Consider the following 72,089-nt stretch of genomic DNA (forward strand, 5'->3'; position numbering starts at 1 on the left):
TCATGTAAACATACGTGTATAATTATATACTGTATTGCTCACTTGATGAAGTGGAGTGTTAGCGAGGCGTGTGAATATGAACAGATCACTTGAGTGTCACTCCCCGTATTCCACTCAAGTGATCATTTGAGTGTCCCTTACGGGAATGTGGTTGGAGTGTGAGTGAGAGTGGATGTTCTGAAATCGGCCCTTACAATTTCAGCATCAAAATCCAGGTTTAGATCCCAGACCGAACTTTGTCTCCTTCATTAAACTTAATTTCAGATGTTCTATAAGCCACATACATGTTCACTACTTATGACGGATAAGAACTTTCGCAAATTGATTATAAATGCGTTTTCCCAGATTTACACCCTCCTCTTGCAGATACTGCCGATGGTGAAGCTTGGGTGCACCGGGCCGGTTTTCCAGCCGTATGGAACCAACATATCCAGCTGAACTGGGGCCGGGAATTATATAAGACTCCTTAGCAGCATGGTGAGCTTTTGCGTATTTATTTCCAGGCTTGTATACCCGGCCAGACTTCTGCGTTTAAGCTTTCCTTTCGTCATTTTTTTTAAATAACGTATCTCAAGTCTTTCAATGAAATCACAACTGTGACACCTTTGGAGACTAGATTTAAATTAAGGAACCATTATGTGACACAGTGTAGAAAGCCTTTTGGGTGATTTAAAATCAAATTAGTAAACAGGATTCTCATGGTTCATGGTTTATAATTGGCCTTGTGGACCTTTCATTCTTTACTTTGGTAAGAGCCGCTTAAGTATGTAAGAAGGGGGGGGGGGGGTACAGATGTGATAGTAAACAGTGTTTAATAAGGTATATTTGTTTTTATTTTATCACCATTTTGAAGGTAATGATTGTGTTAAATCAGGGATAAGTAACAAGTTTAACACAAACACTGTATCATGTTCTTTATTTCAAATAAATCTATAAATATTTAGTCAGATCTCCATTTCTCAGAAAATGTAGCTGTCTAAGTGCCTATTCCATCAATGAGTATCACTGTCTTTAAATTGCTGTTGCAGTACAGTTTAAATAGCAAAAGTTTTATGGCCCTGCTTGTTTGCAACTCCTCATTTATTTTTGTACAGCGAGAAAAGTAAGGGAATTCTAGAGATTTACTAGAATTATGGATTGTTTTTCTTGAGTTACACAGTACATAAGGAGGAATTAGTGTGTACACAACTCCTCATTCTATTCCTGTTTATTATTTATATATGTAACATAGATATGTACAAGACTTACGGTACTTTAGAAACATGACATAAAAGAGCTCACTTTGATAAATTTTCTCAAAAAAAGATATCTTTACTGTTAAAGTAAGAACTTTTACTGCATAGTAAGTAATGTCTTCTGCTCATCTTTATGGCATCATTACATGGAATGATGTCAACTTCCCAAGACACATTTCCACATGGCGCAGCTCATTTATATATATTGCTGATGGATTGTTTAGAATGGGACAGTTTTAATTGGACAAAATGTTTAATCGCCATATTACAGAGTGCCAGCCAGTCATTGCTGTTCTTTGCATTGCTGAGGAGGACAGTCCTGCCAACATAACAGTTTGTTCAATAACAGGTAAAAAACTGGTCTCACTTTACATTTTCAACCACTGCCAGATAATATAATCTTATATAATGATAACTCCTTCTTCACAACTGTTGTTAAATATATAATGTTTAAACTAACAATAAAATGGAAATTATGCTCTTTAAACTCAGAACCATTATTGACTGTCAGATGCTACTGGTAAATGAACTGGTCTTCATGTCCTTTTTCTGAGATAATAACTATTTGCATATTACCCTGGTTCTACTATTGTACGTTTAAAATAAAACGTACGTCTTGTTTGTATCGTTAAATGGCTTTATAATGTTCCCCAATTCCTGATTCTTGAAAATTACGTGAACAAATGACAATTCTACTACCATTTAAAGTTTGATTAAATTTCGGACAAATGTGTTTGTTTTAATTTGCCTTCCGCTTAAAGCAAGGGTATATATACTGGGCAAGAAGTGCTGAATTTCATCGTGAATGACAGTGATTGTCCAAAGTTTGAATTTGGTTTGGACATATGTTTGACGGGAATTCAAAGACATTTTTTGTCAGCAGTCTTATATCACTGGTTTCCATGCATTTTCGCATACATTGGTTCATTCCAAGATAAAAAATATAACCTTTTTCAAAACATTCAATCTTTGAGAGTGCAGCTTTAATAGACCTGAAAAGACTTGTCGATGTGAAACTAAACTCTCAATCAAACTTTGGTAAAAGATCAAATGCGGGGCACCGTGTGCGGCATAGACTGTGCTAATTTTTATTTAATATGATGAAGAGCTAGTTAAGTTATCTTTGTTAAAAGTCTTCATTTGAAGCAAAAAATGTTTCAATACCCTGTATGAATTTTTTTCACCGGATATTGATTCATAAAAAACATTGCTCCAGGGTGCGGAGCTACTTTTTGCCATATGTCTATATGGAAAAATCTTCTCCTCAGAAGTCAACTTTGTTCCCCAATGTGCAAGGCACAATCGGTGAAAATAATTTCTATACAAGTCACTGATTATTATTATTGTTATTATTATTATAAACTTTTACTATTTCAGGAGACAAACAGAAACACAGAGGTGCTATACATTCCGATGGAAAAGACAACAAAAGCATCTTCCATCATTTTGGCGTGGCTCAGATCAAGAGGAGAATTTTAAGAAAGGTAATAACTGAGCAACTAAGAACATGCAAGTTGCAGTGGTTAGAGTGTAAGACCCATCTCGCTTCATAAGAATTGATAATCATCAATGTATTAAATCAAGAAATTGAAACGCATATGTCTTGTCTTTTGCAGTGTTTTTGAAAAAGAATATAATTTTAAAAAAAACTAAATATTTTTTAATATGATTGTGAATGTGTGATGTTTTCTTCTGATCATTCTCTCTCAAAAACCAGATACAAAAAAACATATCTGTAGATTTTTTTGTTTTACTTGTAAATATAGTTTTAAGGTTGTATTTTAGGTTTTTCTGCTCAATACAAACTTAAATATTGTAAGAGTTATGTCCCTTTGTAATTTTTAAACAAATACATTTTTTTCATGTTTTTGTAAGCCCATTATTAAGGGACTTTTAATATTTTCACCAGCTGCATTATAAAGTCAGACCAAAAGTGTCCAGTAAGTGTCCAAACAATAACTAAGTTAGAATCCTTTCTCAAATCAGGTGAGCGATATAGGGCCATCTCTGTGTTTGTCTGACAAAAAAACAATAATCAATCTTTGAGTTAAATTGACAAATATTGTTGTAGAATGTTTTGTGAAGACATACAATTGGATTACTTTTGTGTCAATAGGATTAAGGTTTCTGCACATAAAAAATATTTAGAATAGCATTTGGGTCAGTCGGTTCACGTTCAATATTACAATAGTATAACGGAAATATGAAATCTGCGATCTGATCTTTTGTCAGCAATCTTTTATCATTATCATAAGTTTGCAGAAAATTACGCAAACACTTGCTCATTCCAAGACAAAAAAAGTTGTGAAAACGGTATATCTGTGGGAGTGCAGCTCTAAATGTTTAATTGCTTGATTTTACTACTGTATTAGAAATTACAGGGGGTGTGGCATATTTTTAGTGTTTTTATTGCTTTTTATGATTCATACAGTCTTACTTTATTCCTCAGAGCACAACTTACAAATAGACAAAACTGGAAAATGGTCATATCAAAAGGTCAAAGATAATGCAAGTTGAACAATCATATTGTTCATGGCTTTTATTTTTGGTATACTAGTATTTTATTGCATATGCTATAGAAAAGTTGAAAGTTAAAAATAAATTCATAGTTGAAATGATGGCTTTGAATGGTATTGTCAGATGAGAAACGGCACTATTAACAAATATGTATAATGATACTTTATTTATTTTAATCAATTTTAGATATTGTATGAAAATTATTATATTATTTAGTACATGAGACCTTTTAAACAGTTATTGACAATATAACAATGTGTATATGAAGCTTAAGATCAACACTTAAAGCTGCACTCTTACAGATTGTCAGTTTAGACACAAAATTGTCTCAAAATCTGCTGATTTGGTTATCATTCCTTTAATTCAGTCATATTAGATAATTCACAATAGAACCAATGAAAAATGTTTGGTAAAACTGCCGAAAATTTCAATTACATTAAATTGTTCGTAATGCTTTTAGCCATAAAACATCATTTTTTTAACATAAATATGATAAACTGCAATCTGATCTTTTTTCAGCAGTCTTATATCACTTAAAATTGGGTCTAGACATTTCTGCAAAAAATAGTCCATTTATAGACAAACAATAAAAGAGTACCGGTAGTCAAAACGATCAATCGGTGAGATTGCAGCTTTAAATACACCTTTTAAGACCGCTGTAAAATCGCAATGGTTTGCCTTAATCTTTAAAGCTAGCATACTGTTTAATTGACAACCATACGTATTGTTTAAAAGTGTCATGATATCTTTGTACAATGTTTTTATATAATTCATTAAAGAAGTCAAAACAAATTTGTTTATCTTGTAATTTGTTTTCTATTATTTAAATGACCCAGACAAAAATGGGAACGTCAGTGCTAGTTCTTTTACTATTAACATCCCATGAAGTTTCTATTGGTATAGCAGCAAGGAGGTGTTACATTAAGGATGCATCATTTAAACCAAATTATACATTCATATGCACATCATACAGGCGTGTAGCCGCCTATACGTGAATACGCGGCTGAATCCTCATGATTCTGAAAAAAATCAACCAAAGTTGCAGTATACGAACTTGACTACATGAATCTAAAACTGGTTATTTTCCAGTACTAAATAATGCACATCGGAACGCCCAGAATGCACTAGATTGCACCATGGTTTTCAAAATTTTCTGAGGGGGCATGCCCCTGAACCCCCAGCACATTTATGAATCCTCATGAATAGAGGGGTAGCTACGCCCCTGTCATTATTGAAACAACAGTGTGGCTAAACAACACTTGTATGTTTATCCTACGCAGTGATCTCCCATGGAAATGCAATCGTCAAATAATCTGAAGGGGCTGTTTATATGGACTAGTTTTGAAATGCACCAAGTGTTTAAAAAAGTTGATTTCAGTCACGAAGAGAATCAACCATACCCTACACTTGTTGGAGCAAGATGAAATGTCCACTTTCCGCGAGAAAGAAAGTACATTGAAAATGTTCATTTGATTCAATTGACTATCTTTTAATAAATATGTTGCAATACATAAAATACATAAAATACGTTATTTGTTATAATTGTTGACCCATGTTGAATTTTATTTGGCAAATTTATAAGAGATTTATATATTAAGAAACTCAGCCGCTAAAGAGGATATGATTATGACATACTTTTTTTAAAATCTTTCGTTTTTGAGTGAATATAAGCGAAGCGTTAAGGGTTTTGAAAATGCATCTTTTACTTGGATTTTATAGATTGTTATTACGAAATAAAGTATGGCGAATCAAACGAAGTGTTAAAGCTAAGCTTTTGATGGCTGAAACCCTTCAATAAATGTTGAAATGTGCTAAAATATAGTCTGAAGTCCAAAATTTTGAGATGAGTTACTAACCCGATTCAACAAAAGGCTGTTGCACAATCAGTTATTCAACACCTTAGTATGAGTCCCTGTGGACGAGTGGATAAGCGATCCGTGTTTTATTCTATGTGTTATCTGCACCCCCATGTGCTTGCTCCCAACTTTAACAAGATTAATTTTTAATACTTTAATCGTTTTTTAAAAATGCAATTGAAGTATAAAAGAAAATCAACCTGGTTACTATTATTTCTGCAATTTCAGTACCAAGGAGTAAAATAAATATACATGTAAGTGTTTTCAGATGCTTTACAAAAAAAAAAATATGTTTGGTGCCAAAACATGAGAGAGTCTCTTTAAACGGAAAAGTTTTGGCAGTTACTCAGTCAGTCAGATGATGATAAATATAATGCATAGCATCATCGCTCTGGAGTACGAGAACATTGTATACAGAGTATGTTTTTAGTCTTTTTACTGAACATGCGTCTGTTTATTTCGATGTCATAAAAGGTTTAAACTGTTTAAAGGAACTATAACATTATGAAACAACAAATCTGATTACAGATATCAGTGGCAGATCCAGGAATTGACTTAAGAAGGGGTACGTGAAACTCATGGGCTTAATCTTTCCACATCCGCCCCTCCCTCAGAACAGAAATTGAATGGCTTAAAATGTTGGACTGGGGTGGGGGTTACACTCCCCTAATTTATAGTCCGAAATAGTGCATTTTTATCTTAATATTGTATTTTTTCCCGATATTGACTGAGAACGTATTATAAACGGACGATTCAAAGGGGTGGGGGACGGCGCGCGCGCTGGGACCGATCCCCCCCAACCCCCCTTAATCTGCAATTGAGTACATGCACTAAAACCGTCTCCGTAGCCTATTCGTTAAGGCGTTCTATACCCTTCATTCAATGGACTTAATACTTCACACAATTGTTCAGGACCATCAGCCAATGAGGTTACATAACTCCATATCCTTAATACAAGTTATGGCCCCTGATTGACTTAGGTTTAAGTTTTAGGCAAGTAAAATTTAAGGGAAAAGAAGTTGGGATTTTAATAAAAAAACTTCCATGGGTCACAATGAACCCAATGAACAATGTTCTTTAATCATGAGCTAACTGTTCAAGCGTTAACAGACACATTCGTGTGCAGACGAAACTTTTATTGTTTTTACAAGCACAGAACTTGTATTTAGCATTTACAGTTTCTATATAATTCAACTGAAAGTTCTATTTAACCATAATATATCAAATATTAAGTCACCATTCACTAGCGGGTTGAGAAGGGGGCGCAGTCGGCGTGCGCTCCCTTTAAAATCGTCCAAGTTTACTTTTTGTGTCAATATATGAGAATAAAATAATAAAATACGCACATAATGCATCATTTCCGACTACAAATTGTTAAAACATGGATGTTCTTGATTGAGTAACCCTCAATCCTCCTGCAAACGCCCCTAAGTAACGCCCCCTTCTAACGACAATTTCTGAAACCGCCCCTGGCCATTTGTTTATCAAACGGTACACATACCAAGTGACTGAAGCGGAATTTCATTTAATGAATGAGATGGTCTGTAAAAGATTTTCGATTAATATCCAAAGAAATTTGCAGTCCTCCCGTTTCGACTGGTCATTGTTTGTGGATTAATTACACACAATTATAAAAAAATACTATTACAAAGTTGTCTCTTAAGGTTACGGGAGCCTTCACTGTCAAAAGTAAGATATATATAATTTGTCCCCCTAATGCCATAAAATATGGATGGTCCCCTTAATGCCTCAAAAATAATATAATATATACACTGGTCTCCATAAACCCTTCGACATATAAACCTGTCCTCTTAAAACCTGCAACATACTTACAAATTATCAAGGAGACCGCAAATTACTTATATTTTTTGTTAATTAATTTAAGAAGCCTAAATCTTGTACACATAATAAATGATCATTTCAATACTAAATTATCAACAAAAAAGCAAAATAAAGTATAAAACAAAAAATATACAAATTGTCTCCTTAATGCCGTAAAATATATACGGTCTCCTTAATGCCCTAAGTAGATATATAAGATATCTTTATTGAACCACATTTATTTCTAAGTGGGCAATATATATATAGCACTTGTACAACTACTTGTACTTGTACAGTATGCAGAAATGAAAGTATCTCATAAATGCAAAAAAAAGTATGCAGTCATCACATATTTAAATCAACGGTTATGGCCAAATCAAACAATCGGGCAATTGAAAAACCCGTCTTCACTTGTACACTTCAAAACAGTCATTACATTATTTTCCTCCCCAAGCTGAAACGAAATGAATAATTTCCTCATTTCCAATCACATTTGGAGATACATAAACAGGAAAATATTGCACATATCTACTTGGGAACTAAAAAACGTTTTGAAAAAAAAACAAGATTTGTTTTTAGTTTTAAGAGATCTAAGACAAGTTCATACACATCCTTGGTTTTTATGGTAATATATTTGTGTAACTATTTATATTGTTAATAAGTTAATAAGGATGTATTATTTGTGTCTTTTTTGGATAAACGTATATAGTCGTACTAAAACAGAATATGTATATTGAATTATTGATAAAATATATATATATTTACGCACTCAATTGGTGATATATCTTATCCGCCGATGCATCAAGTGTATTTCTGAAATTTAATAACGCACCTTTTTTCTAGCTTACCCATAGGACGAACAAGTGCGAAACGTATATCGTCAGCATTACCAAAAGCTAATAAAAGTGCGTAACTACGGTGAGAGCATCTTAAGTAGATACAATTGAGAAACAATATCCTTCTGTAACAGACGCACGTATAAGCCATGACAAGGGAAATACTTCTACTCTATGTGCTGTTTTTGGTCGAATTCGCCGAGGCATCAAATGCAGTTAATATGGCGGGTGTTCCAGAATTGGATCACCAAAACGTTATAGAAAATAGCTCTTTACCTGAATGCAAGTTCAATGTAACCCACTCGAGTATGCGGGTCTTCAGGTCAAGATTAGAAGTATATGATGTAGTTTTCATAAGATTTCGGATCCGCTTCCTAAATTCAACCGTCAAGAACAGTACTTTACCTGGCGTTTTTAAGCCTGACCTATGGGTGTGGACCTATCGCCCTCCGCGAGGAAATTATTCCTACCTCAGCTGGAACTTGGAGTTTGGATTTCTGAGCTTTTCCATTCTTGATACTAAAACGGCCGCATTACATGACATTGGCTTTACGACGAAACAAAGCAAATGCTCGGTCACGTTTGGGAGTAATGCAACAACAAAAAGTATAACAGATTCACTAATGGAGATTCTTCATGTTTTTGAACATGGTCTTCCAAAGTATCAGACCAACTACATATGCTACCTATCAGAAGTTCCTGGTATCAGAAGTTCCTTCGCTTACAAAGCCGGGCTCTACTTAAGTTTTCCTGTCACATTCATCAACTACAAATGTTGCACATATGCGTTCTCATTTTATGAAATGCAGTTTCGTAGGTTCTTGTGCAACACATTCGTTGATAAATGGCAACTGTTGACACATGGTCCATATTTCATTGGAATAATTCTTCTGTTGTTTGCTCCTATATTTCTGTTTGCGGTTTGTGCGTGCATTTCTAAAGACAGTCAGATAATCCCGAAGCATGTCGAAATGGAACCGCTTCTATCAACAGAAACACCCGAGCAAGATAATTGGATTTACCTTGATGGAGACTCCCCTGTAACAGTCTTAGACGTATTGTCACAGCCCCTCAATTACTTAAGACGGAAACATCCAATCTTAGATTCACGTCTCCGACGTTTGATTTGCGTATGTTGTGCACCTATGCTTATCTATTTAAAACTATATATGTTTAAAGATGGATATGTTTTTTCATATCATAAAACCCTCACGAGAATTTCCGTCAGAGAGCTGGTCAAATTTGGTCAACCAATAGGGCTTCTTGCTCTATATGGCGATACGTCAGACATGAGTAAAACATTTGTCCCTATTTTAGGTGGTCCAATTGGTGTCATAGCAATTTACTTTTCACTAGCCCTCATTTTGATAGTTTGTCCTAAAAGTTTAAAGCAAATCGTACAAAATGGCCTACCGCGACAAAGCGATGTTTCACCCTTGTTTTACGGCCTAGAGGAGATATCTAGGTCAGATGTGTGTTATCGTACCCCGTACGAAGGGTTTAAAAGAGCATCAGAAATTTGCAAGCAAAAGGTTTACTTACTTATTACAACTGATCAATGGAAAAAGGTATTCAGCATTCAAAGAAGGAGATTTAAAAGTGGCCCCTGTCACCCGAGTTTGATAAAAACAATAACGAAACCACTGACGTTTTCATTTAAAGTAATTGTATGTGTGTTTGAGTTATTTATTTACATTCTATATTTTCTATTCCCGTTATTTACTTGTGGCGTAATTATGATCAAAGGTACAGTTGTTACATTAATGGAAACTCGAAATTCATTTAAAAGACATGGCAATTCCGTCAGCAGCTCTGTAGTCTGTTTTTTTATTACCGTCTTAGTTTTAGGGTCAGTCGTTGTTTTTGGTTATTGCGTCTGTCTAGTGTTTCTTGAGAGTTTCATCTACCTGACCCAAATGGTTTTGTACTGTTTTGTAGCACTTGTTATTTTACCGACCATAGCATTTGGCTATCTTTTTTTCTTTGTGTCCCTCGTATACTACTTCGCACATTTAATGAGAAACTTTGGAGACGGATATTCGCGACTTTTAGAGATTGCTGTGAAGAAATGTACTGATCTAGAGAGAATGAAAACTGTCCTAGAACTTAAAGATGAAACAATTGTCATTAAGAATGTTGATTTTCACTTCAGAACTGTAAACGTAAATGGAGAGGAAATAGTTGTTCCAACAGAAACCCTAATTAAAATCCAATCTCGAGTTAATAATGTACAAATGGTGAAGCACAAAGATCTCGCCCCTGGAATTCCACGGGAATTGTTCCATAAAATTGTTAAGGAAATACGACCTGTAAATGCGCAGATGATGAACTTCATTGTCCACCTTACTATTATAATTACTCTTATAACAGTAACATTGACTTTAGTATCTAAGTTCAACTCGGGGTTTAATACAGATGAATCGGAGGTGCTACACATTGTTTTCACTGTGATTGTTGGATTCATACCAAAACTGATGGAAATGTTTCTAAAAGGCGGAAGTGACGCAGGAAGGAGAGAGATCGAGATAAAACAGATCGGCAAAATCGTTGAGAAGTTCTGGGAAATTAGTGCTTGTACTTAAGAATAACCTGATTCCTGAGGATTTATATCCAGACTATTTAACACTTACTTACCGCTGAAATGGTAATGAATAAAGATGCACTATTACTCCCAAATAATATTTAACACAGTAAATACAATTGTTTTGATATACCCAAAAGGATGAAGAAATGTCGAAAACATTGGTTCTTATGAAGGCAACCGTGTTTAATTGAGAAGAAATGTGCAGAAAATAAGGTATTTCTACCTTATGAGACCATAGTAAATGGCAATAAATCTTTTAGCATTCACCAATCATTTAATATTTTAGCGTTTTCAGCTATTGAATAGACAGTTTAAATATTTGTTATTAATATTTTCTATTAATGCATAATTTAGTAAGTAGTTGTGGGTGTATCACTCAAAATTTATGTATGTTTACCTGTGTATGTATTTATTGTGAATAAGAGTGCCACTTTAATTGATTCGATGTTGATGAAGGTATGCTAAATTGTGCTTTGTCGTACTTGAATCTTAGCTTTTAGTTAGCTCTTGGTAGCTAAGTGTTGTCAAAATAGTTTGAAATTGACAATGAGTTTGACCCCAATAGACTTACAATGTGGCTTTGGAGAGACAGAAACATCCGATTTAATATGTAAACATGTATTGTGGATTTTGTAAAGTTTCGTTTTAAATGATTCTTGTATATAAGCAGGTCTATGTTTTTGACTTCTTCTAATTGATCAGTCAAAATTTATAGTGGATTTTTCGTCTTATTTTAAGTGTGTTTTATATATTTGCAGAATTATTCTTATGATACGCATATTATCTTTTTGACTACATCTATTGCCACCGTAAATTCTATTGTATTATAAAAAAATGTGTAACCTGTAGTTAAAATGCTGATAAAATATTGTTAACCATTCATGTGCTTTAAGTAAATGTATTTTGCACTTACTGGCCCCGTTTTCTCCAACATTCGTACGACTCTTATAACACGATCACGCATAGCTATTTCTGCCTTGGTATGATAAAAGAAGTTATGTAAGATGAATTAGTGCAATCATTTTGCTAATCGAAATAAGGTACCTTAACCTGTTTAGCTTACGATGTTTGAAAATTTGAATCGTGTTTGTGTTTGTTTGTTCTTTTGAACCTTTGTGGTTTGCGATATGTATTTGGAGCAACAGGCCCATAAGCTATGTTTTAAACAATACCGTGTTAAAGGACACAAGGCTAACGCCTAGCAGACATTGAGAGACAGACAATCGAAAGCACAAACTACATCCATGTATGTACATGTTTTTTCTTTGGATGTCATTATTCTTCTGATCCCTTTACAAGAAGACATCGAAATATCGACTATAATCGATATGACATTATTCAAGATATACCAATATCTTAGTAGGCTCAAGACAACAGTTATCTGCCCCCCGTTGACCAAGATCCGGATGTGAATACAGAAAAAAGAGTGATTGTTTTCAGGTATCAATATTTTATTAAAGTTGAATGAAAGAGAAGAAACGGGTGGCCTTTTTGCATAGAGCTTAACACAATTTGAAACTGTATCGTAAAAAATGATAGTTTTCAGTGTAAAAAGGAAAAATCATTGCCTGTGGAACTATGTAAATTGGTTGTTTGTAGCTTTATTCCGCCTTGACCTCAGGGTCATGTATCACTACTGAATTTTGTGATAAAATGCATTCGTCAACCCTATGTTTTCTTGTGATTAAATTTTGTGTCTTGGATGTTCTACAGCAGCCAGTTACTTGTTTTTCAATTGGGACTGTCTTAAAGTGAAAAGCCATGTTAGTGTCTATATGAAACATATCGTAAACTTAACTGTGGTCTTAAAATGGTCAAATATGCAAAGGTTACGGCACAAACAACCAGAGTCATGGGGGTAATTGGCAACGTTTCGTTTTTGACAAAGGTGTCAAAGACGACGTTCATAACAAGCATGCAGTCGAAGTGAAAAGCATGGTTATTTTAACGGTTAAGTTCCGCCCTCGTGTTACGGTTCCGATTTGAGTGTTAATGCAAAAATGAAAAAAAAAAGGAAAAAAGTGAAACATGATACAATATGTACAATAGATATGTTAATTGTTTATCTTCGCAATCATGTATAAATTTAATCGTTTAGAGGTTCTTAATTGTCAATCTGTAAGTCAATATTGCATCGAACATTATAATAACGTTTTTGAACAAAAACGTTATATAACTGCATGATGACTGTTATCAGAGTTAGGAATCACGTGACTTCGAAGGGGTTCTCACAGGGGTCCCCAAGTATAACAATAACGTTTTTGACTGAAAAGATATGGAAATACCTTTAAGTCTATTAAAGACAAACGCGTGGTTGGTACTGTTTCTGTACATCGCAGTTTAGACGCATCGCGGAAGTCGTACGCGGTAGCAGCAAATGAACGCGGTGATGACGCGAACCACCGCGTTGTCTACTGCAGTATATATCGCCGCGATTTAAAATTCCGCCATAACACAATCTCGCCCGCGGTGGCAACGTTTTTTGGCAACAAACGCGTGGTTGGTAGTGTAGGCCTTAAAGAGAGAACAAATGAAACAAATCCGTTTATTTCAGATACTTAGCAATCGATGAGTAAAGACTTCTAAGAGAAACTCCATTAAAACAAGTCTTCAAAACAGATCTTTAGAAAACCCATATCTCATAACAAATATTAGTTTGCGTCTTGTTATCAATCTATGTTTACACAAGGTATCTTTGTTTATACAAAAAGTATGTGTGCTTCAGAAGAAGTCTGATTTTAACAACATCGAGCTTTGTTTCTGAACGGACATGTAGCTAACAGACCTCACAAATATTTTCGCTGCTCATGAACGAAGCATTTGGTGCATTCGAGGACGATCCACACTCGACAACCAAACCGGTTTCAACCGCTTCATTTGGTTTCAAAAGCAATTAAATGCACAGGAAAAAAGTCGCGTTTAGCAAAACGTTGCAAGAAACAGACTGTCATTCACTGACAAAGCGTCAACAAAAACGGGTTGGATAGAAAGAAACACTTTTAAAATAAGTGAAAAGTCACACCATTCTTTCAGAAATACTATTGGCATTCAGTGTGTTTTAAAAGCGTTAATATTGACTGTTGGCGATTGACGCGCAAGAAATGTTTAAACCTGACCGTTCGTAGAATAATAATATTTGAAACTTCAAAATGAAAATTAAACATAGTGCATGTTGGAGAGCTTTGTATAAGTATGTTGTTTACTTTTGATACTTTTCACAGTATTTACTCTAAAAGGACAACTATAATTGTAAATCCTTCTTTCTATTTACATTACAATAACGCCGTATACATCACTAGACGAGTAGTTTTAATTGATGTCACATGACTACCACACGATGACCATTATTATTACATGCCATACAAAGAACGCCTGTTGAATTGTGTACATGTATAGCGATTTTATCTGTAGATCGACTATCACAATGGGAGTCATAAAACATGTTGTTTATGACAAATTATTTTTGATAAAACAGGAAATGGAAAGCACAGGACTATCCCAGTAGTCAAAATGTTAAAAACAAAAGCCTGCTTAGAGGCAGAAGGAATTCCTTTTTAGCCTGAGCCAGCGTTGCTATTGATAACTACTAGTTTTTTTTAATATTATATGCCTTTAAAACGAAATGATTTTAATACCAACATTATAGTTATGTCATGGTTGCGTTTGGCCATTTATTATTTCGTTCAGTTCTTCTCTTTAAATAAATGCTACAAAAAACGCTGAGCTTTTCAGTATCACTACATCACATAGTATGAACTACTTTGAGGTAAAAAAGGAAGGCCAATACATGATTATAAATACCAGAACCTTCGTTGAGTGACAAATCCGTGTAAACTACTTCCTAGCTTAATAAACAATTGAAGTATGTTTTCTACCCCAATGCGAACCAGAAAATAATTATATATCCCAAAAACTGCAAAATGTCAGGCTTTGGTTAACGCTGTTTTATTCACGATGCGGTCAAAACTAATGAGCATTGATATATATATATATATTTTAAATCAGTCTAAATGTAGAACAATCGACAGTTATATTCGTTTATAACTACATATTGAAAATAAGTGAATGCATATTCATTAAGCAACATAAAACTGGGAATCAAGAGTTCCTAGGCCATATGAAAATTATCGCTGTGGATTGGAGCAATGCTATTTTTTTCTGTTTATCTTGCCTTTACCTTACACTATTATATAGAACATAAGTTTCATGTAAGATATTTATTTGGTCCGGATTAACGAAATAATCGTTTAATTCGTTTTATTTTTATATGTAATAAACGCAGAGATCAAATAATTTAGACAATGGTTTGCCTTTTTTGCAAATGGGGTATTTAATTTGTTTCTAATGATTTCATTAAAGGATAAGTACTAGTGTTTTTAGCATAAAAGTATGTGTAATCGATTTAAATCAAGGACACAGAAGAAAGGAAATATGTTGTCATAATTTAACATGTTGTTTAACATAGCATTCAAGTAATTTGAAGATAGTAAACTTCTGCAAATGAATTAACCTTTGAATCAATACTGTGTAGAGTATTTTCATTATTATGCATTGAAATACAGTGCGCCAAACAATATCTTGATGATACAGTGTTATCTTCATAACAAAACTCATCTTGCATTAAGATAAATACATCAGGTGCAGCAATTGCAGTAATAGCACATTTCTTACAATACAATTGAAATATTTTGCTATTCAATATAAGCATTTTACGATAAAGCAATGAACACAAAAGAAACAACTACGAATGTGGTTAAATGCACCATAAACAAATTTAAACATACTCTCAATGCGATGTACATAGCCACAGAACAACAGACACTATATGCGACGCACAACGCCATAAAATAACTGACACACTATACACCACAAGATATCATTCATCCATTGCGCCGCATATTGCCACAATACAACATACACTTAATGCGAAACACAACACCACTATAAAACACACAAATCCAATGCGCCACACACAGCCTTAAGACAACAAACACGCAATTAGAAACACAACTTTACAAGACAACAGAAACTCAATGCGACACACAGCGCTACAACATAACAGACACAGATAAAATAAACAATTAAAATGCCGGCAACAGAAGTCGTTTGGGGCTCAGAGAGTTTGACTTGGAGAGTTCAGTGAAACAAAGGTTCGCTAAGGCCTTTAGTTTTCATTGTATTATTAAATTAATTGAAACATTTATCAATGCAGAAATCACAATAAAGAATGTTTGCTACTATAATCATTATAATTTCAACTGCTTTCATTGTCAGCTATTTCCGTTATTTATGTCTGCTTAGCATGAAAGGGGCCCTTGTAGTTTAGTAAGGCTTTAGTTTTTCTTTGCATAATTTCTGTATTTATGTTTCGGTTAAGTGCGACATGTTTAAAGGCCCTGTGCCACCTAAGATTAAATACTTAAAGACTTAAATTAAAGGGCGTATATGACAATGATTAAATATTATACATGAGTGTCAGATAATGTCTGATAACATTCCAAGGTCCAAACGATGCTTTGTTTACAAAAAATATCACCCGGCGTTTATCATCTTTTATGGTTGTCACGGGACCAATAAAAAGCGTGGACATGTACAAATAATATACTATTTACAATAATACATTAATAGGTACATCTGTTGTTGAATCAAACAACATGTAGCTAACATTTTATTACATTTAAACAATCACAAGTTGACAAATATGGTAAATCTGACCAAAGATCAACTGAATTCCACTTCTGAGTGCTTAGCAAACAACCAGGATATGACACCTACACTAAATGAATTTATAATCCTTGTAAGGATACTCAATAGTGTGAATTATTCGATAAAATTTCATGAAATATCTTTATGATGTTATGATTGATTGGCACCGTAACTCGGTGAATACAGGAAGTGTATTTCAGTGTGATGGTACAAAGGCTCAGCAACAGTAAAACGGTATAAGGACTTAGCACTTTTTGTAATATATGTAAAACGACAAATAATTGCTTGTCTTTAAATGATTACTATTTTCATACAAGTTTAACACAAAAACAATGTTGGCCTTTTAATGAGTCGTATACATTGTCGGGATAATCTGAAAAAATGTTTTCTTTTAATTCATTTTGAAATAAATGTATTTTAGTTTAGGTTTTTGCTTTCGACGGATGGTCAATATTCAATCTGTAAGCTGTTTACTTTCGATATCATGAACAATATTTTCTTTCCAAGACTAGTCTAATGGGCAATCTTTATTGTCAACAATGTCATGATAACGTCGTATTAAATCTTTGAAAAACGTTCAGTAAACCCTCAACATACACTGCAGTAAAGGTCAGGCTTGGTGAAATATACATTTAATTACGTTTTTATGTACAAAAACTAAATATCAATATTTATTTTTATCAAATATAAATCAGGAATCAATGTTTATATAGATGGTCCAAAGTCCCCTCCAAGTGGCCACTAGTCGCTCCAAATCGTGTGCGTGTTTAAAAGTTAGGGAAAGTTTTGGGATAAGTCTTGAATTCTTTTTGACCAAGTATTGATTCGGAAAGATCGTCGAAAATTGGCTTAAGTAGAAGTCAATAAGGATTACTGCTGTTCTATCCGTTTGTAAACATGTCTATTTGTGCCGTTTGTGGGACTGATACATTAACTTATTAGGTTCCCTTAGGGTCTAAGCCTGTAGCCTATTAAAGCTTAAAACATTCTTGTCCAAATTTGAGCCACGTTTTAGTATAGAACATATTTTCTTCAAAAACACGTTTATTAAAAAAGTAATGCAATCTAGGCATATAGCGCAAAATCACATTGAAATACTGATTTACCAGACAGTTTCAACACTTTCTAACTCGTTCAGTCAGCCATTTCAACTGTCACGTGTGTAGTTTGATATGAGAGATGACATAAAGACTATCAATAGAATAAAACCTTCTCGCCGATAAATGTGAGTGCAAGACCTAATGTCCTTGGTCCGGTTTTAATTCAGACCGTAAGACTCCCTGGGCGAAACTCAGGTTTTGGCCTATCGGCGTTTCAAGTTTCAAGTCGTTTGTGAAAGTAAGTGCTGCGATGGATCGTTATCGATGTTTTTAATAATAATAATAACAATAATAATAATAATAATAATAATAATAATAATAATAATAATAATAATAATAATAATAATAATAATGATAATAATAATAAAAGAGAAAATGCCAAAAATATCAATAAAGATATACATTACACATTCTTTTTGTAAAGCTAAGCAATTATAATTGGTTCCCTAAGCCACTATGGACGCATTTGGTCAATGATGTATGACTGTCATTGTATTAATTTCTACATTTGTATTGATGTAGATGATATATATATATATATATATATATATATATATATATATATATATATATATATATATATATATATATATATATATATATATATATATATATATATATATATATATATATATATATCTACTACAGATATTAAGGTGACCATATATATATTAATCTAGGCATTATGGGGACCGCTGGATTAAGGCGACAAAAATTGGTCTCCTTAATATTTTCAGTCCAGATTTGATGTATCAAATGTCGGTCGGTGGAATTACCGAAAACCCGAAAATCCCCGTAAATACCGAAAATCCCCGTAAATACCGAAAATCCCTTCCATTCTCTGAGGTATATAGCGTTTTCTTTAATACGCCCGGATTTACTACTTTATTGTGTTCGAATGTTGTATGCCGTAATTGTTGGAGGTTGGAGAGGGGTGGGGAAGCCTGGGGAGGGTGGGGATGGGGGTCGTGGGGACTAAAACCCGGGACCCCCTTTCATTTTCAAAAGTTCGTACAAAAGAAGAGTATGCGAGGAGGTTCTTACGCCGTTCCTTCAAAACTGCATTGTGTTTTAGTGGGTTGTATGCTGTATATCTTGGTGGTTGGAGAGGGGTGGGGTCGTCGGAGTAGTTGGGGTGGGGCAGGGAGTGATTAAACCCCGGGAACCCCATTCATATTTCTAAGTACATACACAAGAGTATGCAGTATGGTTTAAAACTGTATTGTGTTTAAGTGGGTTGTATGTCGTGGTTGAGGTTGGTTGGAGAGTGGTGGGGGAGTCGGAGGAGGGGGTGGTGGCTACGAAGAAGTCTCAAATACTACTTTCACATATCTCATTTCAAATTGTAGAGGTAAGGGAGGGTAGGGTCGTACCTTACCGTATACAAAAAAGTATGCGAGGGTGTGTACGCCGATATTTAATACTTCATTTTGGTCGTCCTGTATGCCAAAGTTGTTGGTGGGTGGAGGGGTGTGTGGAAGTCGGACGAGGGGGATGGCTAAATCCCGGGAAGTCCTTTTAATTTCATATATGTTAATGTTTTAACGACTAGTTCAATATCACATTTCATTGTGTTTGGTTGCTATTCGTATTTTAAGTATATCGTATATTGAATGTTTTAAAGGTGTATTATTTGTTATTGATATTTCCTGTAATAAGTTATCCGTTTATTTCGTTGTAAAGCGCCTTTGAACGTGTGGTTAAAAATGGTGCTGTATAAGTTAATCGATAAATAATAATTGCGTATTGTGAACAAGTTGTGTGTCGAGAAAGGTGAATAATTGGTATCAAGCGGGAGTTGATTATATTCCAAGTCAAAGTCAAACACGGTTTATTCTCTCATACCATAAACATGGCAAATGAGGTCCTATACAAAACATATATACATGGCGGCAGATATAATGTAAATTTCTAACTACAATTCATATGATACCCAATACGAGTATCGGACGGTCATTTACAGCCAGAAAACATTATAGTCAAATCACAATGAATAAGGTTGTATCAATAGTAGAAATATTACCTTTGAATCACTTGTACATAAGAAAAAGAATATCTAACAATTGTGTGCCTAATTTATACAATTGTTCTTATGTGTATCATAACGATTTGTATGTGTCTCAACTGTTATGTGGAATCGCTTGGTATGTTTCATTGCACAATCTCGCGAAGAAAGAAATGCAAATTGCACAATTTCACATAAATACCATCACTGTACCTAAATAAGAATCATCAGCATATTTTAACATTTGTAATGACAATGATAGGAAAGTGTATTTAATGAATAAAGGCTTAATATAAGATTTAATATCATAAAGCATACTATTTAAATTCATACATGAAATATTCGTCTCAATATCGATATGGACATGTCATTGTGAGATATTGGTCCATGTCTGATACCTATCAGTAATGACACCCCGCTGTGACAGATTCTTATCGTGCGGTCAGTACTTGGAACCATGCTGTCACTGATGACTATAATACGATGTGTATTGAACCCCAATGGCGGTCAGGTTCAAAACGGGATGCTCCTGTGAACCAGAAATTAAATCTTGTATTTACACAAAGGAGTATTTGAAGATAAACTTTAAATATTCACTTATAATTATAATAGTTTTGTTCATCCTCACCTGATGTGAATATTTTTTGGAATGTATTTATGATTCTATTTCATATTATGTATAACCTATGTCATACCATGTGTTTGTTTATTTATTATTCATTTGTGGTTAAGAAGATGATGTACGTTGTACAAGTCTTAATAAAATATCTGTTCTGTTTTATTTACACGAAGGTAACAAGTAAGAGTACGCGGTGTATGAGAGAAACATCTGAAGTCGGAATATTTATTTCTTAATGCAATGCAGTTCAAGAGTACATTGCACGTCAGTGTTTCTATTTATATATATATGTATGTTTTATCAATTATATTCGTATTGTTCTTGGTATAATAATAGTACAATATAGATTTAGTGAATACATTTTAGGAAAAGCGTTGTAAGCATTTGCTTTTAAAAAGAAAGGCGAGGAATATTTGGGGAATAGTTGAAAGCGAATATGGATTTTAAAATTGGCTAATTAATGTCGGAACACCTTGAGAACGTGATATGTTAAATTTCACGTGTTTGGTAAAAGGGTGTGAATTCGCAGTACCTAATGAAAGCTCTTGTTGATATATCAAAGTTAGAACCGTGTAATGAGTGTTTGTAGCAGAATTAACACCTTGGCACGGCTTGAGCACAATCGTCAGATTGTCAGTATATATAAAGGTGTGTTCAAATATATTGCATGTATGTTGTGTTCACTCTTGTTATTAAAAATGAAGAAAGTTGCAATTTTCGGGGTCAGTCACGTCTGGCGACTAGACGCATTCTGCAATGAGGACCTCAAGGTGCGTTGTTTTTTCATGTTCACTCACTATGTACAGTAAAACCTAACTTCCTATTTAGTTAGCTTACATCGGCGATTTATACGTGTTTGTTTCTAGTTGTCATATAACGACATGCCAATATACTCGTACTAAAAAGTTTTAGGATGGTCAATCTGTGAGAGTGCAGCTTGTAGACTTTTTGTAAACACCTACTGTCACGATTTAATGACTCAACCTAATTAAGCGTACTAAATATTAGGTCTGAATGTACAATGATATATTATGTATTCATATGTGATGTTTAAGCACTTTGCACACTGTGAAATGTTACAGTCATAAGTTGTGTAGTAATTCTATAATTGAAAGGCCGCATATATATTCTGTTTTGTATATATTATGTTTTACTTCAATTGAATATATACGGATGACAATTATTAAAACAATGTTGCAATGAGGTGATAATTGAAAAGAATATTACAAAGGCAACGACTGTGAAGCCATTTACAATATTAAATGTATTCTTTTAGGTGCCTATGGAGGTGCGTTTCTTTGGTGCGGGCGGGATGAAAGCTTTCAAACCCAAACCAGGACTTTTGAAACAGGTGAAGATGTACGGGGCGGACTTGGTGGTAGTGAGTTTGGGCGGCAATGATATCACAACTACATCCGTACCGAAGGACATAGTGGCGGCCGTACTTCACATTGCCCAGGACTTCCTTGACAGTGGTGTATCTACCATCCTGGTGTTGGAGATTGGGGAGCGTGGAATATTTTTTTCGTGGTCACTTTGTTATATTTATAATCTATGCAATCTATTTATGCATGTACGCCGATGTTTTCATTCGGAGCACCTTGGCCATTTCCTACGAAAACAACCTCAAATGTCTATGAACGGTTTACAAAGTAAGAAATCGGTACACTTTGAATTAAGCAGCTGTACTTATGTTTGCAATTTTATAAAATTAACGGGCAACTATTTTCAACTTAAATCTACACATTTTTTTCATTATATAATGTAGAATTTACGGACCTTCTTAACTGAGGTTGTTCTCGAAAAAATGGAGCTCAACATGAATACTTCTATGCAACCATTATTTATGTCCATGTCATGCTTGTGTTGTTGTGATATTTGCCACATTTTACCAAACTTAATCTATTGGTGTATAATTTCGCGTTTCTTTTGCCCAGTTTATTTCCATCTTTTCAACTGTCACTTGGTCCCCGTTTTTTACTGTTTGTAGAAATTGTGTAACCTCCACTTGTGTTCACAGTCAGTTAAGGGCGCTGTATGAAATGCAGATAACTTTTCAAAATCCTTCTTTAAAATGAAAATAATACAACAAAATAATTCACACAGCTACCACCGATTAAAACAAATATAGATGAAAGCAAAATGGCAAAGAAATTAAAAAAAACATACATTTCAATCCAGTCAGCGGACATTTAAATATATTAAAGACCTATGTCATGTATCAGTTTGTCTAGCTGTGCTTCGAAAACGCCTTAATTGTGCTTCTCAGTTGTGTTGTAATTATGTGTGTTAATTGTTTCGATATATATATAAGATCACCGGATATGGCGCTCGGTAAGACCAGAACATTCGTTATGTACAGGAACATCTAGATTAATTGAAACTACGTAAATGCTGATGTCGTTGCCTTCATCATGTCCAGCTTGAAAATTACCAAACGAAAATTTCCCATTATATGGAGTAACATCAAATTCATGCATAGGCGCATTCAATTGTTTGTTGTGGATTTACTGTGCGCCATTGTCCGGTACAAAAAAAAAATGTCATTTTAGATGTTATGTGTTTTATTGTATGTCTTTTTGTTCATATAATGTGTTTTTGAATTGTGTAACATTTTGTATCATTTTTGCTCGTGCCATGCTGTGTCTACTCTGGAAAACATGTCATACCCTTTGAAGTGCTTGCGCGTGAGTTTGTTGCTACAGAGACCCGCCGTGAATCCCATTGTAGGGAAACTTCAGTCGCACTGAGGTGGCATATCTCTCAGCGCAACTCGCGTCGCAAGTGCAACTACTCCTTTTTCCAAATTGCGTTAACCTTTTGTCGTCGTCGAAAACCATCCGCCAATAATAAGCAATAATAGCGGCTAGCTGATGTCAACATGCACTTTTATGTCAAACGATATACATGGTAAATTCAATTTTGGGGTGTACCATTTATGTCAGAGCTAGACAATCGGTGAAACCCATTTAAGCTCGTGAGTTTGTTGCTGCAGAGACCCGCCGTGAATCCCATTGTAGGGAAACTTCAGTCTCACTGAGGTGGCATATCTCTCAGCGCAACTCACGTAGCAAATGCAATTACTCCTTTTGTAAACGGCCAGCAATAAATACGGTTAGCTGATGTCGACTACATTTACTGGGATGGATTATTCCTTAATCATCGCTTTATGATAAAATATTTCTCTATATCGCATCAACAACAAATAAATAAAAATAGTTCAGGAAAAGTTCATGAAGAGTTCGAACTTGCTCGACAACATGACATGTTACAGGCATATTTTCCTCGCGTTTCGCTTTCGAGTCTTTGAGGTACGCATGAAGTAACAACTGTACTTAAAAAATGAAAAAAGGGTGCATATGTTTTCAGTTTATGTCCCCCTTTAGGGAAAGCTGAGACATATGCATTGACGTGACATTCAACAGTACTGCCAACAATGTCACACCATTATACCTATCTTTCTAGCCATGGGTTCTTTGTATGCTTTGATTGATAATTGACAGTCATTATACAACTGTTTTGTCAACTCAGTTTTACATCTTGTACATATGTTTTATTTATTTTGTTTTATACACTGACTGTTCAGGCTATCATATGTGTATTTAACTTCTATTATTATACATGCTTTACATTTGCCACAACCCTTGCGCGTTAGTGCTACATTGCTGCTGAAGAGAGCCATTACATAGCTCTCTTACGTGGACTTAAAACATTGCATTTCTGTATGATTACTAACCCATTTAAATGCTGGTATGCCTTTATGTGAATAGTTCTAAAACGGGATATTAAGGTTTATAGAAAAATGTTTGTGAGCTAGATAGGTCTATATAACAAACAAGGTACAGTTCACGAGTACTGTCATAGTGGCAAGACGGTTGTTAATTACCTTCAATTCGAACATATCACTTTACGGTCATTCCCGTGAATGTTTCGGCAACCTAACTGTTTTCGCAGAATAGGATGATTATTTCAAAATAAGTATCGATTTCTTTCGGGATTAATTGATGAATATTTTTAACATTGCATAAGCAGTCCGTCTTAAAATAATACGAAATAAAAGTCCATAAGGGAGGGAGGTTATTTGCAATAAGACCAATTTTTTATGATTTTTTGAAAATGCTGTTGCATTTCAATGTTCTCTGAAGCTGTAGTACGTAACAAATTAGGAATGTGTTGAAACTTCTTCAACTAAATGAGGGTAGGTTTTGGGTGGGGGTGGGGGATGGGCCATGACGAGAGCGCCTCCTCGTGGTGTTGCCTGAATATGGCACGGTGAATGAACAATCTGTTTTTCATCTAAATTAGAAAAAAATATATATATAATACAAATCTTTGGTCCAATTCAAGTCCACATTCATCCTGCCATAACTGAACGCTCTCATATGGTCGAAAATTAGCAATATCACTTCGCTTAAGATCATCCTCTTTCATATAATATACCTCTTCGGGACATATGGCATTATAATAACCGCCTACTCAGCCCCCGAAGGTGAACAGACCTCGGCTTACGCCTCGGTCCATATACACCTTCGATGGGTAAATGGCCTGTCCTTATTATGTCATATGGCCCTCAGTGGTGTATTATATTAAATTTCTTTAATATCGTAAACACTGACGTGCAACGTACTCTTGAACTGCATTACACTAAGAAATAAATATTCAGACTTCCGATGTTTATTTCATACACCGCGTACTCTTACTTGTTACCTCCGTGTAAATACAAGATTTAATTTCTGGTTCACAGGAGCATTCCGTTTTGAACCAGAACGCCATTGATTGGGGTTCAATACACATCGTATTATAGTCATCAGTGACAGCATGGTTCCAGGTACTGACCGCACGATAAAAATCTGTCACAGCGGGGTGTCATTACTGATAGATATCAGACATGGACCAATATCTCACAATGGCATGTCCATATCGATATTGAGACGAGTATTGCATGTAAGTATTTAAACGGTATGCTTTACGATATAAAACATTAGATTATGCTTTTATTCATTAATAACACTTTCCTATCATGACCAATGTTAATATGATGTTGATGATTCGTATTTAGGTGCAGTGATGGTATTTAAGTGAAATTGTACAATTTGCATTTCTTTCTTCACGAGATTGTGCAATGAAACATACCAAGCGATTCCACATAACAGTTGAGACACATACAATTCGTTATGATACACATAAGGACAATTGTATAATCAACTCCCGCTTGATACCAGTTATTCACCTTTCTCGACACACAACTTGTTCACAATACACAATTAATTATTATTTATTGATTAACTTATACAGCACCATTTCTATATACACGTTCAAAGGCGCTTTCAACAATATAAACTAATTACAAGCAATATCAATACAAAAGCTATTAAACAATCAATGTACGACATATTAAAAATCAGAAAATCAATAAAAAAAATATAATGTGATATCAATTGAATTACTAGTTTGAAGTTGAAACATTAAATATCAATATCTACGATAACAAAATAACTCCCCCCATGTAAAGTACACAACTTCTGTGTATCTTTATTACCGTCTGCTGTCTTATCAGATCACACATTTAAGTGTCTTGCTGTGCGGTGTCATCCAATACAGTACAATTTTCATAAACGAAACTGAATGAATAAATCTTGTTATCATAGTTCGTTGGTTTTGATTACGTTTAAGTCACCCCAACACCCCTCCACCGACTCCCCTTCCCCTCTCTACAACCAACTATGGCATACAAGCGATGACACTAATAATAAGTAATTACTCCCGGCGTACAAACCACCTCGCACACTTGATGTAAAATGAAAGGGGGTCCCGGGTTTTAGTCACCACGACCCCCATCCCCACCCTCCCTAGGCTTCCCCACCCCTCTCCAACCTCCAACAATTACGGCATACAACATTCGAACACAATAAAGTAGTATATCCGGGCGTATTAAAGAAAACGCTATATACCTCAGAGAATGGAAGGGATTTTCGGTATTTACGGGGATTTTCGGGTTTTCGGTAATTCCACCGACCCATCAAATGTCAATAAAAATGTCCATTGACAGTAAGTTGATAAGCTTGAATGTTTATTTACGAGATCATTTCATTGTTTTAAATATTATTCTCTTTTAATATTAAAAAAAATATTCTTAAACTTTTGTGTTAGTATATTTGTGTATCCATAAAAATAGCTATTAAGGCGACCAGGGAAAAAATCATAATTTTGGTCAAAAATAGCTATATACTAAGCATTTTTTATTTGTTTTACTTTATTTAAAGCTTATTGTATATTATCCCGAAGTTTCATTCCATAAAAAACAGAAATGAGGAAATTCGATATTTCGTGTACCATCAGCATCCAAATTTTCAGTACAGAAATTTAACTTTCCGGAATATAACGGAAATTTTCGGGTATCTCCGTGGTACCATCTCCGTGCAATTATGTAGTATGGCGTTCATCTCTTACAGAAAGAGAATGGTAACTTGGTAAGTGTTTTAAATACATATTCAACGTTTTTTCGTTTATTTTTATGACTTTTGTACAGTTGTATAAATCGTCCACCCTTTGGATGAAAAGCAAATGATTTATCCGGATTTTGTTCATCCGAAACTAAATCACTAGTATCAACATCCGGTGTAATTTTTGCTTGTATTTTGGAGAAACTCGATTGATTTCTAGCAAACTTGGTTTACCACTACTGTACATCGTCGCTTATTATTATTTGGTATGTTCCAATCTAAAAAGTGATTTGCTCCCATAACATCTCAGATTTTAATAAATAAAAGACGAAAGGATACAAATGCCTTACAGTTTGTTTGTCAATGTCATGTCATTAGTCATTCTCATCACCTTTGAATAGCAGAACAGAACGAACACTATCACCAATTCGTATTGTGGCTTTTTGCATGTGTCTTAAATTCTCATATTTGATAATAAATGCAACAATAAAATATTTCCCTTATTCTGCCACAGTTATGCACCAGTCAATTGTAACAATGGCGCCCAGGTCTTGTTTATACCGGGGATAGCAGGGGAAATGGGCCATGTTTTTACCTTCCAGGTGGACCGGCAGTGCTGAGTGAATGCGGTGTTATTGTTTTTGCGCTGATAACAGGGATTGGGCCTAACCTAGGATGTCCCCAGGGGCATTTGACGGGGATCTGGTCATTTCGTAACCTTACCATTTCATAACTGCTGATCTTGGTTATTTCGTAACCATTCTGTTAGTCAATTCGTAACCGTCAAGTAATCAATTGCTCATATAATAACCACCATTTAACAAGGTGATAAATAGTACACTTAGCACCTCGTTAAGTGTATTGTTCGAACCTGGATGTATATGGCACAGCAACCAAGACACCAATTGGGAGACATTACTCGAATTCTCACTAGTAACAAGCCAATAATTTATGTTACTCAATAGTTATTAGATATATATATATCATGCTAAAGTAGAAATGATTTGTTATACTACCAAAATATGTTAATTATTTTCTTACATTTTGCTTACTTATAAACAATAATTAAAGACTGATCGCGATGTATTTTTGAGTAAAATTACGTTTACATAAATGATCATTCTTGACCTATTTCATTGACTATATTTGTTTGAATTGTTTAAAACGAACACAATTTTGTTCTGTTTTTTTCTCAATTGATTCATATTCTGCATACTTTATATCCGAAACCGACAAAAAACAACCTTAAATTATTTGTTAGGCCAAATAAAAAAATAGGTCTGTTTCAGGTTACCCGACCGACCCTATTTTTTCCCGCCGACCCTAACCTATTTTTCCCTGAAAAAAATGTGATTTGGGTACGAAAAGCATTTGTTACGAAATGTATGTACGTAAAGTTGACAATATTAGAGTTGGATTTTTTTAATGTATTTACCGTACTTCACCTTAGAGTTCGGACACCTTAAAATAATTAATTTTTCGCTCTACGAATTCATAGAAAATAACCATTTTTACATTTTATTTACATGTATGGTAAACCTGCCTTTTTTCTTCATGTCTGCATTTTACCACTTATTAATTTATCCGTAGTTATCAATGGTTATTACGCCTATAAGTCACTGTAGCTCCTTCATCAAGATGGTTAAAATCCCATTCAACACCATTTTATACATGCATTGAAATGAATAAACACCTTTTATCGGCTTCAGATCAAACAGTCCCATTGTGTGACGTCACATAACTCAGTTATACCCACGAGGATCTCATGGAGAGCATGGATATTGTTATGCAGGATTAATGTGTCTGGTGTTTTTTTTATTGTAACTTGAGTATTGCATTTATAACTTTAATTCATCACATTTAATAGTTACCTGTATCGTTGAATGTGTTGACTTTATTGTTTTCATGCCAAGAAATCCTATCCAATTTTCAATTAAGAAGGAAACCCCTGTATGCCAGCATATACCTGGATTTTAGCAGCATATGCATTATGTTCCATTCAGTGGTTTTGTGCTAAGGGTTAAAGGACTGACTTGGTTCTCCATGAATTTTTTATCAGTTATCTGCTGTACAGCTAATTCATTTCATTTAATGGCCATTACGACCAGCATGAAATTCAGGGGAGCAATAATTTTGGTCATTTTTCGGAAAAATCTTTCTATAGTGCATGGTTCTTAGATTTAACGCTTCATCTCATTTTGTTGATTACGACACTTGTCAAAAATAAAAATAAAAATTCAATAATAGTTTATTATTAAGTATTGACATGATTTTCTTAACTATAAAAAGTATAATTATTAATTAACTAAGCTAAGCATTACATCTTTGATATTGTTTATGAACAATCTCCTTGATAACAATATTTAACTATCTAAACCACACTCTTGTTATTATGTTTAATTATGTTTAAAGATTGAAAACATCAAGTACAAATGTACTAACTATATTTCTTAGTTCCCCGACAGCTAAATATTTTCCTCACGCCGGCCAAATCCTAATAGCCTCTTATAGAACAATACCGTAATCAAGTCGTTTAATTTAACAACTTGAGTACGGTATTGTTCTATAAGAGGCTCTTAGGATTTGGCCGGCGTGAGGAAGTTTTTTGAAACAAATAGAATCACAAACTTTCACTTTCAGTCAAACTTATCAACTTCCGGCTCAAAATGTTATGACTCATGTATATTTAATAAAATGATACCGGGGAGTTGTTTATCTGTGGATGTCGAAAATCTGCTTAAAGGGACTATACTCCGTATGATAAAATAGCGGAAAAAAAGAGAAAATTTTCGAAAACTGACATAAACTTGGCATCGATGAGTACAATGCATTGAAACTTACTAACTGAAGAACCCAGTCTCCGACACAGTTTTTTTTTTACATTTTGGTACTTTTTTTTACAATTATGATAAAGTGTAACACAGTCCATTAGATAATTGTCCTGAGATTCGTTACAGAAGAAAACTTTTTTGGTGCGAATCTGGTGTACAGTCCCTTTAAGGGTTCATTGTACTTTGCGCTCATTATAAATAGATAAATGAAGGGTCTTCGCATTGATACAAAAAGCTTAGTTCCTTCATTCACAGCAACATATAATTGATTAACGCAAGATTAGCAGCATCAGTAGAAGTTATATGATAGTTAGTAGAAGGAATAGTAGTAGCTGTTGTTGTAGAAGTGGCAACAACAACAACAACAATTCAGCAGGAGCGGCAGTAGTTTAGGGGTATCATCATCATCATTATCATCATCATTATCATCATCATCATCATCATCGGTGGTGGTGGTGGTGGTGGTGGTTGTGGTGGTGCTGACGGTGGTGTTGTGGCGGTGGTGTTGACATTGGCAATAGCAGAAGCAGTATTGGCAGTATCAACAACAATAGCTGCAGCATTACCACCTGTATTACTAAGACTTAAGAGCACACATATTAAATGACCAACATAGTCGGTTCTGTTCGGTGGGGTTAAATACCTATTTACAGTAACGTTCTGAGTCATGTTATTATTTGGGGTGGGGGTGGGTCAATATTTTACAGAAAAGGAGTCACTCAAGGACAGCGACCATTGTTGTGAGTTTATGTCGGTCAAAACATGTTCTTTCACAGGTCACGCCCGTGCCAAAAAAAGCTCAGCTTTCTAAAAAGCGCAGCTTTAGCTTAGCTAAAGCTATGCTTTTCAAAAAGCTGCGTTTTTTTAGCTAAGCTATTTTGAAAAAGCTTAGCAAAAGCTGTGTTTTTTATAGGAAGGTTAGCAAAAGCTGTGCTTTTTAATAATAGCTTAGCTAAAGCTATGTTTTTTTCTCTAAAAAGCTGCGCTTTTTCTTCAAAGCTGCGCTTTTTATAAAAGATCTGCACAAAAGCTATGTTCTTTTCTCTAAAAGCTGAGTTTTTTCTTCTAAGCTGCGCTTTTTGTTTATGAAGATGCGTTTTTTAAATCAAAGCTTAGCTAAAGCTGCGTCTTTTGACTAGGTAAAAGATTGTCTCTTAGAAAAGCTGCGTCTTTTTCATATTAGCTGCGTCTTTTCCAAAATTAAAATTGGGTTAGTATTTCTTTAAAAGACTAAGCTTTTCAAACAAAAGACTAAGCTTTTGGAGAAAAACAAAGGTTTATATTGTGAAATTCATTTTTTTATTATTTATTTATAACACATTATTCTGTAGTTTTTGGCATAAATATTTTGGCAGGAACAGAAGATACATCTTTTTTTTTATTGGCATCCCTTTTAAAAGTATCTTTAGTTTTATTGATAATCTACTGTCATTAAAGAGTGCATTTTAAGTGTATCTTTTTACTAAGAAGTGCATCTTTTAGTTTAGGTAAAACAAAGTAGTATCTTTGTGTAATAAAGTAAACATTTATGAAATATACACATAAATACAAGAATATGAATGAATGAATCAATGAATCAATCAATCAATCAATCAATCAATCAGTAAATAAGCATTTTATTATTGATCAATATACCTTCAAACTAAAATAAAATAAAATAATGAAATAAAAAGAAAGATTATTTTAAAAATCAAAAATATATTATATTTTTTATTTAAATCAAAAGAACACATTTTACTTATAGGCAATAATCAATTGCATGTAATAACAACATTTATAGAATTATTATTCCTTAAATTTCTTGTAATGCCACTACCAAATTCTTTGTCATTTCCTTTCCAATTTTACAACATGCATGATAAGCCTGATCTTATCTGATTGTACCAATGACCAATTAAATCTCAGCATTTAGGGAGCCAATTTCAAATCAAAGCTACTGGTAGCCATTTTGTTGGGATTTCATTAAAAGAATTTTGATGATGTTTTAATTAATAAATGAATTCACACCAATTAAAACAAATTAATAGTAAAGGGATTAGTGAAGTAAAATAATGATCATTAGATCAGATAAATATGAACTATGATTAGAAACATGACATACCACTATTGGATGATTTGTGATAAACTGACATGTGAAAGCACTCAGGTCATGGTATGTATTCTTTATTTCAGTTGTTAATTTCACTGTTATGACACTTGACTACATGTGGGACTTTTATCTGTCAACTTTCAATCTAGTGCACATATTTTAATAAATAACAATGCTGTTGTAGATAGTAGCCGGATGTAGGATTATTGGTCCCAGATAGTAGATTTACGTAGTTTTAAAACTCTATGAAGATGCACTTGTTTTCATCCTTATATATATGTTAATATCATATTAACATATTAAGCTGAAATTGCCATGTTTCCATACATATGCACACTAGCACCTATAATGCTATACAAATGATTACAGTGTTGGTTTTTGGAGGGGTCATAAAACTGCCATCTGCCACATGGCTTACCAGTTATTGGAAACTGGCCAAATTGGGTCAATCAATTTAAGTTAAGTACTAATAAAGTCATTAATTATTAAAATATGATAACCTGTTTTATTCCAGAGCTGTCAGGAATCTCTAGATTATAAAAAACAAAAATATAAAAGATCCTTGAGACTGTCATTTTCCAATTTGTAGCTTTAACAGTTTTATGATTTTCTATCAATTATTTTTGCCACGGAGTAAAAGGTTATTTTATTATTGCTAATTTTGACAAATATGTACTTGTTTGTCTGTCTGTAAATACATTATGTCCAGTTACAAGGTGTCATGTAAAATTAAATATGAAATAATAACAATATATGTAACACAAACTCATGTTTAGGAAATTTAAATAAAGCAAAATGTCTATGTATTTATTCAAATGTGTTCTATTTTTGATGGTTCAATATATTTATATAACGCGTTTAAACACACTTGGTGCATTTTTTTTGTTTAATTTCATTTAAAGCGTATATTTTTGTTAAAAAATGCACTTTAGATACACTCAAGTGTGTATTTAGTGCGTTTTTTTGTAAAATCTTTTCTTCACCTGTGGTATTTTTTTATGAAAATAGGAGCTACGTTTTTTTTTTAAAAAGCTGCGCTAAATTAGCTAAGCTATTTGAAAAGCTTCATCATAAAGCTAAGCTTTTGGGCCAACACCGCCATAAAGCTGCGCTTTTCATAATTAGCTAAGCTATTTTGAAGAAAAAACACAGTCCCATCCAAAAGCTAAGCTTTTGGGCCAATTCTGCCATAAAGCTGCGCTTTTCATAATTAGCTAAGCTATTTTAGAAAAAGCTAAGCTTTTGGGCCAATACCGCCATAAAGCTGCGCTTTTCATAATTAGCTAAGCTATTTTAGAAAAAGCTAAGCTTTTGGGCCAATACCGCCATAAAGCTGTGCTTTTCATAATTAGCTAAGCTATTTTAGAAAAAGCTAAGCTTTTGGGCCAATACCGCCATAAAGCTGCGCTTTTCATAATTAGCTAAGCTATTTTAGAAAAAGCTAAGCTTTTGGGCCAATACCGCCAAAAAGCTGCGCTTTTCATAATTAGCTAAGCTATTTTAAAAGCTAAGCTTTTGGGCCAGTACCGCCAAAAAGCTGACCTTTTCATAAAATAGCTTAGCTATTTAAGAAAAAGCGCAGCTCCATCAAAAAGCTTAGCTTTTGGGCCAATACCGCCATAAAGTTGCGTTTTTCATAATTAGCTAAGCTATTTTAGAAAAAGCTAAGCTTTTGGGCCAATACCGCCATAAAGCTGCGCTTTTCATAATTAGCTTCCCTTCTCAAAAAAGTGCGGAAAACGCGCGTTTAACGCGCGTTAAATGTGCAGAAAACGCGCGTTAAACGCAGCGGTATTGGCACTGCGTTTTAAGCGTATTTTTCTTACCGAGTGCATAAAAAGTGAATAAAATTGAACAGAAAAGCGCACTTAAGCGTATTTTTTCTGCGCTTTTTACAAAAAACGCACTAAAAACGCACTTGAGTGTATTTTAAGTGCGTTTTTTAACAAAAAAAAATACACTTAAAACGAACTTACACAAAAAAAAACGCACTAAGTGTGTTTAAACCGCGTTTTTTTAGGATAAAATGTGCACTTAATACGCAGTTGAGTGCGTCTTTTCTGAAAGTGCGTTTCTTACCTCCAAAAAGCGCAGTTAAAACGCACTTAAGTGCGTTTTTTTTAGAAAGAATACGCACTTCTTGAAAGTGCGTTTTTAGTTCGCTTTTTGGAGGTAAAAACGCACTTCTAGAAAAGACGCACTCAACTGCGTTTTAAGTTAAAAACGCAGTTAAACGCACTTCAGTAAAGAAGTGCGTTTTGATCCCTAAAAAACGTGCTTAAAACGCACTTCCGTTTTTACTGATTAAAAGTGAATCTTTTGCACCCAAATTTTATGAAAAAAATGCGTTAAAAGTGCATTTTTTTCTGCATTAAAAGAGCATTTTTCTGTGTTAAAAAAGAGCACAAATTCACTCAGGTGCATTTTACCTGCATTAAAAGTGTCCATTTTTGCAAAAATAAAAAATGGACACTTTTAATATATTATTTATATATATATATATATTGAACCATCAAAAATAGAACACATTTGAATAAATAAATACTGATTTTGTTTCATTTAAATTTCCTAAACATGAGTTTGTGTTACATATATAAAAAAATATCTCATAATTAATTTAACATGACACCTTGTAACTGGACATAATGTATTTACAGTCAGACAAACAAGTACATATTTGTAAAATTTAGCAATAATAAAATAACCTTTTACTCAGTGGCAAAAATAATTGATAGAAAATCATGAAACTGTAAGCTACAAATTGGAAAATGACAGTCTCAAGAATCTTTTGTTATATTTTTGTCAAATCTAGAGATTCCTGACAGCTCTGGAATAAAACAGGGTATCATATTTTAAATAAGTAATGACTTTATTAGTACTTAAATTGATTGACCCAATTAGGCCAGTTTCCAATAACTGGTAAGCCATGTGGAAGATGACAGTTTTATGACCCCTCCAAAAACCAACACTGTAATCATTTGTATAACTTTAAAGGTGCTAGTGTGCATATTTATGGAAACATGGCAATTTCTGCGTAATATGTTAATATTATATTAACATATATAAGGATAAAAACAAGTGCATCTTCATAGAGTTTTAAAACTACATCTACTATCTGGGACCAATAATCCTACTTCCAGCTACTATCTACACCAGCATTTTTATTTATTAAAATATGTGCACTAGATTGAAAGTTGACAAACAAAACTCCCACAAGTAGTCAAGTGTCAAAACAGTGAATTTAACAACTGAAATAAAGAATACATACCATGACCTGAGTGCTTTCACATGTCAGTTTATCACAAATCATCCAATAGTGGTATTGTCATGTTTCTAATCATAGTTCATATTTACCTGATCTAATGATCATTATTTTATTTCACTAATCCCTTTAATATTAATTTGTTTTAATTGGTGTAAATCCATTTATTAATTAAAACATCATCAATATTCTTTTAATGAAATCCCAACAAAATGGCTACCAGTAGCTTTGATTTGAAATTGGCTCCCTAAATGCTGAGATTTAATTGGTCCTTGGTACAATCAGATAAGATCAGGCTTATCATGCATGTTGTAAAATTGGAAAGGAAATGACAAAGAATTTGGTAGTCATTACAAGAAACTTAAGGAATAATAATTCTATAAATGTTGTAATTGCATGCAATTGATTCTTGCCTATAAGTAAAATGTGTTCTTTTGATTACACAATAAATAAGAAATTATAATATATTTTTGATTTTTAAAATAATCTTTCTTTTTATTTCATTATTTTATTTTTTTTATTTTGAAGGTATATTGATCAATAATAAAATGCTTATTTACTGGTTGATTTATTCATTCATTCATATTCTTGTATTTATGTGTGTATTTCATAAATGTTATTTTGAGAAGGGCATGATTCACATTAATATTAAAAAAAGTAAAAGATTCACTTCTTAACAAAAAGACGCACTTAAAACGCACTTACTGGTGGTCAGAAAAATATCAAAATAAAAGACGCACTTAAAATGCACTTATTGGTGGTAAAAAAAGAAACAAAATAAAAGACGCACTTTTCCCTTAAAAGATCCACTTAAAACGCACTCTGCTGAAAACAAAAACCTAAAAGATTCACTTTTAACGCACTTCTGTATAAAAAGCGCACTTATTGACAGAAAAAATACACATAAATGCACTTCTGTTAAAAAAGACGCACTTATTCACACTAAAAACGCACTTCAGTTAACAAAAGACGCAGAAAAAATACACCTATTTAGAAAAGATACACTTATTACGCAGTTATTCATAAAAATACGCAGAATAAATACACTTTTTCAGAAAAACGCAGGAAAATTACACTTTTTAGTGCGTTTTAAGCGCGTTTTGGTAAAAAGTGTATTTTTTTTTGAGAAGGGTTAGCTATTTAAGAAAAAGCGCAGCTCCATCAAAAAGCTTAGCTTTTGGGCCAATACCGCCATAAAGCTGCGCTTTTCATAAAAATAGCTTAGCTATTTTGCCCAATATCACCAAGAGCTGAGCTTTTTTAAGAAATTAGCTAAGCTATTTTGGCAAAAAAGCATAGCTTTAGCGCAGCAGCTGTATTGTTTTTTCCCCAAAAAGCTGCGTTTTTTATAAAAAAAAGCTGCGCTTTTTCGGGCCAATACCGCTAAGCTTTTAGCTATGCTTTTAGCTATGCTTTTAGCACAGCTTTTAGCTTAGCTTTAGCGAACCTTTTTTGGCACGGGCGGCGGGTATGAAGACAATGCCAGATGAACACAAAACTAAGCAATTTTTTTAGATTGAAACATTGCAAAAACAAATCCCAATCAGTTATACGAAAATGCATTTTAACCACCTCATGTGTTCATGATAATATGAACAAAATTGAAGTAAATTTAACATTCGGAGATTCAGTTTCGCCAATGTGATATATTTTTTCAAGTTTCGTTTATATTTCCCATTTTCCATGGTGTATACGTATACTTACGAACTCAATATTTTTTACAGTGAAATAAAAACAACAAAGCTTTAAAAATGAACAATAAGAGTGTGTGTTTTTGTTAAAAAATGTGAACCCAATAAATCTGACATTTTAAAATCAATATCCATACGCTTAGTAAAGCATACCCTTAAATATAATTCGACCTACGAGACGGCCAGATTCATATATAATGTAATATAGGTTACATTTTCATTCCAAATAAAACGGTTGGTTAAGCATACCATTTTCATTAACATCTGTCATACACTTGTATGTCTAAAACGATAATGTTACTCATTAAAAACATCATATTTTTGTTTAAGAATAAGTAAATAATAAGTTTTACTAAATTAAGTACTCTGTAATTTTAATTAATTGTAGTAAACACTTGATACTTCTTCACGTCTTTCTGGGCAAAATTAAATACATTCTTCCAAATCTTGACCCAAACCACAGCAACTCCCTAGATATGAAAACATGATTAAACACATGGTCAGATTCTCGGTCAATTAGGGGTTAATGTGTAGCTGAAATTGGCTCTTGTGTAGAAATGAAAAGTGGAAAAATTGACTGGTATTTCTTGGCATGATTGATGTTTCAATGAGTATTACTGTACGATTATTGCTTCATAAAGTCTATATTAAAAGTGTGATACAAGTTTCAAAGTTAATTGGCGGATCGTTTTACAAACATGTCATGTCTGTGTTTTCTTAATTTCTGCATTGCCCTTGTTGTTTCTTTAATCCTCCATTGAATATATCACACATCCTTTTCACCAGGCAATAAATCGTTTAGGATGGGTAGTAACCAACTAACTTATCACAGTGATGTATACGGTTAGGTAATCTAGCCAGGCATTGTAACGATAAAGATCAATAATTTTTGTCTGTGAGACTTAGTAACTGTAAAAGTTCAGTCGATGTCCTTTGGGTGTCCGAAAATTAGGTACCTAAAATAAATTATTTTTGAAAATAATAATGGATGTCCGAATTTATAGAATGTCCGAACTCTTAAGGTGAATTACGTTTGTGCTTGTGTGGCAGGTATGTTTCAATTCTTGAACTATATTTTCTTGTCAGATACAAATGTGTCAGATACTGACTTTCGGATTGATATGTCAGACTTAAGTGTGCAATTTTGGCAATAAAACCTGCATGTTACTTGTTCTTCAAACCTGAACCCCCAGGTCCTCTTGACAGCATTGAGGTTTCCTTGGCTAATGGCTTATATGGTAAATTTGCCGTCCCACTCTTCATGTAATTATGTTTCAAGGAGGTTAGTATTCTACAGAGGGTGATTGAAAGCAAACGGGTGCATAAAGAAAAGTAAAACCGTTCCTGGAAAGTCTCAAATAATAGCAGAGTGGTGTACCATAACTTAGTTGAAATCCAACCATCATTGTCAAAAGTATTTAACCAGACAAATAAAGAATGTTTCCTTTGAAGCATGTAACATGTTTAAAAACTACTGATAAACCTGAAAATTGATGACTTTTATTTTTGTTACTTTCTGAGTCAACAGTTACTGAAATCAATATATCAAAAAAAAAAATTAAAAAAAATAAAAAAATAAAAAAAATATTCCGACCTACCTACCCTATTTTTTTAGCAGTGTTACCTGAAACACACCTATTTTTTATTTGGCCTTATTTCCAATAACAAGATACAAAATTAAACATATCGGCACATTCTTAATACAATAAGCATATAAAAAGCGCATAATCTCATTCGGCAAACTCACTACATTTTACAATACTTCTATGCAATTTAATAAAAAAGAAATTCTAAAGTAATATGGTCTATATATTTAAAAGTATTGGCTTAAGGTCACAATTCCTCTCAATGGTAGAACATCTATGAATTAAAAAATTATTACATTTAATATTCAGCCTGCTTATAATATTTCCTTCGCAACATAAAAAAATAGCTAGTGTGAATGTTTCTATTTGTCATAGTTTCAGAGTTTATTGGCAAATCGCACTACACTATTAGGAATAAAGAAGGAATACAACTACTAGATTTAACTTTGTTTATGTTGTTATTTTTATGTTTTATACTTACAGTAAACTTATTTTGTAAATTCAAATGGTATTAAATTAATTCCTCATAATTATAGGAGTCAACGGTTAAGATATGACCATTCGATTTCTTAACGGTTACGAATTGACTAACACAATGGTTACGAAATGACCAACAATGAGCGGTTACGAAATGATCATAATTCATTTGACAGGGCTTTTACCAGCTGTTTGTCTGTGCAGAGCGGGAATTTTACCTGGGATTGGCTGGACCGAAAGTCAAAGTCCCCGCTATTAGCAGAACCTTGGGGGCCCATGCTGCAATTGACTGTTGCATTATTTGGATTTTTTCTTAACTTTACGACACGCCCCCCTACAGTATTTTATAGTCAAGTTTAGTAATATTTTTTTACAGAAATTGGATAACTTAACAAGTAAAGTAAACTGTACTGAGCTTTTAAACAAACCTACATTCTTATAAATCAAAATTGATATTTTAGGGTCTACACTGAATAAACCCAAAATGTTAGTTTTGATTTGCTAAATTCGAACAGTATTTAGTCAATCCACACAAAATTTACAGGATCATCAGATAACAAATTTTCTAAAAATTCTCCGTTTGCCAAATAGGGAAGACAGGATTAAGTGGGATTAAAAGGTTGCTATCTGTGACCAAAAAAATACTGTTCAAAATTGTGAGTATTCATTTATCTTTCGTTCAGTAAAGACATGCAATGGCATAGTGGTTGGATTAGATAATCTGACAGCGGTGCTGGACGTCAGGAGTTCAAATATTGTTGTGAGTTCAATGTACCAAAAGAATACCTTTGGAATACACTACCGGGTATTATCTATAAAAATGGCAGAGCAAATTGCCCATATTGTAGTAATGTCTTAGATCCAGCTTGGATAACTTGGACACAGTAAGCGGTTCACACCCAGGGAAATTCTCAGATAAAACAGCGCCTATAAACTTGAACATTACATTTTTCATTGAGACAATTAAAGAAAAAACATTATTGCTGATCTTCTGAAAACAAATCCTTTAACATTCAAATATTTAATTTGATGGATGAACTAAGGTTTATATTGATAAGAGATTGCTTCAGTTGGATTTAAACTAATCACCAACAAAAATATATGCATTTAAATCACACAATGTAAACAACTGCGCCACAGATCTTATCTGTATGTTTTGGGTTTTTAAAATTTAGCAGTTAAATATAGATTAGCATACTGGTAGGTCTGGTTGGTCTGTTGCTTTAGTTGCTAAGTAAACATGATGTCAGTGATTTCATCACTATTTCTATTAAAATATCAGTTTTCCTCTTCAGGGCTTCTCACATTTGCACCATTTTTTTACCATTTGAATCATAAAAAGATAACAAACACATGAACTTAACACTTTGTGAATATTTAAGGAATGTAAGGGGTCAGATTTCAGATTGCTCATTATTGCTGGAACACTAAATACTTTATTTGATTGTGTACACTGCACTTTCTTGTTAAGCATTCATCCAAATCATTTGGGTAAATTTTGGCAGAAAAACTGCTTTTGGATTTATACTGGTCATCAAAACCGGCACTGACAAAACATAAGACGTGTTTAATTAATGTGCGGGAAAGAGGTTTAAAGGTGTCGGCCCACAACGAAAGGCTTGCGGGTTGCAGTACCCCTTTAAGTAGTTCTTGAAAAAAATGATTCTCTGAGGTAGCATTTGATTATGTGTACATTGTATTCTTGTATGTATTTTCAAGTTAACACATGATTTATATAAGGTTTGTATAATTTTAGTTTTATTTAAGTTTTAAAATTTTGATATTTTTTTTAAGATTTGCCTGCCCCTGTCTGAACACTTAAATTCTTGGTCTTTGGTCTATTGTCTGCAACTTCAAAACATACTTTTTGGAACAGGACACATTTTCCTGATATTTTATCCAGTTTGACTGCAATATAAGTTGTATTTATCAATAATTTAAGTAAAAAATGACATTTATATTTCCATAATTACCTGGTAGTTATTTGTAAATTTGTTTTAATTCATGGATAGGTTTATTGCGAGTGTCATGGAAAGCTGGAACTTTTCAGTACACAACATGCAAACTGAGAATGAACTGTGTGTGCCGGCTTTGTGAACAAAAACGCAAGGCGGCTATGGTAAGTTGCGTCAAGATATCCTTGGGACCCCCCCCCCCCCCCCCACTGGACACGCAATACAATTCGTGTTTCGCTGATCTGTTGGCTGGGATCAGATCATCCATTTAGGGATTTAGATATGTTACCCCAGCCACCAGGCTGAATGTTTAACCGTCACCAGACACTCTGCCATGAATGTGAGAGAGTTTAAAGCTATTTCTTATTTTCCTGTGTAACTATATTGATGTTTGATTAAATTTACGCCGTCGTGTTACTGAGTAACAATTTGAAATTGGGCCAAAATCATCAAGCTAGAGCTTTGCATAATCTTTTTCAAACTTCTGGGAGATTTCTGCCCTTGAAAGTATTTGCTCGCAGCCCGCCTCAAAGTTACACTTCGTTCAGTATTTAAAGCTTTCGGATACACTTTTTTGTTAATTTGAGATCTTAATGACGCTACATTGTACTTCTAAGTAAATAGATGCTCAAAGTAACAAGATGCTCTGGGTGTTCACTGGGTGACAAAGGCTACCCAGTATTGGTTGTTTCTTTTTTCTGAAAAGATGTTTCTAGTGAATTGCCAAGTTGCAGTGGTTTTGACGCCACAGAACCAGCACAGCTCCATGACAGATATATATGTTTTCGTCATTGATGTCAGTACTGCTGTGTTGGTGGCCTCACAATTTCTGTGTGGAAATGTCATCTGATACACTCATAACGGCGTATTTCTAGCATAGCTTTCATAAGTGCATGGCCATTCTCTGTCATTTTCAGATACACTGTGTTGTGTGTGGATAAGAAATGCAGAGTGGTACCACCAATTACCTAAGCCACTATTCCCCTAACAGACAAAAGGCTCATGGGGACAGTTCCTGCAGTTTACAGCAAATTGTAGCCCTACAAACTTCAGGTAAGTGATAAATCTGGGCTTCAAGATATCTCTGTACTCACTTTAAGTTTATACTTCATTTGAACAAAACTTACAATTTCAGCATCAAAATCCAGGTTTAGATCCCAGACCGAACCTTGTCTCCTTTATTAAACTTCATTTCAGATAATCTATAAGCCACATACATGTTCACTACTTATGACGGATAAAAACTTTCGCAAATTGATTATAAATGCGTTTTCCCAGATATACACCCTCCTCTTGCAGATACTGCCAAGCTTGGGTGCACTGGGCCGGTTATCCAGCCGTGTGGAATCAACATCTCCAGCTGAACTTGGGCCGGGAATTATATAAGAATCCTTAGCAGCATGGTGAGCTTTTGTGTATTTATTTCCAGGCTCGTATACCCGTCCAGACTTCTGTGTTTAAGCTTTCCTTTCGTCATTTTTTTAAATAAGGTATCTCAAGTCTTTCAATGAAATCACAACTTTAGAGGCTAGATTTAAATTAAGGAACCATTATGTGTAGAAAGCCTTTTGGGTGATTTAAAATCAAATTAGTAAACAGGATTCTCATGGTTCATGGTTTATAATTGGCCTTGTGGACCTTTCATTCTTTACTTTGGTAAGAGCCGCTTAGGTATGTAAGAAGGGGGGAGGGGGGGGGGGGGGTACAGATGTGATAGTAAACAGTGTTTAATAAGGTATATTTGTTTTTATTTTATCACCATTTTGAAGGTAATGATTGTGTTATCAGGGATAAGTAACAAGTTTAACATAAACACTGTAACATGTTCTTTATTTCAAATAAAGCTATAAATTATCTCTGGAGAATTTAGTCTGATCTCCATTTCTCAGAAAATGTAGCTGTCTAAGTGCCTATTCCATCAATGAGTATCACTGTCTTTAAATTGCTGTTGTGGTACAGTTTAAATGGCAAAAGTTTTATGGCCCTGCTTGTTTGCAACTCCTCATTCATTTTTGTACAGCGAGAAAAGTAAGGGAATTCTAGAGATTTACTAGAATTATGGATTGTTTTTACTAGAATTATGAATTGTTTTTCTTGAGTTACACAGTACATAAGGAGGAATTAGTGTGTACACAACTCCTCATTTTATTCCTGTTTATTATTTATATATGTAACATAGATGTGTACAAGACCTACGGTACTGTAGAAACATGACATGAGCTCACTTTGATTAATTTCCTCAAAAAAAGATATCTTTACTGTTAAAGTAAGAACTTCTACTGCATAGTAAGTAATGTCTTCTGCTCATCTTTATGACATCATTACATGGAATGATGTCAACTTCCCAAGACACATTTCCACATGGCGCAGCTCATTTATATATATTGCTGATGGATTGTTTAGAATGGGACAGTTTTAATTGGACATAATGTTTTAATCGCCATTTTACAGAGTGCCAGCCAGTCATTGCTGTTCTTTGCATTGCTGAGGAGGACAGTCCTGCCAACATAACAGTTTGTTCAATAACAGGTAAAAAACTGGTCTCACTTTACATTTTCAACCACTGTTCGATCGTAACAATTATCAAAGAACCGGCTAGTCTCAATCATGAAGCCGCTCTAATTAGAGTCAATGAACGATATAGATCTGGATACAAGCGTCTAGATGATCGAGACTAAATTGGCAACATGAGAACATTTATTTCCTTTCCTGATTTTTGAAAATTACATGAACAAATGACAATTCTACTACCATTTAAAGCTTGATTAATTTTCGGACAAATGTGTTTGTTTTAATTTGCCTTCCGCTTAAAGTAAACGTATATATACTGGGCAAGAAGTGCTGAATTTCATCGTGAATCACAGTGATTATCCAAAGTTTGAATTTGGTTCGGACATGTTTGACGGGAATTCAAAGACATTTTTTGTCAGCCGTCTTATATCACAGGTTTCCATGCATTTTGCATACATTGGTTCATTCCAAGATAAAAATTATAACCTTTTTCAAAACGTTCAATCTGTGAGAGTGCAGCTTTAATAGACCTGTAAAGACTTGTCGATGTGAAACTTAACTCTCAATCAAACTATGGTAAAAGATCAAATGCGGGGCTCCGTGTGTGGCATAGACTGCTAATTTTTATTTAATATGATGAAGAGCTAGTTAAGTTATCTTTTTTAAAAGTCTTCATTTGAAGCAAAAAAATGTTTCAATACCCTGTATGAATTTTCTTCACCGGATATTGATTCATAAAAATCATTGCTCCAGGGTGCGGAGTTACTTTTTGTTATATGTCTATATGGAAAAATCTTCTCCTCAGAAGTCAACTTTGTTCCCCAATGTGCAAGGCACAATCGGTGAAAATAATTTCAGTAAAAGTCACTGATTATTATTATTGTGATTATTATTAATAAACTTTTACTATTTCAGGAGACAAACAGAAACACAGAGGTGCTATACATTCCGATGGAAAATACAACAAAAGCATCTCCCATCATTTTGGCGTGGCTCAGATCAAGAGGAGAATTTTAAGAAAGGTAATAACTGAGCAACTAAGAACATGCACGTTGCACTGGTCAGAGTGTAAGATCCATCTCGCTTCATAAGAATTGATAATCATCAATGTATTAAATCAAGAAATTGAAATCAAGAAATTGAAACGTAAGTGTCTTGTCTTTTGCAGTGTTTTTGAAATAGAATATAATTTAAAAAAAAAACTAAATTATTTTTTAATATGATTGTAAATGTGTGATGTTTTCTTCCGATCATTCTCTCTCAAAAACCAGATACAAAAAACATATTTGTAGATTTTTATACGCCCGAAGGGTCGTATTATGTTATGGCCTCCATCGTCTGTCCGTCTGTCTGTCTGTCCGTCCGTCTGTCCGTCCGTTAGCAATTCCGTGTCCGGGCCATAACTTGGTAACTAATAAAGCAATTTTCAAATAACTTTATACAAATCATCACTACATTAAAAGGATGTGTCGCGCGCAATTTCCAGGTCCATACCTGAAAGACTAGAATCACCATGGGGGGGCGTTAGCAATTCTGTGTCTGGGCCACATCTTTGTTACTCGTCCGTTAGCAATTCCGTGTCCGGGCCATAACTTGGTAACTAATAAAGCGATTTTCAAATAACTTTATACAAATCATCATTAAAAGGACCTCGAGCCGAATCTTCTTCGGGCGTATAATGCTCCGTTTCGCGGTGCTCTTGTTTTGTTTTACTTGTAAATATAGTTTTAAGTTTGTATTTTAGGCAAAGCCTTTTATTCTGCTCAATACAAACTTAAATATTGTAAGAGTTATGGCCCTTTGTAATTTTTAAACAAATACATTTTATTTCATGTTTTTGTAAGCCCATTATTTAGGGACTTTTAATATTTTCACCAGCAGCATTATAAAGTCAGACCAAAAGTGTCCAGTTAGTGTCCAAACAATAACTAAGTTAGAATCCTTTCTCAAATCAGGTGAGCGATATAGGGCCATCTCTGTGTTTGTCTGACAAAAAAACAATAATCAATCTTTGAGTTAAATTGACAAAATATTGTTGTAGAATGGTTTGTGAAGACATACTATTGGATTACTTTTGTGTCAATAGGATTAAGGTTTCTGCACATAAAAATTATTTAGAATAGCATTTGGGTCAGTCGGTTCACGTTCAATATTACTGATAGTATAAGTGGAAGCAGTGACTTAAAATTAATTACCAAACAGTTTCTGCTCAATTGCTTTGAGTTAACATACGAGTTATGAAACTTGGAATACTAGTTCTTGGTGGCATAAATGAAAGACCTTGTTTTGTCACATTGACTTGTAATCAAGCACTAACTTCCTCTAAAACAATTTCAGGTGATGGTTGGGCACACACAAGAAGACATAGATCACATGTGTCCAGGCATATGAGTAGACAGGAGTTTCTGGACACTCTGCCAAACTTACTTCATCAGAGGAGCAGAAAGCTTCTCAAGATCCCGCACTGCACACTTAGATATAGTCTTTGACTACAGCAAGGGGATGAAAGTACAGAGAGGTCCAATTGAAATCAATTCTGTGCTGCGTCATTTCTTCATTCTGGAAGTCGATGGACATGATTTATCATGGCATCAGGTGTGCAGTTTGTCGACTATCAGCAGTCTTGTTCACCAGTTGTGCAACTTGAGCTGGTAGCTTTATTGCTTGAAGCCACAGCATAAGAGGGGGAAGGTGCAGGCTCATCAAAAAGTCTCAAAAGTTGAAACTAGGAAAAGAAGTTTGTCAAGAGTGTGAATATTTGCTGTGAAAACCATCGTTACGATGATTTGGTTTCCTTTGAAACTTGATACATACTATGTGTATGTTGAATGAATTGAGATGCTTAAATAAAGAACCGCTATTCAAATATCAGGAAACTGCATTTTTCATACTAAAGGGTAAATGATGTCGCCATTTCCTGTATGTATTTAAATGAGATATGTTTCCACAATTAATATTTTTAGGGAATTTTTCTCATCCTAATGAATGAGATTAAATTGTACAGCGTTATATGAGCTTAATATGTGTTTTCTGTTTCTTTAAAATTGGTGAAAAATTGTCAGAAGATAATTAGACCATTATCCATTACTGCAATCATACAATCAAATATACAGGGACAAACCCACTGGGCATATAATATAATTAAACCCTGTTCAGGGGCACGAGGCAAACAGAGTTACTTTCAAACGTTAAAGCTGCACTCTCACATTTTGGACGTTTTGACAACTTTTCTCATTTTATGTCTTGGATTGGAACCATCCAATTTTTGCGAAAAATTAAATGGCAGATTTTTCTATTTAAGTTAAAACATTGATGTTTTATGCACTTTTCTTAAACCGTTAGTAACATTAATTTTTGAACGGAAATATGAAATCTGTGATCTGATCTTTTGTCAGCAATCTTTTATCATTGGTTTGCAGATACATGTAATTACGCAAAAAATTGCTCATTCAAAAACAAAAAAAGTTGTGAAAACGGTATATCTGTGGGAGTGCAGCTCTAAATGTTTAATTTCTTGATTTTACTACTGTATTAGAAATTACAGGGGTTGGGGCATATTTTTAGTGTTTTTATTGCTTTTTATGATTCATACAGTCATACTTTATTCCTCAGGGCATAACTTACAAATAGACAAAACTGGAAAATGGTCGTTTCAAAAGGCCAAAGATAATGCAAGTTGAACAATCATATTGTTCATGGCTTGTATTTTTGGTATATTTTGTTGCATATGCTATAGAAAAGTTGAAAGTTAAAAATAAATTGATAGTTGAAATGATGGCTTTGAATGGTATTGTCAGATGAGAAAAGGCACTTTTAAGAAATAGGTATAATGGTCCTTTTTTATTTTGATCAATTTTAGATATTGTATGAAAATTATTATCTTATTTAGTACATGAGACCTTTTAAACAGTTATTGACAATATAACAATGTGTATATGAAGCTTTAGATCAACACTTAAAGCTGCACTCTTACAGATTGTCAGTTAAGACACAAAATTGTCTCAAAATCTGCTGATTTGGTTATCATTCCTTTAATTCAGTCATATTAGATAATTCACAATAGAACCCATCAGAAATGTAAAAGTGCCGAAAATTTCATTTACATTAAATTGTTCGTAATGCTTTTAGCCATAAAACATCATTTTTTTAACATAAATATGATAAACTGCTATCTGATCTTTTTTCAGCATTCTTATATCACTTAAAATTGGGTCTAGACATTTATGCAAAAAAATTGTCCATTTATAGACAAACAATAAAAGAGTACCGGTAGTCAAAACGATCAATCGGTGAGATTGCAGCTTTAAATACACCTTTTAAGACCACTGTAAAATTCCAATGGTTTGCCTAAATCGTTAAAGCTAGCATACTGTTTAATTAACAACCATACTTATTGTTTAAAAGTGTCATGATATCTTTGTACAATGTTTTTTATATAATTCATTAAAGAAGTCAAAACAAATTTGTTTATCTTGTAAATTGTTTTCTATTATTTAAATGACCCAGACAAAAATGGGAACGTCAGTGCTAGTTCTTTTACTATTAACATCCCATGAAGTTTCTATTGGTGTAGCAGCAAGGAGGTGTTATATTAAGGATGCATCATTTAAACCAAATTATACATTTATATGCACAACATACAGGCGTGTAGCCGCATATACATGAATACGCGGCTGAATCCACATGATTCTGACAAAAAATCAACCAAAGTTGCAGTATGCGAACTTGACTACATGAATCTAAAACTGGTTATTTTCCAGTACTAAATAATGCACATCGGAACGCCCAGAATGCACTAGATTGCACCATGGTTTTCAAAATTTTCAAGTTTGCCCCGAACCCCCACCACATTTATGAATCCTCATGAATAGAGGGGTAGCTACGCCCCTGACATAATTGAAACCACAGTGTGGCTAAACAACACTTGTATGTTTATCCTACGCAGTGATCTCCCATGGAAATGCAATCGTCAAAGAATCTGAAGGGGATGTTTATATGGACTACATTTGAAATACACCAAGTGTTTAAAAAAGTTGATTTCAGTCACGAAGAGAATCAACCATACCCCACACTTGTTGGAGTAAGATGAAATGTCCACTTTCCGCGAGAAAGAAAGTACATTGAAAATGTTCATTTGATTCAAGTGACTATTTTTTATAAATATGTTACAATACATAAAATACGTTATTTTTTTATAATTGTTTACCCATGTTGAATTTTATTTGGCAAATTTATAAGAGATTTATATACAAGGGCATAGCCAGAAGTTCGTGGAAAAGCTTGATAAAATGAAAACGATATGCAGCATATCTTTTAAACTTTCATACAATACTAATCAGGTAATTTGAAATTAAGAATGCGAGATTCATCGTAAAGCATGTTATAACGACAACGTAGTGATCACTATGGAAACAGGTGGTCGCGCATTCCTCCGCAGTTGCTAAAATAACCCATGACAATATCTTGTTTTGTTGACCACTCACATTGAAACCAATAAAACGGCGCGAAGGTTTGCACATTTGACGTGACGTTAATAACGTGTGATGAAGTGAAGTTTTAAGTCAGTGCGTTTGTTTGTTTATTTCAAAGGAAACATTTTAGCTTGAACGGAATAGTTAAATTTTGTTTAAAATGACGCCAGAAGACAGATTGATAAAACGGGCAGTGATACAGTTCTGTGTAAACCTAGGGAAAACTCCATCGCAAACACTTAAACTGATGAATGAAGCATCGAGTGAAACTCAAGTGAAGCGAATGCTCGTTTACAAGTGGCACAAGCGGTTCAGTGAGGGGCGGGAAAGCATTTGTGACGACGTGAGGTCTGGGCGACCGGTTTCACAAACTACAGTGTGTGACGTCGAGGCCGTAAAAAACATCGTTGACGCTGATCGTCGAGTCACTCTTTATGAAATATGCAAGATGTTGGACATGAGTTATGGGTCGGTACGGAGGATAATGAAAGACAGTTTGAAAATGAGTCGAGTGAGTGCGCGTTGGGTTCCACGGCTGCTGACAGAAGATGAGATGAGCAAAAGAGTACGGGAATCACGCCGATCCTTAGCTCGGTACTAAAAGGAAGGAAACCGTTTTCTTGAGAAGATAGTCACTTGCGATGAAACCTGACTGTTTTATTTCGACCCTGAGACAAAACAGCAAAGCAGTCAATGGAAGACTACCAGTTCCCGCCTCCGAAGAAGGCACGACCATCCTGCTCGATAGGAAAGTATATGTTCATTTTCTTTTTTGATGTGCACGGTGTTATCCTACTCCATGCAGTTCCGCAGAGCCAATCTGTGACGGGTGCTTCCTACTAAAAGGTAAAGTGATATATAACAAAATTCATTTTTATCAATATTTAGGAGTTGATAAAATCTGTAAAAACAATGTTTTAAAAAGTTTATGATTAAAAATATGGGATTGAATAAGTGTTAGTTTTAATTATATTTGATGAAGTACGCAAAACGCGACAAATGTTATAAGCCTCAGTTATGTTCTTCATTTAAGGTTTTGAGGCGTGACTTGTAGAGGGCGATGGCATTTAAGAGACCACTGGCGTTGCATGATGGGTGGATTCTTCACCAGGAAAATGCATCAGCACATAGATCGGAGGAGGCACCGACTACCGCGACAATCCAGCTTGAAGCGGAGATCCTTCCCCACCCCCTTTATTCGCCAGACCTACCACCATGCGATTTTGCCTTATTTCCGAAACTTAAATGTGAACTAAAGGTAAACGCTTCAATGACTTTCAGGCACTACAGAGTGAAGCTCAGACACGCCTGTATTTTTACAAGTCAGAGTGGTTCAGTGACATTTAGCGGCAGTGGGTAGCGAGACTTCGACGTTGTATTGCGGCGAACGGCTCTTACTTTGATAAGTTATGACGTTGACGTCAGATTCTGACGTTTGAACTGCGCGGGCTATACTGATCACATGTTAATGAAAAAGCTGTAGTTTCCTTTATATTTTATGTATCAGTTTGAAGTTTTCTATGTCATTTACAGCTGAAATAGATTTTATAGCGAGCGTTGAAAAATATTAAAATGTGTTGATTGTATTAAGGAATTCCACGAACTTCTGGCTATACCCTCGTATTAAGAAACTCGGAAAGTATGTGAATGGTTTGGACCGGCTTCCTCAGCCGCTAAAGAGGATATGATTATGAAGCGTTAAGGGTTTCAAAAATGCATCTTTTACTTGGATTTTATAGATTGTTATTACGAAATAAAGTATGGCGTATCAAACGAAGTGTTAAAGCTAAGCTATTGATGGCTGAAACCCTTCAATAAATGTTGATATGTGCTAACATATAGTCTTTGAAGTCCAATATTTGGAAATGCGTTACTAACCCGATTCAACAAAAGGCTGTTGCACAATCAGCTGATTGACATAATCACGTGATAAACCAATAACTTCCATTAAGGTTAAAATATTCAACACCTTAGTATGAGTCCCTGTGGGCGAGTGGATAAGCGATCCGTTTTTTATTCTATGTGTTATCTGCACCCCTATGTGCTTGCTCCCAACTTGAACAAGATTAATTTTTAATACTTCAATCGTTTTTTAAAAATGCAATTGAAGTAAGAAAATCAACCTGGTTACTATTATTTCTGCAATTTCAGTACCAAGGAGTAAAATAAATATACATATAAGTGTTTTCAGATGCATTACGAGAAAAAATATGTTTGGTGCCAAAACATGAGAGAGTCTCTTTAACGGAAAAGTTTTGACTGTTACTCAGTCAGTCAGATGGTGATAAATATAATGCATAGCATCATCGCTCTGGAGTACGAGAACGTTGTATACAGAGTATTTTTTTACTGAACATGCGTCTGTTTATGTTGATGACATAAAAGGTTTAAACTGTTTAAAGGAACAATAACATTATGAAACAACAAATCTGATTACATATATCAGTGGCAGATTCTGGAATTGACTTAAGAAGGGGTACGTGAAACTCATGGGCTTAATCTTTCCACATCCGTCCCTCCCTCAGAACAGAAATTGAATGGCTTGAAATGTTGGACCGGGGTGGGGGTTAGACTTCCCCAGTTTATAGTCCGAAATAGTGCATTTTTATCTTAATATTGTATTTTTCCCGATATTGACTGAGAACATATTATAAACGGACGATTCAAAGGGGTGGGGGACGGCGCGCGCGCTGGGACCGATTCCCCCCACCCCCAACCCGCCCCCTGAATCTGCAATTGAGTACATGCATTAAAACCGTCTCCGTAGCCTATTGGTTAAGGCGTTCTATACCCTTCATTAAATTGACTTAATACTTCACACAATTGTTCAGGACCATAAGCCAATGAGGTTACATAACTCCATATCCTTAATACAAGTTATGGCCCCTGATTGACTTAGGTTAAACTTTTAGGCAAGTAAAATTTAAGGGAAGTTGGAATTTAATAAAAAAAACTTCCATGGGTCACAATGAACCCAATGAACAATGTTCTTTAATCATGAGCTATATAACTGTTCAAGCGTTAACAGACACATTCGTGTGCAGACGAAACTTTTATTGTTTTTACAAGCACAGAACTTGTATTTAGCATTTACAGTTTCTATATAATTCAACTGAAAGTTATATTTAACCATAATATATCAAATATTAAGTCACCATTCACTAGCGGATTGAGAAGGGGTGCAGTTGGCGTGCGCTCCCTCTAAAATCATCCAAGTTTACTTTTTGTGTCAATATATGAGAAGAAGATAATAAAATATACACATAATGCATCATTTCCGACTACAAATTGTTAAAAATTACTTGATTGAGTAACCCTCAATCCTCCTGCAAACGCCCCTAAGTAACGCCCCCTTCTAACGAGAATTCCTGGATCCGCCCCTGGTCATTATATATTTTGTTTATCAAACGGTACAGAGATCAAGTGACTGAATCTGACTTGCATTTAATGAATGAGATGGTCTGTAAAAGATTTCCGATGAATATCCTATGAAATTTGCAGTCCTCCCATTTCGACTGGTCATTGTTTGTGGATTTATTATACACAATTATAAAAAATACTATTACCAAGTTGTCTCTTAAGGTTACGGGAGCCTATACTGTCAAAAGTTAAATATATATAATTTGTCCCCCTAATGCCATAAAATATGGATGGTCCCCTTAATGCCTCAAAAATAATATTATATATACACTGGTCTCCATAAACCCTTCTACATATATACCTGTCCCCTTAAAACCTGCAACATACTTACAAATTATTAAGGAGACCGCAAATTACGTATATTTTTTGTTAATTAATTTAAGAAACCTAAATTTTGTACTCATAATAAATGATCTCAATACTAAATTATCAACAAAAAAGCAAAATAAAGTATAAAACAAAAAATATACAAATTGTCTCCTTAATGCCGTAAAAAATATACGGTCACCTTAATGCCCTAAGTATATATATATATATATATATATATATATATATATATCTACTTAGGGCATTAAGGAGACCGTATGTATTTTACGGCATTAAGGAGACAATTTGTATATTTTTTGTTTTATACTTTATTTTGCTTTTTTGTTGATAATTTAGTATTGAAATGATCATTTATTATGTGTACAAAATTTAGGCTTCTTAAATTAATTAACAAAAAATATACATAATTTGCGGTCTCCTTAATAATTTGTAAGTATGTTGCAGGTTTTAAGGGGACAGGTATATATGTAGAAGGGTTTATGGAGACCAGTGTATATATTATATTATTTTTGAGGCATTAAGGGGACCATCCATATTTTATGGCATTAGGGGGACAAATTATATATATCTTACTTTTGACAGTGAAGGCTCCCGTAACCTTAAGAGACAACTTTGTAATAGTATTTTAATATAATTGTGTGTAATAAATCCACAATGACCGGTCGAAACGGGAGAACTGCAAATTTCATAGGATATTCATCGGAAATCTTTTACAGACCATCTCATTCATTAAATGAAATTCAGCTTCAGTCACTTGGTATGTGTACCGTTTGATAAACAAAAAATATAATGGCCAGGGGCGGATCCAGGAATTGTCGTTAGAAGGGGGCGTTACTAAGGGGCGTTTGCAGGAGGATTGAGGGTTACTCAATCAAGAAAATTTTAACAATTTGTAGTCGGAAATGATGCATTATGTGCGTATTTATTTTCTTCTCATATATTGACACAAAAAGTAAACTTGGACAATTTTAAAGGCAGCGCACGCCGATTGCGCCCCCTTCTCAATCCGCTAGTGAATGGTGACTTAATATTTGATATATTGTGGTTAAATAGAACTTTCAGTTGAATTATATAGAAACTGTAAATGCTAAATACAAGTTCTGTGCTTGTAAAAACAATACAAGTTTCGTCTGCACAGGAATGTGTCTGTTAACGCTTGAACAGTTAGCTCATGATTAAAGAACATTGTTTATTGGGTTCATTGTGACCCATGGAAGTTTTTTTTATTAAATTCCAACTTCCCCTTAAATTTTACTTGCCTAAAACTTTAACCTAAGTCAATCAGGGGCCATAACTTGTATTATGGAGTTATGTAACCTCATTGGCTTATGGTCCTGAACAATTGTGTGAAGTATTAAGTCGATCGAATAAAGGGTATAGAACGTCTTAACCAATAGGCTACGGAGACGGTTTTAATGCATGTACTCAATTGCAGATTCAGGGGGTGTTGAGGGGGGGTCGGTCCCAGCGCGCGCGCCGCCCCCCACCCCTTTGAATCGTCCGTTTATAATACGTTCTCAGTCAATATCGGGAAAAAATACAATATTAAGATAAAAATGCACTATTTCGGACTATAAATTAGGGGAGTCTAACCCTCACCTCGGTCCAACATTTTAAGCCATTCAATTTCTGTTCTGATGGAGGGACGGATGTGGAAAGATTAAGCCCATGAGTTTCACGTACCCCTTCTTAAGTCAATTCCTGGATCTGCCACTGACATCTGTAATCAGATTTGTTGTTTCATAATGTTATAGTTCCTTTAAACAGTTTAAACCTTTTATGGCATCAAAATAAACAGACGCATGTTCAGTAAAAACATACTCTGTATTCAACGTTCTCGTACTCCAGAGCGATGATGCTATGCATTATATTTATCATCATCTGACTGACTGAGTAACTGCCAACACTTTTCCGTTTAAAGAGACTCTCTCATGTTTTGGCACCAAACATATTTTTCCTCGTAATGCATCTGAAAACACTTACATGTATATTTATTTTACTCCTTGGTACTGAAATTGCAGAAATAATAGTAACCAGGTTGATTTTCTTTTATACTTCAATTGCATTTTTAAAAAAACCGATTAAAGTATTAAAAATTAATCTTGTTCAAGTTGGGAGCAAGCACATGGGGGTGCAGATAACACATAGAATAAAAAACGGATCGCTTATCCACTCGCCCACAGGGACTCATACTAAGGTGTTGAATATTTTAACCTTAATGGAAGATATTTGTTTATCACGTGATTATGTCAATCAACTGATTGTGCAACAGCCTTTTGTTGAATCGGGTTAGTAACGCATTTCAAAATTTTGGACTTCAAAGACTATATTTTAGCACATATCAACATTTATTGAAGGGTTTCAACCATCAATAGCTTGGCTTTAACACTTCGTTTGATTCGCCATACTTTATTTCGTAATAACATAATATTTCGTAATGGTTGATTCTCTTCGTGACTGAAATCAACTTTTTTAAACACTTGGTGCATTTCAAATCTAGTCCATATAAACAGCCCCTTCAGATTCTTTGACGATTGCATTTCCATGGGAGATCACTGCGTATGATAAACATACAAGTGTTGTTTAGCCACACTGTGGTTTCAATTATGTCAGGGGCGTAGCTCCCCCTCTATTCATGTGAATTCATAAATGTGCTTGGGGGTTCAGGGGCGTGCCCCCTCTGAAAATTTTGAAAACCATGGTGCAATCTAGTGCATTCTGGGCGTTCTGATGTGCATTATTTAGTACTGGAAAATAACCAGTTTTAGATTCATGTAGTCAAGTTCACATACTGCAACTTTGGTTGATTTTTTTGTCAGAATCATGTGGATTCAGCCGTGTATTCACGAATAGGCGGCTATACGCCTGTATGATGTGCATATGAATGTATAATTTGGTTTAAAGGATGCATCCTTAATGTAACACCTCCTTGCTGCTACACCAATAGAAACTTCATGGGATGTTAATAGTAAAAGAACTAGCACTGACGTTCCCATTTTTGTCTGGGTCATTTAAATAACAGATAACAAATTACAAGGTAAACAAATTTGTTTTGACTTCTTTAATGAATTATATAAAAACATTGTATAAAGATATCATAACACTTTTAAACAATAAGTATGGTTGTCAATTAAACAGTATGCTAGCTTTAAAGATTTAGGCAAACCATTGGAATTTTACAGCGGTCTTAAAAGGTGTATTTAAAGCTGCAATCTCACCGATTGATCGTTTTAACTACCGGTACTCTTTTGTTTGTCTATAAATGGAGTATTTTTTGCAGAAATGTCTAGACCCAATTTTAAGTGATATAAGACTGCTGAAAAAAGATCAGATTGCAGTTCATCATGTTTATGTTAAAAAAATGATGTTTTATGACTAAAAGCATTACGAACAATGACTAAAAGTATTACGAACAATTTAATGTAAATGAACTTTTCGGCAGTTTTACCAAACATTTTTGATTGGTTCTATTGTGAATTATCTAATATGACTGAATTAAAGGAATGATAACCAAATCAGCCGATTTTGAGACAATTTTGTGTCTAAACTGACAATCTGTAAGAGTGCAGCTTTAAGTGTTGATCTAAAGCTTCATATACACATTGTTATATTGTCAATAACTGTTTAAAAGGTCTCATGTACTAAATAAGATAATAATTTTCATAATATCTAAAATTGATTAAAATAAATAAAGTACCATTATACCTATTTCTTAATAGTGCCGTTTCTCATCTGACAATACCATTCAAAGCCATCATTTCAACTATGAATTTATTTTTAACTTTCAACTTTTCTATAGCATATGCAACAAAATATACCAAAAATACAAGCCATGAACAATATGATTGTTCAACTTGCATTATCCTTGACCTTTTGATATGACCACTTTCCAGTTTTGTCTATTTGTAAGTTATGCCCTGAAGAATAAAGTATGACTGTATGAATCAAAAACAAGCAATAAAAACACTAAAAATATACCCCAATCCCTGTAATTTCTAATACAGTAGAAAAATCAAGCAATTAAACATTTAGAGCTACACTCTCACAGATATACCATTTTCACAACTTTTTTTGTCTTCGAATGAGCAAGTTTTTGCGTAATTATCTGCAAACCAATGATAAAAGATTGCTGACAAAAGATCAGATCGCAGATTTCATATTTCCGTTCGAAAATTAATGTTACTAAAAGTTTAAGAAAAGTGCATAAAAAACATCAATGTTTTAACTTAAATAGAAAAATCTGGGATTTAATTTTTCGCAAAAAATGGATGGTTCCAATCCAAGACATAAAATGAAAAAATTTGTCAAAACATCCAAAGTGTGAGAGTGCAGCTTTAACGTTTGAAAGTAACTCTGTTTGCCTCGTGCCCCTAAACAGGGTTTAATTATATAATATGCCCAGTGGGCTTGTCCCTGTATATTTGATTGTATGATTGCAGTAATGGATACTGGTCTAATTATCTTCTGACAATTTTTCACCAATTTTAAAGAATGAGAAAACACATATTAAGCTCATATAACGCTGTACAATTTAATCTCATTCATTAGGTTGAGAAAAATTCCCTAAAAATATTAATTGTGGAAACATATCTTATTTAAATACATACAGGAAATGGCGACATCATTTACCCTTTAGTATGAAAAAGGCAGTTTCCTGATATTTGAATAGCGGTTTTTTATTTAAGCATCTCAATTCATAGTATGTATCAAGTTTCAAAGGAAACCAAATCATTGTAACGATTGTTTTCAAAATAGATTCACACTCTTGATAAACTTCTTTTCCTAGTTTCAACTTTTGAGACTTTTTGATGAGCCTGCACCTTCCCCCTCTTATGAAGTGGCTTCAAGCAATAAAGCTACCAGCTCAAGTTGCACAGCTGGTGAACAAGACTGCTGATAGTCGGCAAACTGCACACTTGATGCCATGATAAATCATGTCCATCGACTTCCAGAATGAAGAAATGACAGCAGCACATAATTGATTTCAATTGGACCTCTCTTTAATTTGTATCACCTTGTTGTAGTCAAAGACTATGTCTTAGTGTGCAGTGCAGGATCTTGAGAAGCTTTCTGCTTGTCTGATGAAGTAAGTTTGGCAGAGTGTGACACTCCTATCTACTCATATGGCTAGACACCTGTGATCTATGTCTTCTTGTGTGTGCCCAACCATCACCTGGAGATAATTTAGAGGAAGTTAGTGCTTGATTACAAGTCAATGTGACAAAACAAGGTCTTTCATTTATGCCACCAAGAACTAGTATTCCAAGTTTCATAACTCGTATGTTAACTCAAAGCAATTGAGCAGAAACTGTTTGGTAATTAATTTTAAGTCACTGCTTCCACTTATACTGCAAGTAATATTGAACGCGAACTGACTGACCCAAATGCAATTCTAAATAATTTTTATGTGCAGAAACCTTAATCCTATTGACACAAAAGTAATCCAATTGTATGTATTCACAAAACATTCTACAACAATATTTGTCAATTTAACTCAAAGATTGATTATTGTTTTTTAGTCAGACAAACACAGAGATGGCCCTATATCGCTCACTTGATTTGAGAAAGGATTCTAACTTAGTTATTGTTTGGACACTTACTGAACACTTTTGGTCTGACTATATAATGCAGCTGATGAAAATATTAAAAGTCCCTTAATAATGGGCTTACAAAAACATGAAAAAAAATGTATTTGTTTAAAAATTACAAAGGGCCATGACTCTTACAATATTTAAGTTTGTATTGAGCAGAATAAAAGGCTTTGCCTAAATTACAACCTTAAAACTATATTTACAAGTAAAACAAAAAAAATCTACAAATATGTTTTTAGTATCTGGTTTTTGAGAGTGAATGATCAGAAGAAAACATCACACATTCACAATCATATTAAATAATAATTTAGTTTTTTTTAAATTATATTATATTTCAAAAACACTGCAAAAGACAAGACACTTACGTTTCAATTTCTTGATTCAATACAGTGATGATTATCAATTCTTATGAAGGGAGATGGGTCTTACACTCTAACCAGTGCAACTTGCATGTTCTTAGTTGCTCAGTTATTACCTTTCTTAAAATTCTCCTCTTGATCTGAGCCACGCCAAAATGATGGGAGATGCATTTGTTTTTCCATCAGAATGTATAGCACCTCTGTGTTTCAGTTTGTCTCCTGAAATAGTAAAAGTTTATTAATAATAATAACAATAATAATAATCAGTGACTTTTATTGAAATTATTTTCACCGATTGTGCCTTGCACATTGGGGAACAAAGTTGACTTCTGAGGAGAAGATTTTTCCATATAGACATATAGCAAAAAATAGCTCCGCACCCTGGAGCAATGTTTTTTATGAATCATATCCAGTGAAGAAAATTCATACAGGGTATTGAAACATATTTTGCTTCAAATGAAGACTTTTAATAAAGATAACTTAACTAGCTCTTCATCATATTAAATAAAAATTAACACAGTATATGCCGCACAGGGAGCCCCGCATTTGATCTTTTACCAAAGTTTGATTGAGAGTTTAGTTTCACATCGAAAAGTCTTTACAGGTCTATTAAAGCTGCACTCTTACAGATTGAACATTTTGAAAAAGGTTATATTTTTTATCTTGGAATGAACCAATGTATGCGAAAATGATGACAAAAAATGTCTTTGAATTCCCGTCAAACATGTCCAAACCAAATTCAAACTATGGATAATCACTGTCATTCACGATGAAATTCAGCACTTCTTGCCCAGTATATATACCCTTACTTTAAGCAGAAGGCAAATTAAAACAAACACATTTGTCCGAAATTTAATCAAACTTTAAATGGTAGTAGAATTGTCATTTGTTCACGTAATTTTCAAGAATCAGGAAGTGGGGAACATTATAAAGCCATTTAACGATACAAACAAGACGATTTTCTATTGAATGTACAATAGTAGTACCGGGGTAATATGCAAATAGTTATTATCTCAAGAAAAGGACATCAAGACCAGTTCATTTACCAGTAGCATCTGACAGTCAATAATGGTTCTGAGTTTAAAGAGCATAATTTCCATTTTATTGTTAGTTTAATCATTATATATTTAACACCAGTTGTGAAGAAGGAGTTATCATTATATAAGATTATATTATCTGGCAGTGGTTGAAAATGTAAAGTGAGACCAGTTTTTTACCTGTTATTGAACAAACTGTTATGTTGGCAGGACTGTCCTCCTCAGCAATGCAAAGAACAGCAATGACTGGTTGGCACTCTGTAAAATGGCGATTAAAACATTTTGTCCAATTAAAACTGTCCCTTTCTAAACAATCCATCAGCAATATATATAAATGAGCTGCGCCATGTGGAAATGTATCTTGGGAAGTTTCCATTCCATGTAATGATGTCATAAAGATGAGCAGAAGACATTACTTACTATGCAGTAAAAGTTCTTACTTTAACAGTAAAGATATTTTTTATCAAAGTGAGCTCTTTTATGTCATGTTTCTAAGTCTTGTACACATCTATGTTACATATATAAATAAGAAACAGGAATAAATTGAGGAGTTGTGTACACACTTACTCCTCCTTATGTACTGTGTAACTCAAGAAAAACAATCCATAATTCTAGTAAATCTCTAGAATTCCCTTACTTTTCTCGCTGTACAAAAATGAATGAGGAGTTGCAAACAAGCAGGGCCATAAAACTTTTGCTATTTAAACTGTACCGCAACAGCAATTTAAAGACAGTGATACTCATTGATGGAATAGGCACTTAGACAGCTACATTTTCTGAGAAATGGAGATCAGACTAAATTCTCCAGAGATAATTTATAGATTTATTTGAAATAAAGAACATGTTACAGTGTGTGTGTTAAACTTGTTACTTATCCCTGATTTAACACAATCATTACCTTCAAAATGGTGATAAAATAAAAACAAATATACCTTATTAAACACTGTTTACTATCACATCTGTACCCCCACCCCCCTTCTTACATACATGTACTTAAGCGGCTGTTACCAAAGTAAAGAATGAAAGGTCCACACGGCCAATTATAAACCATGAACCATGAGAATCCTGTTTACTAATTTGATTTTAAATCACCCAAAAGGCTTTGTACACATAATGGTTCTTTAATTTAAATCTAGTCTCCAAAGGTGTCACAGTTGTGATTTCATTGAAAGACTTGAGATACGTTATTTAAAAAAATGACTAAAGGAAAGCTTAAACGCAGAAGTTTGGCCGGGTATATGAGCCTGGAAATAAATATGCAAAAGCTCACCATGCTGCTAAGGAGTCTTATATAATTCCCGGCCCCTGTTCAGCTGGAGATGTTGATTCCACACGGCTGGAAAACCGGCCCGGTGCACCCAAGCTTCACCATCGGCAGTATCTGCAAGAGGAGGGTGTAAATCTGGGAAAACGCATTTAAAATCAATTTGCGAAAGTTCTTATCCGTCATAAGTAGTGAACATGTATGTGGCTTATAGAACATCTGAAATTAAGTTTAATGAAGGAGACAAAGTTTGGTCTGGGATCTAAACCTGGATTTTGATGCTGATATTGTAAGGGCCGAATTCAGAACATCCACTCTCACTCCCACTCCAACCACATTCCCGTAAGGGACACTCAAATGATCACTTGAGTGGAATATCGGGAGTGACACTCAAGTGATCTGTTCGTATTCACACGCCTCGCTAACACTCCACTTCATCAAGTGAGCAATACAGTATGTAATTATACACGTATGTTTACATGAACATATCGGATTATCTGTTTGACTATGGTGATGTTTACATTATACATTGTAAACATATGTTTATTTGAGATTTGAGTACCTTATTGTTAGTTATGGCAACAAACAAATGATAATAAGTGTTATTCTGAAACTGAAATTTACATTTTAAAACAATTGGTTAACAAGAGATGTTAGTGAAACATTTATGCCCCCTTGGGAGCCAAATTGTTAGTAGGATTTGGACACTTAAATAAAACACTTAAATAAAATATGGACAATCAGAAAACCTTTTTTCAGCTTACAGTCACACTGACCTTGACCTTTGACCCACTGACCTCAAAATCAATAGGGTTCATCTGCTGGTCATGACCAATACACCTACCAAGTATGAGGTTCCTGGGTCAAAGCGTTCTCAAGTTATTGATCGGAAACCGTTTTTCATGTAAAGGTCACACTGACCTTGACCTTTGACCCACTGACCTCAAAATCAATAGGGTTCATCTGCTGGTCATGACCAATAAGCCTACCTAGTATGAGGTCCCTGGGTCAAAGCGTTCTCAAGTTATTGATCGGAAACCGTTTTTCATGTTAAGGTCACACTGACCTTGACCTTTGACCCACTGACCTCAAAATCAATAGGGTTCATCTGCTGGTCATGACCAATACACCTACCAAGTATGAGGTTCCTGGGTCAAAGCGTTCTCAAGTTATTGATCGGAAACCGTTTTTCATGTAAAGGTCACACTGACCTTGACCTTTGACCCACTGACCTCAAAATCAATTGGGTTCATCTGCTGGTGATGACCAATACACATACCAAGTATGAGGTCCCTCGGTCAAAGCGTTCTCAAGTTATTGATCGGAAACCATTTGGTATTCCGACCGACCGACCGACAGACAGACAGACCGACCGACCGACCGACCGACCGACCGACCGACATGTGCAAAACAATATACCCCACTTTTTTCAAAAGGGGGCATAATAAAAATAAACGTTTTGGGTTGTAAATAACTGTTGCAAAATACGTTTAAATGCATGTTTTTTGTTGTCGTTGTTGTTGCTGTTTTAAATATGTAGCCGTTTTCCATTGTATCACGTAATTTAAATATGTATTCATATATAATCTTGCTTTTGTATTCTACATAAAGCGTTCTTGGGCGTTTGAAAATAATATATGGAAGTTGAAAAAATGGAAGTTGAAAAAATAGCAGATGGATAGAATTAGCGAATGAATCTACTTCTTATGGGGAAATAACACCTCGGAGTGAAAAACAACTCAAGAAATGTAGGGGAAAATGGATGAAGATGACGATAATAATAATAATAATAATAATAATAATAATAATAATAATAATAATAATAATGATGATGATGATGTTGATGATGATATTGTGGTGTTGGTGTTGGTGGTGCTGCTGCTGGTGGTGGTGCTGCTGCTGCTGATGATGATGAAAATAATAATAATAATAATAATAATAATAATAATAATAATAATAATAATAATAGTAATAATAATCCAGCTGAATGTAGGTTGGAAAATACATATCAATTCCCTTACCACGCTATGAAATGGCCTAGCGGCGTCAAGTTAGCGGCCTGGCGGCCTAGCCGCCTCATGTGACTAGCGGCCTAAAATTGTTTCCTATTCCAAAGCATTTTATATGCGTTCTTTTCTAAAACAATGATAAATTAAATGTCCTTTTCATAAATCAACATCCTTTAGCGAATATCAGCATTTGCCCCTTTTCCTGGGCTGCTGGATTGAGTTTTGGGGATTTTTAGGCCGCTAGGCCACCAGGCCGCCAAGTTCACGCCGCAAGACCGCTCAAGCGTGATGTATTTTGCATAGGAAAACAATTATTTTAGCATTGTTTTAGAAGAAAACTCATATAAAAATGCTCTGAAGTAGTAAACAATTTAAGGCCGCTAATGTACGACTAAAAACATTGATTTATCATATTTCCCATTTAAACCATTGAACCTTGAAATAGATAACAAATTTAGGTCGCTAGTCTGCCAACCTCACGCCGCTAGGCCGCTAACTTCATGCCGCTAGGATGCTAACTTCACGTACCTTTAGCTGCCTGTCTTTGCAGCCATTGATGAATTGCAAACATCAACATTGCTGGGGGTTCAAGATCATTGCGAAACAAAACAAATATATGATAGGCGCATCCTTTTGAATTTGTTTTGTTTATAGATGGCCACGTTATTGAATGAACATGTACTTCAATGGATTATCCCGGTCCCTTAAATATTGTCTGGGAACGAGCATGTCCCTTATTTGTTCCAAATATTTGATATATTTCATCTTTTCTACTTGCCATGTACTTTTTTTCACATACACTCATTCAATTCCTATTCACAACCAATCCTCGAGGGCAGTTCAAGTGGCCTAGCCGAGCACTCACAAATGTCCCACTCACGCAAAACACTTGAGTCTCACTCACACCTGGCCCCAATTTCTCGAAACTTCTTAAGTTCCTTATAACAGGATTAAGCTAATCTCATTATTTTCGTTGTTCTATAAAATGTGTTATATTTACTTCTTCAATTTTTTTTTGAAATTATGTAGGAAAAATCTGTATGATTATCAGAATAAACCATTTTTCATTGATCAAAATCCATTTTCAGTATGTATTTTGGCTAATTGAAATAAGCGACTTAAGCCTGTTAAGCTTAAGAAGTTTCGAGAAATTGGGACCTGTGAATACGGATATACCTTTCACTCGAAAATATCTCGACCGTTATGTGATTACAGAGGATTAACTCATTGAGTGTGAGTGAGAGTGATTGTTCTGAATTCGGCCCTATGTTTTGTTCAAATGAAGTATAAACTTACAGTGAGTACAGAGATATCTTGAAGTCCAGATTTATCGCTTACCTGAAGTTAGTAGGGCTACAATTGAGAGCTTTTCTGTAAATTGCAGGAACTGTCCCCATGAGCCTATTGTCTGTTAGGGGAATGGTGGCTTAGGTGATTGGTGGTACCACTCTGCATTTCTTATCCACACAGTGTATCTGAAAATGACAGAGAATGGCCATGCACTTATGAAAGCTATGCTAGAAATACGCCGTTATGAGTGTATCAGATGACATTTCCACACAGAAATTGTGAGGCCTCCAATACAGCAGTACTAACATCAATGATGAAAACATATATATATATATATCTGTCATGGAGCTTTGCTGGTTCTGTGGTGTCAAAACCACTGCAACTGGGCAATTCACTAGAAACATCTTTTCAGAAAAAAGAAACAACCAATACTGGGTAGCCTTTGTCACCCAGTGAACACCCTGAGCATCTAGTTACTTTGAGCATCTATTTACTTAGAAGTAGCCACATTAAGATCTCAAATTAACAAAAAAGTGTATCCGTATGCTTTCAAATACTGAACGAAGTGCAACTTTGAGGGGGGCTGCGAGCAAATATTGTCAAGGGCAGAAATCACGCAGAAGTTTGAAAAAGATTATGCAAAGCTCTAGCTTGATGATTTTGGCCCAATTTCAATTGTTACACAGTAACACGGCGGCGTAAATTTAATCTAACATCAATATAGTTACACAGAAAAATAAGAAATAGCTTTAAACTCTCTAACATTCATGGCAGAGTGTCTGATGACGGTCCAGTATGCCAACCAGGACGGAGAATATGTGAAGCATGCACATACACACCTTTACAGCCCAACATTTGGTTATGGTTTCACAGTTATTCATTAACACAAACTCACAATCAATCAATCAATCAATCAATCAATCAATGCACACCCACCTGGAAAGGTACAACATCCTTTGGAAGAGATGAATCTTGCAGTCTGGTAGACGGTTGCTGACTTAACTGTATTGTCCCAAGCAGCAACTGCAATTAGATAAACATGTTGATGTTCGCACTAAAACAAAGCTTAGTATTGAGTACAATTAAACATACAGCCTGTTGGCTGGGGTAACATATCTAAATCCCCAAATGGATGATCTGATCCCAGCCAACAGATCAGCGAAACACAAATTGTATTGCATGTCCAGGGGGGGGGGGGGGGGGGGTCCCAAGGATATCTTGACGCAATTTACCATAGCCGCCTTGCGTTTTTGTTCACAAAGCCGGCACACACAGTTCATTCTCAGTTTGCATGTTGTGTACTGAAAAGTTCCAGCTTTCCATGACACTCGCAATAAACCTATCCATGAATTAAAACAAATTAACAAATAACTACCAGGTAATTATGGAAATATAAATGTCATTTTTTACTTGATTGATAAATACAACTTATATTGCAGTCAAACTGGATAAAATATCAGAAAAATGTGTCCTGTTCCAAAAAGTGTGTTTTGAAGTTGCAGACAATAGTCCAAAGACCAAGAATTAAGTGTTTAGACAGGGGCAGGCAAATCTTAAAAAAAATGTCAAAATTTTAAAATTTAAATAAAACTAAAATTGTACAAACCTTATAATATAAATCATGTGTACACTTGAAAATACATACAAGGATACAATGTATACATAATCAAACGCTACCTGAGAGAATCATTTTTTTTCAAGAACTACTTGAAGGGGTACTGTGACCCGCAAGCATTTCTTTGTGGGCGGACACCTTTAAACCTCTTTCCCGCACATTAATTAAACACATCTTATGTTTTGTCAGTGCCGGTTTTGATGACCAGTATAAATCTAAAAGCAGTTTTTCTGCCAATATTTACCCAAATGATTTGGATGAATGCTTAACAAGAAAGTGCAGTGTACACAATCAAATAAAGTATTTAGTGTTCCAGAAATAATGAGCATCTGAAATCTGACCCCTTACATTCCTTAAATATTCACAAAGAGTTAAGTTCAAATTTAAGCAACAAAAATCACATTCAAGCAGAATAATTTCAAGCAAAAATGAGCAAGAAAATAGAAACCAACTGAATTGTATTTTCAAATGTTCCATCTGTGTTTGTTTGTTATCTTTTTATGATTCAAATGGTAAAAAAGGTGCAAATGTGAGAAGCTCTGAAGAAGAAAACTGACATTTTAATAGAAATAGTGATGAAATCACTGACATTATGTTTACTTAGCATCTAAAGCAACAGACCAACCAGACCTACCAGTATGCTATTCTATATTTAACTGCTAAATTTTAAAAAACCCTAAACATACAGATAAAGATCTGTGGCGCAGTTGTTTACATTGTGTGATTAAAATGCAAATATTTTTGTTGGTGATTAGTTTAAATCCAAGATTTGTTTTCAGAAGATCAGCAATAATGTCTTTTCTTTGTCTCAATGAAAAATGTAATGTTCAAGTTCATAAGCGCTGTTTTATCTGAGAATTTCCCTTGGTGTGAACCGCTTACTGTGTCCAAGTTATCCAAGCTGGATCTAAGACATTACTACAATATGGGCAATTTGCTCTGCCATTTTTATAGATAATTGTGTATTCCAAAGGTATTCTTTTGGTACATTGAACTCACAACAATATTTGAACTCCTGACGTCCAGCACCGCTGTCAGATTATCTAATCCAACCACTATGCCATTGCATGCTCTTTACTGAACGAAAGATAAATGAATACTCACAATTTTGAACAGTATTTTTTTGGTCACAGATAGCAACCTTTTAATCCCACTTAAACCTGTCTTCCCTATTTGGCAAACAGAGAATTTTTAGAAAATTTGTTATCTGATGATCCTGTAAATTTTGTGTGGATAGACTAAATATTGTTCTAATTTAGCAAATCAAATCTAACATTTTGGGTTTATTCAGTGTAGATCCTAAAATATCAATTTTGATTTAAAAGTATGTAGGTTTGTTCAAAAGCTCAGTACAGTTTACTTTACTTGTTAAGTTATCCAATTTCTGTAAATAAATGTTACTAAACTTGACTATAAAATACTGTAGGGGGGCGTGTCGTAAAGTTAAGAAAAAATCCAAATAATGCAACAGTCAATTGCAGCATGGGCCCCCAAGGTCCTGCTAATAGTGGGGACTTTGACTTTCGGTCCAGCCAATCCCAGGTAAAATTCCCGCTCTGCACAGACAAACAGCTGGTAAAAGCCCTGTCAAATGAATTATGGTAATTTCGTAACCGCTCATTGTTGGTCATTTCATAACCATTGTGTTAGTCAATTCGTAACCGTTAAGAAATCGAATGGTCATATCTTAACTGTTGACTCCTATAATTATGAGGAATTAATTTAATACCATTTGAATTTACAAAATAAGTTTACTGTAAGTATAAAACATAAAAATAACAAAATAAACAAAGTTAAATCTAGTAGTTGTATTCCTTCTTTATTCCTAATAGTGTAGTGCGATTTGCCAATAAACTCTGAAACTATGACAAATAGAAACATTCACACTAGCTATCTTTTTATGTTGCGAAGGAAATATTATAAGTAGGCTGAATATTAAATGTAATAATTTTTTAATTCATAGATGTTCTACCATTGAGAGGAATTGTGACCTTAAGCCAATATTTTTTAAATATATAGACCATATAACTTTAGAATTTCATTTTTTTTAAATTGCATAGAAGTATTGTAAAATGTAGTGAGTTTGCCGAATGAGAGTATGTGCTTTTTTATGCTTATTGTATTAAAAATGTGCCGATATGTTTAATTTTGTAACTTGTTATTGGAAATTAATACATTGGAAACTCACTAAACCGGACAAGGTCCGGACTGGGCAAAATTTCCGGTTTAGTGAGGATTCCGGTTTAGTGGGGATTCGATGTACGGAGTAAGTTTACTCAATATATTAACGGAGTTAACCTTTAAAGGCTTTTGTCCTCTAGGGACAGTTCAATTCTCCGACGTTTAGACGGAGGTTGAGACATGATTAAAGCACTTGCAAAAGTGATAAGCATAATTAAACATTTCTGCGTTTTTATAACCAGCTTTTTTCCAAGTCTTGAAATAAAACAACTCTCGTAATTTAATGCTTGTTTAGTATGTTTGATAGTTTAATTAAAGCACCGCTCTAATTTGATTCAATCATAGAAGTCTTTGATAAAACAACCCTCCAAAATGATCACTAAAAAACCATTTCTAGTTCTGTATTTTCTGCAACAAACAAATAAATGTTTTAATCAATTTTCTTTTCACAAGTTTGATTATCGTTTGATGATCGCGCGACAGTCAATCCACAGCGCAATCATCATTATCAATTATCGTGTTAACACAACATCACAGGCGTAATATTTAACGATGTACCGGCTGTCAAAACAAAGTGACATGTGATTCGTGATTTCTTAATACACAGAATTATTTTGACATGTTTGAACAAAACGTCCGGTTTTGTGAGGTAAAATTACGTTGACAACTAACAAATTTTCTCGATTTTTTGTCCAGTATCCGGTATATCGGGGTTCTGGTTTTGTAGGGATTTTTTACATTGAAAATAGAAGGGGAAAACCGGGACTCTGATAAAATTCCGGTATCCCGAGGATTCCGGTTTTGTGGAGATCCGGTTTAGTGAGTTTCCACTGTACCATAACTAATAATTTTAGGCTGTTTTTTGTCGGTTTCGGATATAAAGTATGCAGAATATGGATCAATTGAAAAAAGAACAGAACAAAATTTTGTTTGTTTTAAACAATTCAAACAAATATAGTCAATGAAATAGGTCAAGAATGATCATTTATGTAAACGTAATTTTACTCAAAAATACATCGCGATCAGTCTTAAATTATTGTTTATAAGTAAGCAAAATGTAAGAAAATAATTAACATATTTTGGTAGTATAACAAATTATTTCTAATTTAGCATGATATATATATATCTCTAATAACTATTGAGTAACATAAATTATTGGCTTGTTACTAGTGAGAATTTGAGTAATGTCTCCCAATTGGTGTCTTGGTTGCTGTGCCATATACATCCAGGTTCGAACAATACACTTAACGAGGTGCTAAGTGTACTATTTATCACCTTGTTAAATGGTGGTTACCATATGAGCAATTGATTTATTGACGGTTACGAATTGACTAACAAAATGGTCACGAAATAACCAAGATTCAGCAGTTACGAAATGGTAAGGTTACGAAATGACCAGATCCCCGTCAAATGCCCCTGGGGACATCCTAGGTTAGGCCCATTCCCTGTTTTCAGCGCAAAAACAATAACACCGCATTCACTCAGCACTGCCGGTCCACCTGGAACGTAAAAACATGGCCCATTTCCCCTGCTATCCCTGGTATAAACAAGACCTGCCTGGGGGCCATGGTTACAATTGACTGGTGCATAACTGTGGCATAATAAGGGAAATATTTTATTGTTGCATTTATTATCAAATATGAGAATTTAAGACACATGCAAAAAGCCACAATACGAATTGGTGATAGTGTTCGTTCTGTTCTGCTATTCAAAGGTGATGAGAATGACTAATGTAGTAATGACATGACATTGACAAACAAAATGTAAGGCATTTGTATCATTTCGTCTTTTATTTATTAAAATCTGAGATGTTAAGGGAGCAAATCCCTTTTTAGATTGGAACATACCAAATAATAATAAAAGACGATGTAGTGGTAAACCAAGTTTGCTAGAAATCAATCGAGTTTCTCCAAAATACAAGCAAAAATTACACCGGATGTTGATACTAGTGATTTAGTTTCGGATGAACAAAATCCGGATAAATCATTTGCCTTTCAACCAAAGGGTGGACGGTTTATACTACTGTACAAAAGTCATAAAAATAAACGAAAAAAACGTTGAATATGTATTTTAAACACTTACCAAGTTACCATTCTCTTTCCGTAAGAGATGAACGCCATACTGCATAATTGCACGGAGATGGTACCACGGAGATACCCGAAAATTTCCGTTATATTCCGGAAGGTTAAATTTTTGTATACTTGAAAATTTGGACGCTGATGGTACACGAAATATCGAATTTCCTTATTTCTGTTTTTTATGGAATGAAACTTCGGGATAATATACAATAGGCTTTAAATAAAGTAAAACAAATAAAAAATGCTTAGTATATAGCTATTTTTGACCAAAATTATGATTTTTTTCCCTGGTCGCCTTAATAGCTATTTTTATGGATACACAAATATACACACACAAAAGTTTAAGAATATTTTTTTTAATATTAAAAGATAATAAGATTTAAAACAATGAAATGATCTCGTAAATAAACATTCAAGCTTATCAACTTACTGTCAATGGACATTTTTATTGACATTTGATACATCAAATCTGGACTGAAAATATTAAGGAGACCAATTTTTGTCGCCTTAATCCAGCGGTCCCCATAATGCCTAGATTAATATATATATGGTCACCTTAATATCTGTAGTAGATATATATATATATATATATATATATATATATATATATATATATATATAATTATTGTTTACTTATCATTGCAGTTTCCACTGGCCATGATTATTTTTCAAGCTGGAAATGTTTTTTGCAATCGATGTTAGGGGTGTGGCCTAACCGCGCCTCCTGTCCCGGTGTTAAACAATGTAATTCGGGCATGGCTGTACTTTATCATCGTTAATTTCATGTATAAATTAGCAAAACAGCCTGTCGATGGACAAAAAATGTAATTCTTGTTATTCGGCTTTACGAAATTAATTTCTTATTTCGTCGATGTAAGCAATTAACGAATGTCGAAACAATCCCATCTATGTGGATAAATCACGTTATACCTAATTGGATTTTATTAGAGAATTTCATTAATCTCTGTAAAAGTAATACATAGTAAAAAGTTATTTTGCAAATATTTATAAGTAGATAAATGGTTTGTAAAAGAAATTGACAATCCCTCTACGTACCAAACACTCCATCAATAAATACTCTTTCATGCCTAAATCATAACACGGACTATAGATTCTGCATACCAAACATTTCCAAGATAAATTATACCGGGTACTGCGTACCGCATTCTTGTAACAATTGTTCCTTTTAAGCTATTGAACACTGCACATTTAAAGCTGCAACCTCACAGATGGATTTTTTGACATTTTTAGTCGTTTAAATTTGTCTTGGAATGAGCCATATTTTGCAAAATTGTCTGAAAACTAGTGATATAAGACTCCTGACAAGAGCAGATCGAAGTTTCATATTTGCGTTTGAAAATTGATGTTTTATGGCTAAAAGCGTTTCTAACTAGATCTGTTCTTTTGCGATGTGTGTGAAGTTGACTCAGCCATCGGCAATCGACAATCAACATTGTTCAAGTTCAACTACAATGTCGATCTAAAATGTCGATCTGGACGGAATACTCGCTCGACATTCGATATCTTATAGCGAGTTAACTTATATGACTGAATTGAAGGCACTGGCCAAATGAGCTGATTCTGAGATAAAAATAAATAAATAGATAAATCCAACATATAACTGTCAAATTGTGAGAGTGCATCTTTTTGAAATTAAGTTTCAGAGATCCCGATAGATTGTGAAATAGTTAACTGAACATTTAAATATTTTTTTTAAATCAATAAGCCTGAGTGTACAACAAACTTGAAAACATTTATATTCGTCTTGGTCATTTATCATTCATTTACTTCAATATAACATGTATATTTTATTTTAATGAATTTCTTATTTTTGGGATTATAAAAATAATAAAGCTGTTCAATCAAAACGGTTAGTTGTTCAGATCTATTTCCAATTATATATTTGCTTAAACTGATGCAACTCTTCTTAATTTCAAATTATTTATTTTGCATCATTTACTGGTTCAGAAGTGATGTGTTTAATTTGATCAAGCGGATGTAACTACAATGTATTTCAAACGTATGTCTCAAACTGCGTCTTTGCAAGCTGTTTCCATCGCAGTGGCGATTTCAATTGCCTTTTTCAAGATTATAGTCTCATAAGATCGTAATATCATCTTTTATTCACCTTTCTTTCAAACTATACTCGGTATCTTTCATTAGAACCATTGTTTTCGACATTTCTTCACCCATTTAGTATATCAAAAATATTGTATTAATTGTGGTAAATCTTATTTGGGAGTAAGAGTGCATCTTTTACAAAACTTCAAATCGGTATATCGACATTTAATACCGAATACGGACAAGTTCAATGTCGGAAATC

The 72,089-nt window shown here is 34.2% G+C and overlaps 1 protein-coding gene and 4 long non-coding RNA genes across 8 annotated transcripts; 4 read left to right on the forward strand and 1 right to left on the reverse strand.

Moving 5' to 3' along the window:
* Positions 1–429: 429 nt before the first annotated feature.
* LOC128240109 (uncharacterized) lies at positions 430–2,675 on the forward strand. Its single transcript, XR_008262044.1, has 3 exons — positions 430–477; positions 1,507–1,584; positions 2,613–2,675. It is a non-coding gene; the product is annotated as an uncharacterized LOC128240109 (long non-coding RNA).
* A 5,248-nt stretch (positions 2,676–7,923) lies between these two features.
* LOC128241448 (uncharacterized) lies at positions 7,924–12,439 on the forward strand. The gene is made up of 2 exons (XM_052958376.1): positions 7,924–8,054; positions 8,273–12,439. Exon 2 carries the CDS (start codon positions 8,415–8,417, stop codon positions 10,845–10,847), a length of 2,433 nt encoding a protein of 810 aa, XP_052814336.1. The 5' UTR covers positions 7,924–8,054; positions 8,273–8,414; the 3' UTR covers positions 10,848–12,439.
* A 14,278-nt stretch (positions 12,440–26,717) lies between these two features.
* On the forward strand, positions 26,718–41,590 carry LOC128241886 (uncharacterized). 2 transcript variants are annotated; one of them, XR_008262499.1, is made up of 3 exons: positions 26,718–26,749; positions 40,683–40,777; positions 41,531–41,590. It is a non-coding gene; the product is annotated as an uncharacterized LOC128241886 (long non-coding RNA). The 2 variants fall into 2 exon arrangements; XR_008262500.1 differs by lacking the exon at positions 26,718–26,749 and adding an exon at positions 26,804–26,988 and having other exon boundaries at positions 40,671–40,777.
* A 5-nt stretch (positions 41,591–41,595) lies between these two features.
* Positions 41,596–47,648, forward strand: LOC128241887 (uncharacterized). The gene is made up of 5 exons (XR_008262501.1): positions 41,596–41,666; positions 41,913–42,016; positions 43,065–43,142; positions 44,040–44,146; positions 45,462–47,648. It is a non-coding gene; the product is annotated as an uncharacterized LOC128241887 (long non-coding RNA).
* Positions 47,649–55,401: 7,753 nt separating this feature from the next.
* On the reverse strand, positions 55,402–69,824 carry LOC128239762 (uncharacterized). Of its 3 annotated transcripts, none has more exons than XR_008261918.1 (7): positions 69,771–69,824; positions 64,829–64,915; positions 63,941–64,077; positions 60,600–60,710; positions 59,510–59,587; positions 58,409–58,511; positions 55,402–57,515 (listed from the first exon to the last, which is right to left on the reverse strand). It is a non-coding gene; the product is annotated as an uncharacterized LOC128239762 (long non-coding RNA). The 3 variants fall into 3 exon arrangements; XR_008261916.1 differs by lacking the exon at positions 69,771–69,824 and adding an exon at positions 69,536–69,623; XR_008261917.1 differs by lacking the exon at positions 69,771–69,824 and adding an exon at positions 69,536–69,623 and having other exon boundaries at positions 60,600–60,731.
* Between the last annotated feature and the right edge of the window lie 2,265 nt (positions 69,825–72,089).

Source organism: Mya arenaria, chromosome 7 (assembly GCF_026914265.1).
Source record: "Mya arenaria isolate MELC-2E11 chromosome 7, ASM2691426v1".
Lineage (NCBI taxonomy): Eukaryota > Metazoa > Mollusca > Bivalvia > Myida > Myidae > Mya > Mya arenaria.

What these genes read in the sequence shown, in the direction of transcription:
- LOC128241448 (XM_052958376.1), top strand. Translation starts at nt 8,415, where the DNA reads ATGACAAGGGAAATACTTCTACTCTATGTGCTGTTTTTGGTCGAATTC.